The sequence below is a fragment of the Eleutherodactylus coqui genome, chromosome 6 (assembly GCF_035609145.1).
Source record: "Eleutherodactylus coqui strain aEleCoq1 chromosome 6, aEleCoq1.hap1, whole genome shotgun sequence".
Lineage (NCBI taxonomy): Eukaryota > Metazoa > Chordata > Amphibia > Anura > Eleutherodactylidae > Eleutherodactylus > Eleutherodactylus coqui.
This window is the reverse complement of record NC_089842.1, coordinates 67,041,173-67,113,261: the sequence shown is the minus strand read 5'-3', so window position 1 is coordinate 67,113,261 and position 72,089 is coordinate 67,041,173. Positions and strand designations below refer to the sequence as shown.

General features: G+C 44.9%; 1 protein-coding gene across 1 annotated transcript; it reads right to left on the bottom strand.

The window, feature by feature from the left end:
* Positions 1–26,583: 26,583 nt before the first annotated feature.
* Positions 26,584–57,821, bottom strand: LOC136633595 (5-hydroxytryptamine receptor 3A-like). Its single transcript, XM_066609354.1, has 6 exons — positions 57,736–57,821; positions 57,320–57,489; positions 55,210–55,367; positions 52,278–52,482; positions 33,364–33,594; positions 26,584–27,832 (listed from the first exon to the last, which is right to left on the bottom strand). The coding sequence occupies exons 1-6, from the start codon at positions 57,819–57,821 to the stop codon at positions 27,564–27,566; spliced, it is 1,119 nt and encodes a 372-aa protein (XP_066465451.1). The 3' UTR covers positions 26,584–27,563.
* Positions 57,822–72,089: the final 14,268 nt, after the last annotated feature.

Sequence of the window (72,089 nt, the reverse complement as noted above, 5' to 3'; positions counted from 1 at the left end):
TACAGGGAAAATCTACTCCTCCCTCCGTGCGTTTTCTAACCAGTAAGCAGTGAGCCAGTCTAGGTCTCCTCCCACCCCACAAATATCTGGAAAAGATTGACCGGAGACTTTTAAAGAAAGCAATTGGAATGAATATTGGGAGTAGTCTAATTTTGTATTGTATAATGGGGATGACATATGCCTTCAGTATATTCTTTCTACCTAGCCATGAGATGAACGGTAGTTCATATGTACGTAGGAGATTTTTAACCTTAGTTATTAAGGGGGGAAAGTTTGCTGAGAAGAGATCCTCCGCTCTTTTGGTAAGTCTAATACCAAGGAAATCTATTCCCGTTTCGGACCAAGGGAAGGGGGAGCTGGATTTGAGCAATTTGTAACGGGTAGCGGGGATAGAGATATTTAACGCGGTGGATTTGCCAAAGTTGATTTTGAAATCCGATAGGAATCCAAACTCCTCCAGGAGTGTGGTGAGTCTCGGGAAGCTATCCTCCGGCTTTGTTAAGAGGAACACAATGTCGTCCGCATAAGATGCCGACGACAGGGTCTCCTTGCCTATTTTTAGACCATGGATCAGAGGGTCGTTTCTGATTTTTTGGAGAAAGGGCTCCAGTGCTAATATAAAAAGTGTAGGTGACAAAGGGCAACCCTGACGGGTGCCATTGTTGATGTTGAAAGGGGGGGAGAGGGTATTATTTACTTTGAGCCTTGCATGGGGGATGGCATAAAGTGAGAGGATTGCATTAACGAAGCTCGGGGGTATATTATACTGCAGAAGAACCCTCTCCATGTACAACCAGTTCACCCGGTCGAACGCCTTTTCCGCGTCAGTACTTAGAAAGGCTAAAGGGATGTTATTGGTTTGGGCATACCTTGCAGCGTGTAAAAGTCTCAGGCAGTTATCTTTAGCGTCTCTCCCCTTAACAAAACCCACTTGTTCTGGGTTGATTAATTCTGTGACATGCTTTTCAAGTCTTTTTGTGAGCAATTTGGCCCAAATTTTCAAATCAAAGTTTATTAGAGATATAGGGCGATAATTTCCGCACTGTTCCGGGTCTTTATTCTCTTTGTGAACTAGTGCAATGTGGGCCTCTTGTGCCTGTTTTGTCAGGGCATTACCTTGTAAAAGTGAGTTACATAATTGGGCTAACCGGGGGGCTAGTGTTCCTCTAAACGATTTATAATAAGTAAGTGGGAATCCGTCCGGGCCCGGACTTTTCCCAGCCGGGAAAGAGGAAAGCAGGTCTTCCACTTCCTGGGTAGTTACGTTACTGGGGATCTTAGGCAGATTTAAGTCATTTAAGAAGGAGTCAATCTGTGATATAAGATTGGCTTTAGCCAGCGGGGTGGGTGGCTCACGGAGGTTATAAAGGCGAGAGTAAAACTTCTGAAATTGCAGAGCTATTTCTGCTGTAGAGGTAACCTGGAGACCTTCTTGGGTTTTAATAGTTTTAATATTATTCCGGGAGTGAGCTTTTTTTAATAAGAGCCGAGGTGAACTTGCTGCCTCTATTGCCCTGGGCATAGACAGCATGTTTGAGAAAGAGACATTTCTTGTTAAATTTGGCTTCCAGCAATAGTTTAAGTTCCCTTCTTAGTGTAGTGAGTTTGTCCTGAGACTCCTTGAGTTCTGAATATTTTGCCTTTTGTTCAAATTTAGCAATTTACTGTAGTATGTCATCAATCTCTTTCTGTTGTTTTTTCCTGGTTCTAGAGCCCAGGGCAATTAGAAGACCCCTAATAAAGGCCTTATGGGCCTCCCACACTATCGGGAATCGCTGATCCTCTGCAGTATTAATACTAAAGAACTCTTCCAAAGAGTCATTCAGTTGTTTCTTGTCCTTCTCTGAATCAAGAAGGGATGGATTTAATCTCCAGCGCCATTCCTTGGGAGAGGGGTCTGGTAGTTTTAAGTCAATATGCACAGGCGCGTGATCAGAGACAAGGATAGAATCTATCTTGGCCCTTTTCGTGATTTGTAGGAGGGAAGGGGAAACAAAGATGTAATCGATGCGATGAAAGGATTTATGGACTGGCGAGTAGAAGGTGTAATCCTTCGTTGTGGGATTCAAGCACCTCCAAGCATCGATTACCTCCATCTCCGCCAAAGTGCGGATGAGCTTTCTTAGTTTCCTCTGGGGGGTTTGGGACCTTCCGGTAGAGGAGTCTAAAAGTGGACTTAAGGTAAGATTCAGGTCACCTCCCAGGAGAATCGGACCAATGGCAAAGTGTTTTAGGGCTTCCAGCTGTCCAATTAACCATGGTATCTGGTCCGTATTGGGGGCGTATAGATTGGTAAGGGTTATTCTTGTGCGATTTAAATATCCCCTCAAGAACAGAACCCTGCCTTCCTGGTCAGAGTGGCGGGCTTCACATGAAAAATCAACGGTTTTATGCAGGAGGATGGAGACCCCTTTCGAGGCTGAAGTAGGATGGGTGCTGTGATATCCCTGCGGGAACTGCTTGCCCGGGAGGGATAGGTGCCTGTTTCCCCTGAAGTGGGTCTCCTGCAAGAAAACAATCTTAGATCCATACCTCTTTAGGAGAAGAGCAATCTGGTGTCTTTTGGAAGGTGAGTTGATCCCCTTGACGTTTAGTGTTGTACTACGCAGGAAGGTATCCTCGGCAAAGGAGCCCGGCATGCAGTCAGAGTGATCGCCCAAATGTGGAGGGAAAAGGAATAAATTAGCTGTGGTTGGAGTCTATCACTAGAGAAAGCAATCAGTCCCGCTACGGAGATACAGGGGTTAGGGGAAGAGTAGAAGGGGTGGGAAGGTACTAGAAGGGAAGAAAGGAGGGGGGGGGGGGTACAGGAACACTTACACAAAACAATTCAAGTATTTATTATGAATTAAGAGAAACAGATAGGGCGAGGTCCAAACACGTGGCCTCGCTCCCGACTGGGGGGCTAGTTGTCTGAGCTCCTACTTCGGAGGACAGACAACCGCAAGAACAGCCTGAACAGTCAGGCGCCCACGAGGTCATATGGGCATAAAGCATAAAGATAAAAAACAAACTTTAAGGTACATCAGCTCTCTGGGGAAAAGGAGAGCAGATCTGCAGAATTACAAACACCATAACACACACTTTTCAAATTTGGTAACCAGAAACGGATGCCGCTTCTTATAAAGCAGAACGTGTGCGGCAACAAGATCAAACAATCCATCTGGGGTGTTTCACTGTTACGCTGGGTCTTCTCCGAGCAGCCGGAGAGGTCTTCGGGCCCACACAAATGTCTGTGCTATAATGCAACCAAAATAAATGTGGCTGCTCAAATCAAGTGTCCATATTGTGTGGGGGGTCCTTAGACCTCTTCTTTTTCTCTCTCGGCGATTTTGGAGTACCCGCCAGCTGCCAGGCTTCTGAGAGAGACAGTTTTGGAAGCTTCGGGAGTTCCGGAAGAGGTAGCCAGCAGGGCAGATCAATGGGTACAATTTGAAGGTGCTCCCAACATTTGCGTAAGTCGTCTGGCGAATGGATGTTTAGTCGGCGACCGTTGTGAGTGATGCCAATACCAAACGGGAACAGCCAGGAATATTTTATTCCCTCCGCCCTCAGAGCCTCCAGCAAGGGGCGTAGAAGGCGACGCTTCGCCAGCGTTGAGGGGGATAAGTCCTGAAATATCTGTATAGTGGAATCTTTGTAGTTCAGGTCTTTATGTGATCTTGCAGCTTTCAAGATGGCTGCAGTGTCTTGAAAAGAGAGTAATCTGCAGATGACATCCCTCGGGGGGTCCGATGAGGAGGGGGGGGGTCTGAGTGCCCTGTGGATGCGTTCTATTGTTATGGATGCCGCTCTCTCCACGCCCAGCAAAGAGCTGAAAATTTCAGTGGCTACTTTTGAAAGGGAGTCGGCGGCCCAGGATTCAAGAATGCCTTTAAAGTGAATATTGCAGCGCCTGCTGCGATTTTCTTGATCTTCCTGCATGATTAGCACTTGATTTATGTGATCGTGCTGGTCTTTAAGCACTTTAGCCATAGCTAGTGCATGGGAAGAGATTGCTGCTGAGGAGGACTCCAAGTCCTCTACCCTGCGACCCAGGTGCGTCACCTCCTCTTTTATTTCTGCTAGTTCTGACAGAACTGGGTGCAGGGCATTTACAATCAGCTCCTTCATGAAGCCTTTGGTGATACTTTCACTATCTTCTTCATCAGAAGAGAGCTCTCCCTCCCCCTCCTTACTGTATGTTGCGGCTGCCTCGTGAGCCGGCGCCATCTTAGGTGCCGGGTGCGGGGAACGAGCCGCCCATTCTTTCAGATACCGCTGCATTCCCGACTGATTTTTCACCGGTCGGGGGGTGCCCAGCTGCTCTGTGCCTTTCTCTCTGCCGGTTTTCCCCATGGCCGCTGGTATTAGAAGCTGTAGGAGACCTCTGTGGGCGCCTTGCTGCAGGAGCTCTGGTTTCAAGCAGCCATTAAGCTCAGCAGTCAGGCTCCGCCCCCTTCATGATAAGATTTTTAAATGTTTTATTATATATGTAAGTTTCAATAAACATTTTTAATGATAATTTCTGAAGTCCTTTTTTTGGACATTGATTTTGTGGTTGTCATATAAATATGCAACACTGACATTTTTGGTGAGATTGTAGCTGTCTTCATATAGGATTCATTGAACTATAAGGCAAATATGAGATGTTGAATGCCAGGAAATCTTGCATGAATATGAACTCCATTCTTTCGAACGGGGTCATATATATAAGCCATTTTCCCGTATTACAGGAAAATATCACGACATGTCCTTTTTTGGGTTGTGCCAGCGCATCACCCACTGTTTTCATTGGAGCCAACAGCAGCATGGTACCATGTGCTAGGACTCTCATTGAAAACAATGGATCACTACTTCCCCGAAGTCATGCAAGGTGGTTTTGATACAAAGATGCCTCACATCCACGGCAGAATCGAGATACTGGGCGGTGATTCACGGTCTGATATCACACTCGCCCATGGGAAGTTAGCCTAAACTGGTAAATTACCATTCATCATTTGATCGTTGGCCATATTTACATTGAATGATTGGAACAAATCCATCAATTTAGTAAGCAATTATCGCTCCATGTAAAAGCACCCTAAGGCTATTAATGTATACTAATGTACAGCGTGCAGCAGGTAGTCTGAGAAGCAGTGTAGCCATCTTTACTATTGTACACCCAGAGTGTTGCTTTAATGGAGTAGGTTGTGGATACAGATTTCTGTTGGTTGAAAGCTTTTCCCAAACTATAGATGCCCTTCCTAGAGCATTCAGTTTATGAGTGTGGCACCAAGAAATTAGTGTTTCCCTTTTAATGTGATGTGTTATAATTAGAGATGAGCAAGCACCAAAATGCTCGGGTGCTCGTTACTCGGGACGAATTTATTGCGATGCTCGAGGGTTCGTTTCGAGTAACGAACCCCATTGAAGTCAATGGGCGACCCGAGCATTTTTGTATATCGCCGATGCTCGCTAAGGTTTTCATTTGTGAAAATCTGGGCAATTCAAGAAAGTGATGGGAACGACACAGCAACGGATAGAGCAGGCGAGGGGCTACATGTTGGGCTGCATCTCAAGTTCCCAGGTCCCACTATTAAGCCACAATAGCGGCAAGAGTGGGCCCCCCCCCAACAACTTTTACTTCTGAAAAGCCCTCATTACCAATGCATACCTTAGCTAAGCACCACACTACCTCCAACAAAGCACAATCACTGCCTGCATGACACTCCGCTGCCACTTCTCCTGGGTTACATGCTGCCCAACCCCCCCCCCCCACACACACACACACACACGACACAGTGTCCACAGCGCACACCAAAGTGTCCCTGCACAGCCTTCAGCTGCACTCATGCCACACCACCCTAATGTCTATTTATAAGTGCGTCTGCCATGAGGAGGAACCGCAGGCACACACCGCAGAGGGTTGGCACGGCTAGGCAGTGACCCTCTTTAAAAGGGGCGGGACGATAGCCCACAATGCTGTACAGAAGCAATGAGAAATATAATCCTGTGCCACCGCCATCAGGAGCTGCACACGTGGGCATAGCAATGGGGAACCTATGTGTCACACACTATTCATTCTGTCAAGGTGTCTGCATGCCCCTGTCAGACCGCGTTTTTTTATAAATAGTCACAGGCAGGTACAACTCCGCAATGGGAATTCCGTGTGCACCCACAGCATGGGTGGCTCCCTGGAACTCACCGGCTGTACATACATGTATCCCATTGCAGTGCCCTGGACAGCAGAGCTAACGTCAGATTAAATGCAGGTGGGCTTCGACCCACACTGCATGCCCCAACCTGACCGGGGTTTTTAATTCATAGACACAGGCAGGTACAACTCCCTGTGGACCCACAGCATGGGTGGGTGCCAGGAAGCCACCGGCGGTACATAAATATATCCCATTGCATTGCCCATCACAGCTGAGGTAATGTCATGTTTAATGCAGGTGGGCTTCGGCCCACACTGCATGCCCCAGTCAGACTGGGGTTCTTTAGAAGTAGACACATGCAGTTACAACTCCCTGTGGACCCACAGCATGGGTGGCTCCCTGGAACCCACCGGCGGTACATAAATATATCCCATTGCAGTGCCCAGCACAGCTGATGTAACGTCAGCTTTAATGCAGGTGGGCAAAAAATTAATTTGATTACACTGTAGGCGAGGGCCCCAAAAAATTGGTGTACCAACAGTACTAATGTACGTCAGAAAAATTGCCCATGCCCAACCAAGAGGGCAGGTGAAACCCATTAATCGCTTTGGTTAATGTGGCTTAATTTGTAACTAGGCCTGGAGGCAGCCCAGTTAAAATCAAAATTGGTTGAGGTGAAAGTTTCAACGCTTTAATGAGCATTGAAATGTATAAAAATTGTTTACAAAAATTATATGACTGAGCTTTGTGGGCCTAAGAAAAATTGCCCGTTCGGCGTGATTACGTGAGGTTTCAGGAGGAGGAGCAGGAGGAGGAGGTCGAATATTATACACAGATTGATGAAGCTAAAAGGTCCACGTTTTTGATGGTGATAGAGAGCAATGCTTCCATCCGCGGGTGCAGCCTACGTATTGTTTAGGTATCGCTGCTGTCCGCTGGTGGAGAAGAGAAGTCTGGGGAAATCCAGGCTTTGTTCATCTTGATGAGTGTAAGCCTGTCGGCACTGTCGGTTGACAGGCGGGTACGCTTATCCGTGATGATTCTCCCAGCCGCACTAAACACCCTCTCTGACAAGACGCTAGCCGCAGGACAAGCAAGCACCTCCAGGGCATACAGCGAGAGTTAAGGCCACGTGTCCAGCTTCGACACCCAGTAGTAGTAGGGGGCAGAGGCGTCACGGAGGACGGTCGTGCGATCGGCTACGTACTCCCTCACCATCCTTTTACAGTGCTCCTGCCGACTCAGCCTTGACTGGGGAGCGGTGACACAGTCTTGCTGGGGAGTCAGAAAGCTGTCAAAGGCCTTAGAGAGTGTTCCCCTGCCTGTGCTGTACATACTGCCTGATCTCTGCGCCTCCCCTGCTACCTGGCCCTCGGAACTGCGCCTTCGGCCACAAGCGCTGTCGGATGGGAATTTTACCATCAGCTTGTCCGCCAGGGTCCTGTGGTATAGCATCACTCTCGAACCCGTTTCCTCTTCGGGTATTAGAGTGGAAAGTTTCTCCTTATACCGTGGGTCGAGCAGTGTGTACACCCAGTAATCCGTAGTGGCCAGAATGCGTGTAACGCGAGGGTCACGAGAAAGGCATCCTAACATGAAGTCAGCCATGTGTGCCAGGGTACCTGTACGCAACACATGGCTGTCCGCACAAGGAAGATCACTTTCAGGATCCTCCTCCTCCTCCTCAGGCCATACATGCTGAAAGGATGACAGACAAGCAGCATGGGTACCCTCAGCATTGGGCCAAGCTGTCTCTTCCCCCTCCTCCTCATCCTCCTCATGCTCCTCCTCCTCAACGCGCTGAGATATAGACAGGAGGGTGCTCTGACTATCCAGCGACATACTGTCTTCCCCCGCCTCTGTTTCCAAGTGCAAAGCGTCTGCCTTTATGCTTTGCAGGGAACTTCTCAAGAGGCATAGCAGAGGAATGGTGACGCTAATGATTGCAGCATCGCCGCTCACCATCTGCGTAGACTCCTCAAAGTTTCCAAGGACCTGGCAGATGTCTGCCAACCAGGCCCACTCTTCTGTAAAGAATTGAGGAGGCTGACTCCCACTGCGCCGCCCATGTTGGAGTTGGTATTCCACTATAGCTCTACGCTGCTCATAGAGCCTGGCCAACATGTGGAGCGTAGAGTTCTACCATGTGGGCACGTCGCACAGCAGTCGGTGCACTGGCAGATGAAACCGATGTTGCAGGGTGCGCAGGGTGGCAGCGTCCGTGTGGGACTTGCGGAAATGTGCGCAGAGCCGGCGCACCTTTCCGAGCAGGTCTGACAAGCGTGGGTAGCTTTTCAGAAAGCGCTGAACCACCAAATTAAAGACGTGGGCCAGGCATGGCACGTGCGTGAGGCTGCCGAGCTGCAGAGCCGTCACACACGACCATGCCCGGTTGGAGTCTCAGCGGCGCAAGCCAGCGGTCGGTCTGCTCTGTCAGACCCTGCAGCAGTTCGTGGGCCGTGTACCTCTTCTCTCCTAAGCTGAGTAGTTTCAGCACGGCCTGCTGACGCTTGCCCACCGCTGTGCTGCCATGCTGCGCGACACCGACTGCTGGCGACGTGCTGCTGCTGACACATCTTGATTGCGAGACCGAGGTTGCGTAGGAGGAGGAGAAGGAGGAGGAGGGTGGTTTAGTGGAGGAAGCATAAACCGCCGCCGATACCAGCACCGAGCTGGGGCCCGCAATTCTGGGGGTGGGTAGGACGTGAGCGGTCCCAGGCTCTGACTCTGTCCCAGCCTCCACTAAATTCACCCAATGTGCCGTCAGGGAGATATAGTGGCCCTGCCCGCCTGTGCTTGTCCACGTGTCCGTTGTTAAGTGGACCTTGCCAGTAACCGCGTTGGTGAGGGCGCGTACAATGTTGCGGGAGACGTGGTCGTGCAGGGCTGGGATGGCACATCAGGAAAAGTAGTGGCGACTGGGAACTGAGTAGCGCGGGGCCGCCGCCACCATCATACCTTTGAAAGCCTCCGTTTCCACAACCCTATACGGCAGCATCTCAAGGCTGATAAATTTGGCTATGTGCACGTTTAACGCTTGAGCGTGCGGGTGCGTGCCAGCGTACTTGCGCTTGCGCTCCAACACTTGCGCTAGCGACGGCTGGACGGTGCGCTGAGAGACATTGGTGGATGGGGCCGAGCACAGCGGAGGTGAGGGTGTGGGTGCAGGCCAGGAGACGGTAGTGCCTGTGTCCTGAGAGGGGGGTTGGATCTCAGTGGCAGGTTGGGGCACAGGGGGAGAGGCAGCGGTGCAAACCGGAGGTGGTGAACGGCCTTCGTCCCACCTTGTGGGGTGCTTGGCCATCATATGTCTGCGCATGCTGGTGGTGGTGAGGCTGGTGGTGGTGGCTCCCCGGCTGATCTTGGCGCGACAAAGGTTGCACACCACTGTTCGTCAGTCGTCTGCACTCTCAGTGAAAAACTGCCAGACCTTTGAGCACCTCGGCCTCTGCAGGGTGGCATGGCGCGAGGGGGCGCTTTGGAAAACAGTTGGTGGATTATTCGGTCTGGCCCTGCCTCTACCCCTGGCAACTGTACTACCTCTTCCAACCTGCCCTGCTGCTGCACTTGCCTCCCCCTCTGAAGACCTGTCCTCAATAGGCGTAGCAAACCAGGTGGGGTCAGTCACCTCATCGTCCTGCTGCTCTTCCTCAGAATCCTCTGTGCGCTCCTCCCTCGGACTTACTCCAATTACTACTACCTGAGTGATAGACAACTGTGTCTCATCGTCATCGTCTCCTCACCCACTGAAAGCTCTTGAGACAGTTGCCGGAAGTCCCCAGCCTCATCCTCCGGACCCCGGGAACTTTCCAAAGGTTGGGCATCGGTCACGACAAACTCCTCCGGTGGGAGAGGAACCATTGCTGGCCATTCTGGGCAGGGGCCCGGGAACAGTTCCTGGGAGTCTGCCTGCTCCTCAGAATGTGTCATTGTAATGGAGTGAGGAGGCTGGGAGGAAGGAGGAGCAGCAGCCAGAGGATTCAGAGTTGCAGCAGTGGACGTCACAGAACTCTGGGTGGTCGATAGATTGCTGGATGCACTTTCTGCCATCCACGACAGGACCTGCTCACACTGCTCATTTTCTAATAAAGGTCTACCGCGTGGACCCTTTAATTGTGAGATGAATGTGGGGACGCCAGAAATGTACCTCTCTCCTAATCCCGCAGCAGTCGGCTGTGATACACCTGGATCAGGAGCTCAGCCTGTGCCCACACCCTGACTTGGGCCTCCGCGTCCTCGCCCGCGTCCACGTCCTCTAGGCCTACCCCTACCCCTCTGCATGGTGTATTACCAGTAGTGCAGAAACAGAATGCTGTAATTAAATGTGCCGCTTATTGGCCTGTGGTTGGAGGCTGACTTCGCTTACGGAACGCACAGCAGAGGCAGGAAAGAATTTTGCGCAAGCCTGCTGTAACACTTAGCTGGCTGCGTATGAATTAGGACAACTACCCCCAGCAGAGACCCAGTACACAGAGGACGGTCACAGGCAGCCCAAATAGATTTTTTTTCCCAAATGTTTTTGGAAAGGCCCACTACCTATATACACTAAATATGTCTTCTGTCCCTGCCTCACCACTACTGGCCCTGGACAATGTAAAATTACTGCAGACTGTTTCACTGTGGACAGGAATACAGCGGTGATGTAAGAGGCAACACAGAGGCAGGAAAGAATTTTGCGCAAGCCTGCTGTAACACTTAGCTGGCTGCGTATGAATTAGGACAACTACCCCCAGCAGAGACCCAGTACACTTGTGGACAGAAATACAGCGGTGATGTAAGAGGCAACACAGAGGCAGGAAAGAATTTTGCGCAAGCCTGCTGTAACACTTAGCTGGCTGCGTATGAATTAGGACAACTACCCCCAGCAGAAACCCAGTACACTTGTGGACAGGAATACAGCGGTGATGTAAGAGGCAACACAGAGGCAGGAAAGACTTTTGCGCAAGCCTGCTGTAACACTTAGCTGGCTGCGTATGAATTAGGACAACTACCCCCAGCAGAGACCCAGTACACTGAGGACGGTCACAGGCAGCCCAAATAGATTTATTTTCCCAAATGTTTTTGGAAAGGCCCGCTGCCTATATACACTAAATATGTCTTCTGTCCCTGCCTCACCACTACTGGCCCTGGACAATGTAAAATTACTGCAGGACACAATGCTCTGCACGGCCGATATACAAAAAAAAAAAAAAGTGCAACACTGCAAAAAGCAGCCTCCACACTACTGCACACGGTTAGATGTGGCCCTAAGAAGGACTGTTGGGGTTCTTGAAGCCTAAAATAACTCCTAACGCTCTCCCTATAGCAGCTCCGGCACCAGCAGCACTGTCCCTGATCTCGTCAGCCACTCACTGCAGGGGGGTGGTATAGGGCTTGAACGTCGCAGGGCGAAGTTGTAATGCCTTCCCTGTCTTTCTATTGGCCAAAAATGCACGCTAACGTCTCAGAGATGAAAGTGAAAGTAACTCGAACATCGCGTGGTACTCGTCTCGAGTAACGAGCATCTCGAACACGCTAATACTCGACCGAGTATCAAGCCCGGACGAGTACGTTCGCTCATCTTAGTTATAATGTGTTATACTGCTTACAGTAATATTTTAATGTCAAATTGTATGTTTTGCCTACTGTTTTGCATTACACAGATACTGGTTGTTCCTCGCTAAATGGTATGATAGGGGTAAAACAGCCATTTTTTGCTCACGCACACAGTCAGCCAACCAGAGCTAGGCAGGAAATAAAGTGAGGAAAAAGCAACAACATGTACAGTTACCTCAGAAAGACCTCGGTAAGTTACCTCAGACCCTGAGACAAGCTTACCTCAATCAGAGTTGCCACACAAGACTATTTCACATAGATTTACCCCAGAGAGTACTTCATAGACTTCCTGAGAGACTCGCTGCATTTAGTTCAAAAGTGCCTCCTGGCACAGTGGCTGTTGCAGGGAGAAGTTCAGAGGTGCCGGCAAACCCCACTATCAACATGGAACCTAGTGGGATGACCGAGCCTCTTGTCACCACCGCTGCTGCATCAGCTACAGGTCTGTCTGCTGCCATAGCAGCAGTCAGAGGACTGTTTTGAGCTGTCCCAAATGGAAGAAGAGAGCACCCTAGAAGACTTGGAGGTAAGAGGACTCACTCGAGCTAGCCAATCTCTGTGCTCATTGGTGGGTATGCACTCATGGGAAAGCATTGAGACACCAACAGGTTTCATGACAGAGTCAGAAGAATCTGCAGTCCCATTGGTAAGTAGAGTGACTTGGTGTTAGAGACTCCTTGTGCCTGTCCTTCAAAGGACACTTAGAACTCTTTTTCCCCTTTTGTTGATCCCATGTCATGCATAGAAATGCTATTTGATTTCATGCTTAACACCTTCCCGCTATAAGACATACATGTATGTCATGCAGTGTCATGGTATGTATGAAGAGAGATCGAGGGGCGACCTCTCATCATACAGCACAGGTGTCATCTGTTTATTACAGCTGACACCCGCGGGCAATAGCTGCAATCAGTTGTGCGGCCTATCGTGGCTATTAACCCTTTACCTTTAAATGCTGCTGTTCATTCGGCATGAGATCGCAGGGAGACGTGCAAGTGACCTGGAAGCCGGAGGCCTTCTGTGTTAGCAGACTGCCTGTCAAGCCAGCCCGTGGGTGGCTTGATAGACTGCCTGTCAGATTGCAGTATGATGTAATGCTATGGCTACAGGAGCAATCAAAGCATTGTTAGTTGTGGTCCCCTAGGGGGGCCAAAATGTTGAAAGAATCAGATCAATACAGTTTTACTAATTGTAAAAAAAAGTAATACAAGTTTAAGGGTGGATTTACAGGAGCATGTTTATGTGCGTATAGTTGTGCGCATAAAAACACACTCCTATTAGAAACATTAGTTCCCTATGGTGTGTTCACATGTTCCTATTTTACAGGTATGCAAACGCACGTACCAGCAAAACATAGGAAATGCGTGCACCATAGGTCTGTGGTGCTCACCAATATTCCCCACCGGGGAGTCCCCTTGTCACTAAACACTTTGACAGCACTGTCACAGTGATGAGTGCCAAGAGGACTCCCCGCGGGAAGTAAAGAATCCTCTGCCACCGCTGTCACCGCTGTGACAGCGGTGGCAGAGGACTGCGATGTTCTCCCATTGCTTTTAATGGGACCGGCACTTCTGCAGTTCCATTTAAAGCAATGGGCTGCTGGCAAGCCCTGCAGGGATTTTCTGGGAAGGGCTTTAAATATAAGCCCTTCCATGAAAATCATCCCTAGAATGTGTTAAAAATTTTAAAAAATTATACTCACCTCTCCTCAGCTGCAGGAGCTCAGGCGCGTCTAGCCTGTCTTCTCCCTGCACTGTTCTGAAGCTCTTTAAGCAGGCGGGGATTTAAAATCCCGACCTGCTGAAAGGGCTTAATCTGATTGGCTGAGTGCTCAGCCAATCACAGGCAGCTCTCAGCCATTCATTGAATGACAGCTGAGTGCTGCTTGTGATTGTTCACAGCACTCAGCCAATCACAGGCAGCACCTGGCCATTCATAGAATTCAACGAATGGACATGATTGCTATAATTGCAATAATAATAATCTTTATTTATATAGCGCCAACATGTTCCACATTGCTTGCAAAACAGGGGAAGAACAGATACAAAAAACAAACATACAAAAGGTACTGTTACATGTAGTAATCAATTGATGGAAACAGTAGGGATGAGGGGCCTGCTCTAATGAGCTTACATACTGCAAATAATTAGAACAAAGTGTGCGCTCTACAAGGGGGCCAAGATCAAAAAGGTATTGGCACTTACTTAGGAAGGATCTTTTCTGTCACAATCTAAGGCACTGTCGATTTTGTTTTATACTACAAATAATAGGGTAATGCAAAAGGTAATGGGGCTGGAGATGTGCACGGTATGGCAAGGAGGAGAGTGTGGGATGCTATAGACATAGACAATGGTCAGACTTTAGCCGTATAGTGGCTGAATCGGTATGGCTGCAGGGGGCAATTGATGGCGGCTAGCAGGGATTGCAGTCAGTAGAACAGGGAGCATGTTATCAGGGGGAGTATAGTAAGGTTTGGTTTAGGAGATATGGCATGCCTCCCTGAAGAGGTGCGTTTTTAGAGCATGAATGAAGTTTTGTGTGTCAGGGATAGTTTGGGGTAGTGCATTTCAGAGGACTAGTGCTGCTGTGGAGAAGTCTTGGAGGTGGGAATGAGAGGTTCAAATTAAAGGGGCAATTAATCTGATTTCTTTAGTGGAGCAGAGGGCATGGGCTTGGTGGTGGATTGAGATGAGGGAGGCAATGTGGGGCAGTGCAGTGCTATGGAGAGCTTTATGAATGAAGGTAGTGAGTTTGAATCGAATTCTGTATTTAACGGGGGGGCGGGGGGGGGGGGGGAGAGAATCTGGGGCAGGGGGATGCCAATCAGCAGGGAGTTGCAATTATCGTGCTGAGAGTGGATGAGGGAAACAGTTGGCATTTTTAGCGTGTGTACCATGAGAAAGGGGTGGATTATTGTGGTGTTCTTGAGGTGCAGGTGATATGATTGGATGTAGGGGGTAAAGAAGAGATCGAAGTCGAATACAACCCCAAGACAACAGGTATGCTGTGTGGGAGCTATGGTGGTGCAACACACTGAGATGGAGATGTCAGGATGAGGTCAGTTAGTAGAGGGTGGAAAAACCAGTAGGTCAGTTTTTGAGAGGTTCAGATTTATGTAGAGAGAGGACATAGTGTTATAGACAGCTAACAAACAGTTGGTGGCATTCTGGAGGAAAGAGGTTGTGATGTCCGTGAGGAGGTGTATAATCGGGTGTCATTAGCATAGAGATGGTACTGAAAGCCAAATCTCCTGATGGTTTGTCCAATAGAGGCTTGGTAGATGAATCCTTTACATGTTGCAATGTACATTATTCACAGCATGTAGGGCACTAACAGCGGGGATGGCTGTTCTCATCAATACCCGCTGTTGTAGTGGTTGGCCAGCTATCAGTCACAGCCAGCTTACATTGCAGGATGAAGCAAGCTCACTTCTGAGACCCCACCATCCACGAGACATAAGTTTACATCCTGTTGTGTTAAGTGCCCTGCAGCCAGGACATAATATTATGTCCTGTGACACTAAGGAGTTAAACTAGAATAACATGAGAAGGGAAGTAAAAGGCCAGACAAAAATATACAGCACAATAAATACAATGGAGAACCTTGCTATTAGAATTAGAAAGAAAGAAAAAAGACAAAAATTTAGAAGAAAAGTAGAGAAGCAAAAGAAACTGATCACAAACTAAGAAGGTTTCTATACAAATCCACTGTATTTTAGGAAAGCATATATCTTCACAGATATTCCAGCTTCAGAGAAAGGTGGTTCTGTTGAAACTGTTTGGGTATAAAAACAAGCAGAGAACAAAAAAGACACCGAAGTAGACATTTACTATAGGATGCCTGGACAACCAGAAGATGTGGATGAACTCTTTCTACATGAGATGGCCAAGCTCTCAAAAAAGTGCAACATAGTGATGATGGGAAAATTTAACTATGCAGACATTTGTTGGGAATCTCTCTCAGGTAAAAGTAATGGATCCAACAAATTCTTATCCGCTCTTGCTGAAAACGTTATCTTCTAAAAGGTAGAAGAAAAAACAAGGGGATCAGCTATCTTAGACCTAATTCTTACCAACAGGGTGGGAATAGATAAGGAAGTACAAGGCAGTGATCATGCTATCCTTGAATTTTGGATAACAAGGGAAGGAAGATCTGAGAAGACTCTGACCTCACAGTTGGATTTCATAAAGGCAGATGTTAATGGGCTCAGATAGAGGATAGGAAGGATCCAATGGGTGGATGTTCTTAAGAACAGAAATATTCAAGAAGGATGAGAAATTTAGCGAAATGAGAGGCTTAAAACACAATCATTAACAATCCCTAAAAAAAGGAAGAATTAGAAACATTTAAAAAGATCAGAATGGCTGAACACAGAACTTAAACACTGAAAAGGAAGAAAGAAATTTTTATCAATTAGAAAGAGGGGGCATATCTAAAGAAGAATTAAACACAGTGTGCAGAAACTCTAGGGCAAGTAGAATATCTATAAAGGTAATAATTAGAGATGAGCGAGCACCAAAATGCTCGGGTGCTCGTTACTCGAGTCGAACTTTCAGTGATGCTCGAGAGTTCGTTTCGAGTAACGAACCCCATTGAAGTCAATGGGTGACTCGAGCATTTTTGTATATCGCCGATGCTCGCTAAGGTTTTCATTTGTGAAAATCTGCAAAACACAAGAAAGTGATGGAAACGACACAGAAACGAATAGGGCAGGCGAGGAGCTACATTTTGGGCTGTATCTCAAGTTCCCAGGTCCCACTATTAAGCCACAATAGCGGCAAGAGTGAGACCCCGTACGCGGGATGAATTGTCGGGAAGGGCTTAAATATATAAGCCCTTCCCTACAATTCATCCAGAAATGTGTAAACATAAAAAATATATATATACTTACCTGGTCCCGGCAGAACGATGTTAGCCCATTGAATTCAATGGAGCCGGCAATACAGCCGACTCCATTGAAAGCAATGGGCTGCCGGCGATCGCGGGATGAATTGTCGGGAAGGGGTTAAATATATAAGCGCTTCCCTGCAATTCATCCAGAAATGTGTAAAAATAAAAAATATACACTACCGTTCAAAAGTTTGGGGTCACATTGAAATGTCCTTATTTTTGAAGGAAAAGCACTGTACTTTTCAATGAAGATAACTTTAAACTAGTCCTAACTTTAAACAAATGCACTCTATACATTGCTAATGTGGTAAATGACTATTCTAGCTGCAAATGCCTGGTTTTTTGTGCAAAATCTACAAAGGTGAATAGAGGCCCATTTCCAGCAACTATCACTCCAGTGTTCTAATGGTACAATGTGTTTGCTCATTGGCTCAGAAGGCTAATTGATGATTAGAAAACCCTTGTGCAATCATGTTCACACATCTGAAAACAGTCTAGCTCGTTACAGAAGCTACAAAACTGACCTTCCTGTGAGCAGATTGAGTTTCTGGAGCATCACATTTGTGGGGTCAATTAAACGCTCAAAATGGCCAGAAAAAGAGAACTTTCATCTGAAACTCGACAGTCTATTCGAAGGCTATTCCATGCGAGAAATTGCTAAGAAATTGAAGATTTCCTACAACGGTGTGTACTACTCCCTTCAGAGGACAGCACAAACAGGCTCTAACCAGAGTAGAAAAAGAAGTGGGAGGCCGCGTTGCACAACTAAGCAAGAAGATAAGCACATTAGAGTCTCTAGTTTGAGAAACAGACGCCTCACAGGTACCCAACTGGCATCTTCATTAAATAGTACCCGCAAAACACCAGTGTCAACATCTACAGTGAAGAGGCGGCTGCGGGATTTTGGGCTTCAGGGCAGAGTGGCAAAGAAAAAGCCATATCTGAGACTGGCCAATAAAAGAAAAAGATTAAGATGGGCAAAAGAACACAGACATTGGACAGAGGAAGACTGGAAAAAAGTGTTGTGGACGGATGAATCCAAGTTTGAGGTGTTTGGATCACAAAGAAGAACGTTTGTGAGACGCAGAACAAATGAAAAGATGCTGGAAGAATGCCTGACGCCATCTGTTAAGCATGGTGGAGGTAATGTGATGGTCTGGGGTTGCTTTGGTGCTGGTAAGGTGGGAGATTTGTACAGGGTAAAAGGGATTCTGAATAAGGAAGGCTATCACTCCATTTTGCAACGCCATGCCATACCCAGTGGACAGCGCTTGATTGGAACCAATTTCATCCTACAACAGGACAATGACCCTAAACACACCTCCAAATTGTGCAAGAACTATTTACAGCAGAAGCAGGCAGCTGGTATTCTATCGGTAATGGAGTGGCCAGCGCAGTCACCAGATCTGAACCCCATTGAGCTGTTGTGGGAGCAGCTTGACCGTATGGTACGCCAGAAGTGCCCATCCAACCAATCCAACTTGTGGGAGATGGTTCTAGAAGCGTGGGGTGCAATTTCACAAGCTTACCTCAACAAATTAACAGCTAGAATGTCAAAGGTGTGCAATGCTGTAATTGCTGCAAAAGGAGGATTCTTTGACGAAAGCAAAGTTTGATGTAAAAACAATGTTATTTCAAATACAAATCATTATTTCTAACCTTGTCAATGTCTTGACTCTATTTTCTATTCATTTCACAACGCATGGTGGTGAATAAGTGTGACTTTTCATGGAAAACAAAAAATTGTTTGGGTGACCCCAAACTTTTGAACGGTAGTGTATATATACTTACCTGGTCCCGGCAGACGGAGTTCAGCGCGGCAGGCTGCAGTTCTCCTGAACTGCTCTGAACAGCTGTGAGTAGTATTCACCAGCCGGGGATTTAAAATCCCCGCCTGCTGAATGAGAGGCCTCTGATTGGTCACAGCCTGACCAATCAGAGGCATCCCTCTCTCACACCCATTCATGAATTCATGAATGGGTGAGTGAGGGCGGTCTCTGATTGGCAGCTCTCAGCTGTCCCTGCGCTGAGCCAATCAGAGGCAGCCCTCACTCACCCATTCATGAATTCATGAATGGGTGTGAGTGAGGGATGCCTCTGATTGGTCAGGCTGTGACCAATCAGAGGCCTCTCATTCAGCAGGCGGGGATTTTAAATCCCCGGCTGCTGAATACTACTCACAGCTGTTCAGAGCAGTTCAGGAGAACTGCAGCCTGCCGCGCTGAACTCCGTCTGCCAGGACCAGGTAAGTATATATATATTTTTTATTTTTACACATTTCTGGATGAATTGCAGGGAAGGGCTTATATATTTAACCCCTTCCCGACAATTCATCCTGCGATCGCCGGCAGCCCATTGCTTTCAATGGAGTCGGCTGTATTGCCGACTCCATTGAATTCAATGGGCTAACATCGTTCTGCCAGACCAGGTAAGTATATATATATTTTTTATTTTTACACATTTCTAGATGAATTGCAGGGAAGGGCTTATATATTTAAGCTCTTCCCGACAATTCATCCCGCGTACGCCGGCAGCCCATTGCTTTCAATAGAGCCGGCTGTATTGCCGGCTCCATTGAATTCAATGGTCAGTGCTCGTTTAATCGAGACGAGTACCGCGTGGTGCTCGTCTCGAGTAATGAGCATCTCGAGCACCCTAATACTCAAACGAGCATCAAGCTCGGACGAGTATGCTCGCTCATCTCTAGTAATAATGAATTGATGGCTTGCAAAAGGGGCAACAAGCAATAAAAAAAGGTCAAAGGTGCTATAGAATGTTTACAGGATGAACATGGTGAATTGGTAAAAAATAAGAGTATTCAAAACTGTGTTACAATGTTCTGAGCTGTGAGACTAAAGTGAATGTACCACTGATAGCAGTTAAAGCGGCCATACCGTTAGTAAAGATTCTTATTGTTTACTGCAACATGTGCTTTGTCTCTTATCCTCTCTAGTGATTCCCCCCCCCCCCCCCCAAAGGTGGTAAGAGCGGAATAGTAATTTGAACTACTGTAGTCCTTAATAGTTTGCGTTAATTCCCTAGAGAAACCAGGAATGGGAGTAAGTAATTAGTAAGATCGATCTAAAATTATTTCTTTAATGTGGAATTAGAAGTCATTAGAAGATTGTATTAGCTTCCTGTAATCGAATTCTCTTGAACGTCTGAGAGGATTATGGACAAACAAAAGTAATACATATAAATAGTTAAACAGGGCTGATCAGGAATTCAAAAACATGGCTGCTGTCAATGCAACCTATGAGAAAGCAATCCTATGACTGGTTGAATACACCTCTAAATTGGAGGGGAAGGGGGTATAGCTGAGGCTGGTGGTGTGTGTGGCCATACTCAGGGGTGCAGTGTAATGTCAAACTGTTCATTCCTATCAAGCTTAAGGCCCCTATACACATTAGTGTTTAGTTTATCGAACCTGTTGATAATAACAGGGTTGGATGATACAAATATGTAAAGCGGACACTCAACTTTTCCCCAACACATGATGCCATGTGAAAATAAGACATTGAATTTAAACACACAATCCTTTTGTTTCCTGGGAAATTGACACCATAGACTTCTGACACATGAATGTTCTACCGATCCAAAAGTTCATGTTTATGTGGGAGTCAGGGATAACAGCTGTCGACCAAACAATCGTTTGACCAGAGTTGCTTCATGTTTATGGTCACCTTATTCATAGAGCCGAACAGGACAGAACAGTGTTGTATTCATCTATGACACTCCTTTTCTTGCCTGCAGATCCACACCTACATACTACAGTCTAAAAATGCATTCAACCTGTCCATGGATGGGTTTCTCATGAGCTTCACAGATAGTGGCCATATTGTAGAATTCCTGGGCAACTCGTTCATTGTCAACCATTCTAGTGGTCTAGAGTGGTAAAAGAGTGGGTAATAAATCCCTTAATATATAGCAAGGTTAATGTAAAGAGGTTAATGCTAAAACCTCTGGCAGGTTAGGGCAGTATACTGATCTATAAAGTATGAAGGTTATAGTATACTGTGCAGTGATGACCTTTAGGAATTGGTTAGAGGAGCCATGTATAGCTATTACACCAAGGCCTGCAACATTCCAGCGTCACCTGAGGAATAGAATACTGAAATTAGGTTTAAAGGCATCTTCTGAAATTGAAAAAAAAATGGCCAAAGGGAGGAATTGCTATAGCATAACAAATGAGCAATTACTTGCCTGATAAATCCTTTGTCTCTCCAGTGTCACCACTCCGCTTGTCCCCACCAGTCATTGTACACTTGTTTGCAGAGACGATGTACCCGTCTACCCTTGTGACCTCTGCAGCCAATCACTGGCCTCAGTGGTGATCTTAGCATGTATAGCACCAGGCCACTCAGGTCAGTGATTTGCTGCAGAGGTCATGTGGGTAGATGGTACATCATCACTGCAACTAAGTAAACAAAACTGGCTGGGACCACTGGAGAAGTCATGCTGTCCGAGCAAGAAATTTATCAGGTGAGTAATTGTTCTTTAGTTATCTTATGGCATATCCTCCCTTCACCAATTTTTTTCTGATCTTAGAAAATATCTCTAACTATTTGTATGCTGGAATATACTTAATATTAGTGTATACATTAGTTTTTGTAAATGTTTAAAATACTATGTATATTTAAAAATCCTCAATTCAAAACGAAAGTACAGCGGCACCACGATCCAAATCCCTCTTGGGAGAGCAGAAAAATTTGCATACAGCTGCACACTCTGTATAAAGGATCCGGACAGAGAGATCCAAAAATCGACAGTCCATGAAGAGTCAGAAGCAGCAGCTAAGGTACTAGGCTCAATCCATACTCACACAAGGGTTATCAAATGAAAAAATCTTTATTCCAGGCGTAAGCTCCACTGCATAGCAACGTTTCAACCGTGAAACCGGTCTTTATCAAGCATATACAGAAATGGCTACATACCACCATATAAGTAGCATCCCACCACCAATCACATACATGTATTTCACATAAAACACACCTATAGCATACCATAAGCCAATCACAAGGGGTCATAAGTCCGGCGGCAGCTGAGAGTCATCCTCCATCAAGGGAATCTCAAGGAAGAATGTGGAACCGCGCCCGACCTCCCTGGCGTCCATTGTTCAACACTGTGCATGTGTCAGCCTTGAGATTCCCTTGATGGAGGATGACTCTCAGCTGCCGCCAGACTTATGACCCCTTGTGATTGGTTTATGGTATGCTATAGGTGTGTTTTATGTAAAATGCATGTATGTGATTGGTGGTGGGATGCTATTTCTATAGTGGTATGTAGCCATTTTTGTATTTAAAAATCCTAATATCTTGAAGTTTTCACTCTGGCAATTGAGCCTCATAATAGGCTGGCACTTCCTGTTCTGTACAGCAGCCTCCGGGACTATAAAAACCTGTAGTTTGGAGATAGCCTATTGACTTCATGATCTGTGAATTTGTCACTATGTAGGGAGAGGGGGAAGGTGAGCTGTTACCATCACCTGCTGTATTCTATCTATAAATGTGAAGGTGTTACTTTTTATTGTAACCTTGTCTGTGTTGGCAGTGAGATAACTGCCAAAAAGTTTTCTCTACAAAGCAGGAAGTATCAGACCAGTATTAGGCTTACTGGTCAGTGTGAAAACTGCAAGATTTCAGTAACAGCACCCCTTTGTATATCATACCTTACTACATGTGAGGCACATGACGCTTCTGCATCCCTACCTATCCCATTGTGTTATACAGGAGGAAAGCAAAGTGACTAATGAAGTTTCTGTCAATATACTGTCAAAGCTTTCCTGTGGTGACCAGCAGAATTCTGAGTACAGCTCTGGATGAGAACAGGCAAAGAAATCCTGATCACTACAAAATACCTAAAGCAATTTATTTGTAAAGTTATATTTTATTTAAGATACATCGATACATAAAGAGTGAAATAATCTTTATAGCATATGGTGTTATGTTACTGAATAGAGCACTGTTTTCTCACTTGATATTATATCTGTTTTTCGTTTTTGCTCCGCTGCGGTCATTATCTGACATGGCTTTTCATGGTGCTAAAGACTTTAGTAATGTTTTGTGAAACCTATTCATCTTTGTAAAGTTTATTTTCAACACCGTATTTGAGTATTCACAGTTCAGTTCCACAAGCAAAACAAAACCTTGTACAAAACCTTATTAAATTTCAATATGGCTGTCATTACCATATAGGAAAGCTAGCAATGAGTGCAATGACATGGTAACATAATATATAAGACCTTAAAAACACACATGTCCATCCAGTTCATCCTATTAACACCAATGTTGTTCTAGTTCTCTGCTACTGTATTGGGGTTATTTATTTTAATGATTTCTTTCAATTTCTCCTACATTTATACATAAATACTGCTATCGATATTGCTAAATTATTAGGTAAGAAGATAACAAAAATCACAGAAGGTGGCCATACTTATTGATACAAAGGCAGGTACAAACACCAATTCTCCATTCCCCGCAGAATACAGAAAGGCAAAATGTTACATGGAAGTAGAGGGAAGTACAAAATACTGATGAACAGCCACCAGTGTTACCAACCAGAATTTTTGTTTTTTTTCTGGACAACTTTTCCCAAAATAATGAACAGCCAACATTTTTTACTGACCTATCAGAAAACGATTATGAATGATAAAGATTATAAGTGATGCATGTTCATAGATCAGAAACTGATATGAACATACTACCAGCATTCATCGTGAGCTATATTTATAAGTGACAATAGTTACAGTCATAGTAACCTGTTCGAGTATCACCAGCCTAAAAAAAAACAAACAATGGACGCATCTTTTTTGTTTTTCCACAAGACACTAGGAAAAGGTGCCATACTTTTATAGACTGTCCAGGAATTTCTGGATGGTTGGCAACCCTGACAGCCACTGAAAAACCTATCATGCTGGCGGACTGTTCAGTATTATGCTTGCATATAGATAAGGCTTGAATAGGGTGCCAATTATACCGATACGTGTAGTGCACCATGCAGGCTTATAGCCTATTAATGACCCCCTTATTATTAAATCAAGTGGGCAGTCTCACACATTGTAAGTGTACCACATAAGGGTACTTTTACATGAGCCAAACAAGAGATTTTGATGAATAGTCGTCTTGTGTAAAAGCGGGACCAACAGGGTACTAAACATGAAATCTCTCAGTAATCTTTAGTTGCTTTGTTTCAGCAACTGAGTAGTAAGCAACTTTCTGCACAGTGTAGACAGAAAGTCATTCATCTCTGAAAGGATGTATGGAGTAAACCAGGCAGCATCTGATGAGTTTCAACAAGTAAATTCCTTTTATTCCTCCATGATACAAAAAGACGGCGACTTTCTGGCTTCAACTGAAGCCTTTCAGTTGAAGCCGAAACGTCGCCGTGTTTTTGTATACCCTAATTCTTCCACTATCTTACACTGTCAGATATTTAACAATTTACCACTTTCACTGTGCTAGACACACAGGGAGGTCTCCATCACCCCCTTTACTATCCTAGACTGAATATTTTTCAGCCCTATATGGCAGCATATTATTGGCACAGTATGGTACTCCGACATGATCTAATGTGGGTAGTAAATAGGGATGAGCGAGCACCAAAATGCTCGAGTGCTCGTTACTTGAGTCGAACTTCCTGCGATGCTCGAGGGTTCGTTTCGAGTAACGAACCCCATTAAAGTCAATGGGCGACTCGAGCATTTTTGTATATCGCCGATGCTCGCTAAGGTTTTCATTTGTGAAAATCTGGGAAATTCACGAAAGTGATGGGAACGACACAGCAACGGATAGGGCAGGTGAGGGGCTACATGTTGGGCTGCATCTCAAGTTCCCAGGTCCCACTATTAAGCCACAATAGCGGCAAGAGTGCCCCCCCCCTACTGTCAGCATAAAGATCGTTCTCCTCTGCCACAGCTGTAACAGCTGTGGCAGAGAAGAACGATGTTAGCACATTGAATTCAATGGAGCCGGCAATACAGCCGGTTCCATTGAAAGCAATGGGCTGCTGGCGAGCGCGGGATGAATTTTCGGGAAGGGCTTAAAAATATAAGCCCTTACCTGAAAATCATCCTAAAATGTGTAAAAATAAAAATTTATGTCAGCATAAAGATCGTTCTCCTCTGCCATAGCTTTAACAGCTGTGGCAGAGAAGAACGATGTTAGCCCATTGAATTCAATGGAGCCGGCAATACAGCCAGCTCCATTGAAAGCAATGGGCTGCCAGCGAGTGCGGGATGAATTTTCGGGAAGGGCTTAAAAATATAAGCCCTTACCTGAAAATCATCCAGAAATGTGTAAAAATAAAAAAAAATGTATACTCACCTTTCCGCTGCAGCCGGAGTTCAGCCTCGTCTGGCCGGCAGTTCTCCTGAACTGCTCTTTGTAGTATTCAGCAGGCGGGGATTTTAAATCCCCGCCTGCTGAATGAGCTGCCTCTGATTGGTCACAGCCTCACCAATCAGAGGCAGCTCTCACTCACACCCGGCTGTATTGCCGGCTTCATTGAATTCAATGGTCAGTGCTCGTTTAATTGAGACAAGTACCGCGTGGTGTTCGTCTCGAGTAACGAGCATCTCGAGCACCCTAATGCTCGAACGAGCATCAAGCTCGGACGAGTATGCTCGCTCATCTCTAGTAGTAAATGGTAATACTATTTAGGTACAGTACACAGGTATTATTTAGACTTTAAATCCCAGTTTCAATTTGGAAGTATTGTCAGTATTGTGTAGGGGTTGTATGGACGTATTTATGGCATTGTATAGCGATATTGTCTGGTGTAAACAGTCAGTTTTTTTAAATTACAAAAAAACTGTATGAAAGTAGCAGACAGCAACATAGCTTTGCTGCTCTCTAAGACCCAATTTTCTTTAAAGCCAGACTTGAGTGTATTGCTAAAAAGATTTTAAAAAATAGGACATTCTTATTTAGAAGGCAGATGCAATGATGAAAATTTCTTTCCTACAGGGAATAATTTTCAGGACAGATAGTTTTTAAGGATTAGGGGAATGTACAACCTCCTGGTTATCTTGATGTAAGTTTTATATATATATATATATATATATATATATATATACACACATATATATAGCGGTATATTTTATTCTTGTAAGTGCTTGATAAGGGCTACAGTTGTTAGCCGAAACGCGTTGCACTTTGGCACTTTGTACTATTGGTCTCATGCCAAAGACCTATCTTTATTGCATGTTTGTACCAATAAATTGGAACCTTTGTTATCCATACCCTGGACATGGACCCAGCATAATCTGATTACAAGTTGTTCCTGGACATCTAAGGGGGAGCGTTTTTTTTTCCTTTTTAGCTACCCACTGATTTCCCTCACCTTTACTGGGTGAGTAAACTCCAATCCTTCTGACCTAGCGTCCAAGCGCATTATTGGTTTTATACTGATTGCCTTTACCTCCACCATCTTGATGGGAGGTTTACTTTTCTCTCCATATGTGGCTCTCCACTGAGGTGGATTATGTGAGGATCTGTAAGGATCTCCCTGGGAATATCGTATATAGTGTGTCCTCATTGGTTCCAAGGCGCTGTCCTTATCCATTTCTGCACTCTTGGGAAAGCAGATGCGAAACATGCGTTGGGGCTCAGGATACAGGTCTTGCGTGGCATGTAGTAACAACTTTGTATGTATATTTTGTGTGATCAGACAGTCTTAATTTATTGCCTTGCAGTGTCTGGCCTGTATTATGTGTGACTTAGTAGATCCACTATTGTATATATTGTTATCCTATTTATATCATGGATGGATTCTTTATTCCATTATTCAAGTCCTGTTCCTGTATATCCAGATGCTCTTTTTCTCCTACTACATGTTTTTGATTATTGTCCTGTTTTGTAGTAAAGTTTTTTATTTTAACTAGTCTAGGCTCTGTGTGTGGATCCCTTTGTGTTTTCATTTAGAAAAAAATGTTTTTCTCTTAGGCAACTTTATGTGACATGCTCACGTGTATACAGCCCACAAAAACTTTATATCCTAGGAAAAAAAAATGACAAGACCAAAAACACAGTGTACAGAACTGTGTTGACATAGCATATTGCAGTGACATTCCTTTCACTATTTCAACGTTTTACGTTTCAATATACCACAAAATACTCATTAGATTAAAAAAATACAAATTCCACATTTCAAAGTCATGAGTAACAAGCTAGTCATACTATATGTTGACATAGTACCAACTCTACCTATACACAGCCCACCTGACATATCATTATTCTTAAATACCTAGATCTTCCATATTAACTTTGCATATTTATGAGTGACCCAATAAATATATCAGGGATCAGTACAGAGATTTCTCACATTATCTATTTATACCAAGGACTATAACAAGGGGGTGTCCTCTATGTCTACAAGAAAGAAGGTTTTTAGACCAACATAGAAGGGGATTCTTTACTGTAAGAGCAGTGATACTATGGAACTCTGTCTGAGGATGTGGTGACAGTGAACTCACTAAAAGAGTTCAAAGGGGCATAAATGCCTTTCTTGAGTATAATAATGTTACATGGTATGGTCACTAGATCGCTAATCCAGGGAGTAACTCTGATTGCCTGATTTAGTTTTTTTTTTCCTAAAATGAGAAAAATTGGTTTCTCATTGTTTTTTTCACTCTCCTCTGTAAGATATTTTTTTAAAAGCACAACTTCAGGTTGTACTAGATTTATAGGATAGACTACTGATATGAAGGAATATATTGTGCAGCATGCATCTTATTTTACAGTATTTCTAATACTGTTACATTTGCATTGATCTGCTATCTATACACAACAAAATCCACAGAAGAGAAATGAGAAATGCGACATTATGCAATCAAAAATTGTCATATTGATTATTGATCTAACATATTACATCTTTATCAGACTTGGTTCTATGCAGTTTCTTTAGTCAATTGTAAAGTGTTGCAGGTACTGCTTACAGCTTCATTTGGAATTGGTCCAATAATCTTCATGCATGGAGCCATTGGAACCATACAGCTGAGAAAGCAACCATGTACACAAGTACAACTATAATATAAATTCGAAAAACAAATGTGTCAATAATGTGTGCAATATGAATCCATTCCCTGGAGACACTCTGTTCAGTGATCTTCTTCAGGCCCTCTTGCATTGATACAATTTGCTTTAGGATTCTGAGAAGAACTTCTGAGTCTTTTGTCGTTGGCAATTCCTTGTCACAATGCTTCATATTTTCATCCCTGTAGTTTACCAGTATCTCTGCACATAAAAAATCAATCAGATTATTATAATCTTAAATCTACTTTTTAATATTTTCTAGGTAGGTCTTTGATGGAATGTTGCTATAACTCCAAGACTAATATAGAAACTACGGGAAGATATAGGTGTAGGAGATAAACACATGGAATCTTTCTGGTAAAAATATAGTGTATTAAGTATGTACTTGCAAAGCATCTAGTAATGTAATTGATATGTATTCTTGTTATTTTTTTTCAACAATAAAAAAAAAGAATTTACCAAAAAACTGCAATGATGTAATTATTATGGGGGACTTTAATAAATATAATATGAGAAAAGGAAACCTGCGAATCTTACAAGGGTGATAAGTTCCTGAAAACAATTAAAAATAACCACCGTACCTAACTTGTAGGGAATAAACTAGGGGGGAGGGTCATTCTGGATTTATTATTAACCAACAGACCAGACAGAATCATGGGGGTGTAGGTTGAGGGACACTTGGGAAATGGTCACCACAATATAATTAATTTCCAGATGTCATTCAATAGGAAGCCTTGTCAGGGAGCGACTGAAAAAAAAACTAAACTTTAGTAAAACAAAATTTGTTCAGCTCAGAGTTACTCTCTGCAACACTAAATGGCATAATGTCCTCAAAAACAACATTAGGCGACAAATGAGAGAAGTTTAAAAACATCCTAAATACCTCATGTGAGCAGTTCAAAAATAAAAGAACTACAAATAGAAAAAAAATCAATGTTGCTCAACAAAATTGTAATGGGGCAATAAGTGAAAAAAGAAAGCATTTAAATTACTAAAACAAAAAAAATCAGTGAAGAAACGCTAAAAACATACAGGGAAAAAACTAATTATTTAGGAATAAGATAAAAACCGCAAGGGAGGAGACTCCTTTCAAGGGAGTAGACTGATTGCCAAAGAGAGCAAAAATAACCCTAAACTATTTTTCAATTAAATAAACGGTAAAAGGATTTGCACTGAAAGCACTGGCCCTTTAACAATTAATGCAGGAGAAACCAATGAAAATGATGGGGGGAAGGTGAATCTGTTAAAAAGTTCTTTCTCAAGTACATTCATGAGAGAAAAATAAATGTCACACAAGATGCAGGAGGATAAAATGAACTCCCTAACACAGGAAAAAGTGCAGAATCGGACGAAACAAAGATTAAAGTCAACAAATCGACGGACCCAGACGGAATACACCCAAGGGTTCTAAGGGAATTAAGTGACACGATTAATGACAGACCACTATTTCTTATATTTAAGGACTCTATTGAGACCAGCATTGTACCACTGGATGGGTGCTTTGCCAATGTGGTTCTATTATACAAAAATGGGTCAAGAAGAGAGCCTGGTAACTACAGGCCAGTAAGTCACACTTCAATAATTTGAAAAATATTCAAGGGGTTTCTGAAAGATGCCATCCTGGAATACCTCAAGGAAAACAATAGTATAACTACTTAGCAGAAAAAGTTCATGAGGGGTTAATTATGTCAAACAATTTGATCAGCTTCTACAATGAAATAGGTTCTAGGCTGGACCTGGGAGAGTCTATTGATCTCATATATCTGGATTTTTCTAAAGCATTTGACATTGTGCTGCATAATAGGTTAATATATACAATGTGACAGCTCGGTCTGGGTGAAAATGTATGTAGCTGGGTAAAGAGGTGGCTCGGAGATAGAAAGCAGAGGGTGGCCATTAATGTTTTGTATTGGGCCTGATAGAGAAATCTACTCCCTTTTAGAAGGCCTGACATCTTTAAAATATCAGTAAAGAGCTCAGTGTGACTTCTCATGAGCCTTTAGTTAATTATAATAAATAAACAGTTTTGAGAATTTCGGAGACATCTAGTCTGCCAGATTATTGTCAAAATGAACTCCAGTATGTTGAAATATGTGGGACCAGATGGTGGGATTGTCTTGCCAGATCTTGAGTTCGACACCATGAAAAGATTTTTTTTCTGTCAAGAATGTATTTAGTCATATGCCTTGATTTTGTCATACTTGTAAGAAAACCTATTTCTATACATGTTTCACCACCTTTTTCTTTATCAAACTATAAAAGATGGTGAGGGGCATCTCATAGGTAGAGCTCTCAGCCTTAGATTCAACTCAGAACTGTTGTCTGGTTTATTCTCAAGGGTGTGGTCGTATAGGACTCCTTAGTAATAATTTTACCTGATCTGGTGATTTCTTTAACAGTCCCAATTCTATTCAATATATTTATCAATGTCCTGATTAGAGATGAGCGAACACGTTCGGCCCCGCCCCTTTTTCGCCCGAACACCGAACTTTGCGAACACTTCAGTGCGAAAAAAGTTCGGGGGCCGCCGTGGCAGCGCGGGGGGGTGCGGCGGGGAGTGGGGGGGAGAGGGAGAGAGAGAGGGCTCCCCCCTGTTCCCCGCTACTGCCGCCCGCGCCGCCGCGCATCTCCCCGCCCCCCGGCGGCACCCGGACCTTTACGCGCGAACACTGCAGTGTTCGGCAAAGCCGGTGTCCGGGTGCGAATGTGTCCGTAACGGACATGTTCGCTCATCTCTAGTCCTGATACAATGAAGGACAATGTACAGTTGCAAATGGACCTAGATAAATTGGGGGCTTGGGTCGAAAAATGGTAAATGAAGTTCAACATTGATAAATGTAAGGTAATGCACATGGGCAGGAGCAACAAATGTTACCAACATACACTAAATGGGGTACTGCTGGGAAAAAGTGATATGGAAAAAGACCTGGGTGTATTAGTTTACCATAGACTTAACTGGAGCAATCAATGCCAATCAGCTGCTGCAAAGGCAAATACAGCTTTGGGCTGCATTAAAGAGGAATAGCGATGAGGGATGGAAACATTATTCTTCGCCTATGTAAGACACTTGTGAAACCTCACATAGAGTACTGTGTACAGTTCTGGACACCAGTACTCAGGAAAGACATTGTAGTGCTTGAGGGGTTCAAAGACAGGCAACTAAATTAATAACTGGAATGAGAGGACTGGAATACCCAGTTGGGCGATTAAAATTGGGATTATTGACAATAAAAAGACAGTTAAGAGGCGACCGAATAACTATGCATAAATACATAAGGGAACAATGCAAATATCTCTCCCAAGATCTGTTTATACCCAAGACTATGATGGTAACAAGAGGGCATCCTCTACATTTAGAGGAAAGAAAGCTTCATCACCAAAATAAAGGGGGTTCTTTACTGTTAGAGTAGTGAAACTGTGGAACTCTCTGTCTGAGGACGTGGTGATGGCAAAATTGATGATTTTCAGGGAAGGGCTTATATTCCAAGCCCTTCCCTGAAAATCACTGCAGAGGTTGCTGGCATCCTATAGCTTTCAAGGGGCTGCCAGCAGCAGCCATTGTCCCATTAAAAACAATGCTTCACGGACCTGCATTCACGGATGCGTGTTTGTGCACGTACATGAATGAGCGCTTTTGTGTGCACCTATGCACACACACGCTCGTGTGAATGCACCCTAAGCCCTGCCTCTGAATGGGCTTAAAAGGGTTTTCCGGGAATTTACAATTGATGGCCTATCCTCGGGATAGGTCAGGAGTAATTTTCTATTGGGGATACGCTTCTCAGGATCCCAGCTGATCATCTCTTCCTTTGTCCCATTGTCAGTGCAGCTGAGACAGAGGTTTGTATTGGGGTCAGAACCTGAGGTTTACTAGAAGGCTTCACTCCCACTGATTTCAAGAGAAGCCCTCTATTACACTTTCAGCTCTAACCCCAATGCAGACATCTGGTTTAGCTGCACTGACAGCTGGCTGGAGAAGCAGATGATTGGCAGGGATCCCATGCACTAGACCACCACCAAATAAGTATTGATGACCTATCTGAGAATTCCAAGAAAACTCCTTTACTGAGATTGCAGGCCTAGTGGGCATCATTAGGCCACTCTCACACAGGCATTTGCAAAAATGTGGCCTTTTACAGCGTTTTTAAACACATTTGACAGCATTTTTAACACACGCCATCACTGCAATGGGTGATGCGGTGCATTAAAAAGCGCTAAAACACCCTGAAAAATAGAACATATAGTGTTCGATTTAGAAATGTCGCACTATAGCAATCGTCTGAGAAGCCCCATTGAAATGAACGGAGGCTCAGTACAGCATTTTTAGTGGGCGAAACGCTGTAAAAACAAATGCATGTGTAAAAGTGGTCTTTGGTTCCTAGCTACCATAACAACTGCTTGGCTGTTATGTTCGTGTGGGCAAATAATCACTGGGCCCACACGAACGTGACCCGAAGACACGGGTTAAGGGAAACTGACCCTGTGCTGCAGGGAAATGACTTGGCCCTACCTACAAGCAGAGCGATTGCCTCAATAAAGGCGGCCCCACGCTGGAACCTTGGCCCTGCTCTACCTGAATGGGTGATACTCGCAACCAGGTGAAACGGACACATTAAATGCACAAACTCACTTACCACAGAACCTCGCACGCTAAAGCAGATGGTAAAGCTGTATACAAAAGTGAGGGATTAGTTCGTACATTGGCTAATGAATTTAAGCTGCAAGGCCGCACCGAGGCTCCTTGTATCAAGTCCCTACCCTAGCAAGACACTAAACAGGCAGCACAGGACACCAAACACCCAGCAAGCTGCAAGCTGACCTGGCACTACACACACAGCAGACAAGATTGAGGAAATACAGCTTCCTCATTGCAGAGGACTATATCTACACCCAGACCCAGGGATTGGCTGACCTGAACAACCACACCCAGCCAGCTCAATTAACCCTCACCTGTGCAGGTGTGCTCCTGGAACCCTGTAGAACAACAAACTCCAGCAGCACAACCTAACAGTGGCACTCTGTATTTGTGCTGCAGGAAAGTTCTTCTTTCCATGCCTGCATGATCTCTTTAAGGTCTTGTTCTCATTAATAAAGTGCCAGACCTAGCTAAGATTTTTCCATTGTGGATATGACACTTAAATCACGGCAGAAGTCTGAGCTTCGCAGTGATGCCATGGATCTTCATGAGGATCAACACGTTGCTTTAACACCAGCCAAATCCATGTACAGCTACCAAACATGGATTCTGTTTAGAAACTGCATCAAGTATTAACATGGTTACTCCTTTTTTCACTGTATGGATTGCAAAATTGATGCAAAGAAAAAATCATGCCATGTGAACAACAGTGTGGACCTTCATAGCATTCATTTGAACGCTAAAATGAAAGAGTTTAAGGCAGATTTTGATGTGGAATCTGCTTCAGAATTCACTCTGAAGATACTCATTGTGAATTAGACCTTAATTTTCTGAAATCATCTCAATTCCTAAGAAATCCATCTAGAACAACATATTTAAAAGTAGACAGGGAGGAGGAGTAAGAGGGGGATGTGGGTGCAGTTTCTTACACTATAAGTGAGGCTATATGCTGTGAGAGGGGAGAGGGAACAGAAGTGGAAAAGCATCTAATTGGTTGAGAGTGTTGAGCACCAGGAAAAATCTCTTTTGCCTTTAGTTCAGTCATACAAATGTCATGCACAATACTAATGGATTTTGTCTTTAGCATATCACTTACCACTGCTACTGCTCATTTTTTGTTCTAATATATCTGATACATCATCATGTGATGTATCAAAATGATCCTCCTTCTTTAAGCAGATCAAAGTAGCCATCTTCTCCAGCACCAATGTTTTCACCCACTTAGGAACTGCTCGATTACAATTTTCTTGATGAATTATTCGAATGATGAAAATGGTCTCCATCACACTGATCACTATCAATACCATACACATAGTAAAATGTGTGCCTATAGGAAAAGAAACATATCGATAGTTCAACAGTTCTAGAAACGTATGACTATAGGTGATGATATCCTTATATATAAAGGACAGGGCATATTTGCAATCACTCACTGCTTAAAAAATTCTGCATGTTAGATCAATTGTGATCTAATGCTCCTCTCTCATTTGAAGAGGTAAAATCTGCATCAGAATGAGTCTCCATTTACATCAACCCACAAGTTTACTAGGCCAACCTTTGTAACGTCATGGGAGAAGGAACTAGATATAAAAATATCAGATGCAGAACTTAAAATAATACTCAAATCCTCTCACGGTGTCTCACCTTGCCTACATCTCCAAGAAAACCATTGCAAACTCTAATCCAGATGGTATAAGACTCCCGAGTGGCTATTTACCTACAAATTCTCGGATTCAGATAAGTGTTGGCGCTGCCAAGAAAACTTAGGCTCATATCTACACATCTGGTGGAGTTGCAAGGAAATAAAACCCTTTTGGGCAGAAACTGAAAAAGAAATCACAAAAATCCTCAAGAAAGCCTTCCAGTTATCGCCAGACGTAATAATACTGAGCAAACCGAATAAGACATTTAACCCTGAAAAAGACAAGCTTATTTCATTCATGATAACAGCAGCAAAAACACTGATCCCCCTCTATTGGGGAAGCACAATATCTCCCTCCATAAAGATGCGGAAAGAAAAGATGACTCAGATCCATCAGTTTGAGGAGATCCTTAGTTGGACAAACTCAACATTTACTTCTTTCCTGAACACATGGTCACCCTGGGTAAGCTATCAATCCAACACCACAACAAGAGATTAAGCCCCGAAACTTGGAGTTAAACTGTACATGATTATATCACACCTAACCGCTCCCCAGAGAACAAGGCATTTGACACACAGTCTAGGAAGTTGACCGCCTCTTGGCCCAAAGATATCACTAACCTCTACCCCTGCACGAGATTCCTCCCCCCAAGTAAGAAAGTGTGCCTAGTTTATGAGACAGCGGGTCGAGCGCGCCCTCTAGTCGCTGACTCTCTGCAATCCCCCAGCGGAGACTCGGCAATTCTCATGGGCTATATTGGCCCAGACTAGATATCGTTAAAATTCTTGTAACTCGATAAATGGAGGGTGCGACGACCAGCATGCAGAGATACACGGAGAGAAGTAAGGAAAATGAGTAGGGAGTAGCAAACTACACGCAATGCAGGCAGAAGTTAACAACATAAACAGGACGAGTCGGGAAACCAGACTCAATCCTGTGGATAAAAGCGTCACCCCCCACCCTTCCCCACTTACTCTATCTCTCCCCCTCCCTCTCCCCCCGTTAATATTCTTTAATCATTATATAAGGTTACTACATGTTTACAGATGCATGAGTGCACTCACAAAAGGGTGACAGCGGCTCGTTCTGGCCCGGCGAATAAAGCCTTAAAGAGAACAAATCTGGGCAGGGAGGAGCTGCCGGGACCGACTATCAGATATATGTAATACCTATGACTGTGCCTGTACATAATCTCAAAACAATATGTCTGACTCTTGCAAGGTTAAGCTATAATTTCGCAAAGCGCACCTTCTTGCTACTGTTTACTCTGTTATATGAAAAACTTTTTAATAAAAAGTGAACTAACAAACAAAAAAATGAGTCTCCATAAGGTGGGGGGGGGGGGGGAGATTGACTGCTGACCGAGTAATATAAAGTTCTGAGGAATCTCATAAATAGTCAGTTCATCAGAATTAAAGGACTTCCTGACCAAACTTTACCATCTGCCTCATTACAGGAACTCACTATAGACATGGTACATCCCCAGTCGAAACCAAAATTCCTCCCTGATAATGTTCCCTGAGACACCATCTAAGAATCAATTTATCTCACATTAAGAAAGCACTCATGTTTGCTTCCCACAAGGACACTGCCCTACAGCGCCCGTTCGCAAATGTCCAGTTGTTTGCCAACCAATCTGCACTCACAATACAAGTCAGAAAGGCATTTGCACATATTACAGCCACAAATGTAATCATATATAAAGATGGCACTTATATTATCTACTACAAACTCTCATGTCGTGGGGCCTACACATTTCAGAAAACCCACCTAACAACTCGGCAAAACCCTTCACTAAGCTACCTCGAGAAAGGCTAAGGTCCCCTTGACCCTGCTGAAATATTCATAAACCCCTGTTTGGAGGATTACTCCTCGTCAGGCGAACTCTTTTCACCCCCAAATGTTGAGCAGGTTTTGTGATTCCTGTTAGTACAGTTGTACTTTCTGTTGCTCTCGTAATGGCTTTTTTCTTCACAGGTCAACATGCACAAAGAAAGGCATCCTGAAGGCCTTCCAATGTGTCATTTGTGGCCAGTTATGTTTGTTAAAAATTTTCCTGTTTCCTCTCCACCTGTATCCATTTCGAAAGGGGCGGTAGTATTTGGCTTGAATACTCTAGCAACTCATTTACGTTTTTTTACATGACACTTAAAATATGCTCTCTGAATGCAAAAGGGCTGAACTCACTATTTGAGAAATCTTCAGTGTGGAGAGATTCACTAGACGAAAAGGCTGGTATTGGGTGCATTCAAGAGATGCATTTTGCTTCTACCTCATACCCTAAATTCTTTCACAAGAAATTCCCCACAATTTTTTTTGTCAAGCACAGAGGAAAAGAAGGCCGGGGTATTGATTGCATTCAGGAACAGCATAAATTTTACTCTTTTAGAGAAAGTTGTGAACTCCCATGGAAGGTTCATAATTCTTATGGGCTCTGTTAACCATACGCAAATGACTCTAGAGAATATTTATGCCCTGAACACATCCCAAATCGCTTTCTTAAACAAAACCATCAAGAAAATCTGCAAAGCCCATTTAGAAAAACTTAAAATATATGAGGATTTCAATATCATCCCAGACAAGCAACTTGACTCCACTAGCTCACTTAATGTCAGGGTTGGGGGCTTTCAGGGTTGCCGTGCCCGCACTGCTAGTACTGTCGCTCCTGCAGCAGGTGTGCGGCGCAGGTTAACGCCAGCGCTGGTTACTACTCCTGGCCACGTGGCTCCTATATGCCGCAGGGTGCTAGGGAGGCGGTGGTTGCCGCCCGGTGCCGTGTTCCTGTTGCTATGACAGCTCACTGCACCTCCTCCATCTTAGTTTCTTCTGCTGGTGCTGGGGGCGGTTCTCCCAGCACTCTGTGATTCCCTCTGCTACAGTGAACCTCCCTGCGCCAATCAGCTTCTGGGGCGGGAGCTCTGACAGCTTTTAAACCCCTCAGTTTCTTCCTGACAGTGCTAGTGTTTGATTAGGCTTCCTGTCACTCACCAGCGTTATCCTGCATTTCTGACTTATAGTTGTGTTTGACCTCGACTTTCCCCCTGACTTCACTCCATCTTACCTTGCCTGAACTGTGCTTCTTGGACTGACTTTTGTGCTTTGGACCTTTCGCTTGCTCCTGGACTGGTTTTGTTTTTTCCCTTGGTGCTACGCTCTGGTTGTTTGTCTGTCTGTATTTTTGTTCTATGTTTCCAGGGACTATGGTGTCCTACGCCATTTTCCCTAGCTCAGTGTAGGGACCATCGCCCAGTTGCCACCCTGGGGCCTAGCCCAGGGGGACAAGTAGGTAGGGACAGGGGTTGTGGGCTACTTTGCAGGGAACACCAACTTCTGCTTTCCCTGGTTTCCTGACACTTAATAGGACAACCACAGTTCTTGCCCGTTGGCTCCACAAAGAAGTTCTTTATGACACATTTAGTTGCCTCAACTCTTCCTCTAAAGAATGCACTTATTACTCCCCTTGATATAAATCTTTTTCCCGTATTGATCTTTTCTTAGTCGACAGATTGACTCTCCCTGATATCCTACAATGTGGTCAGACCACTCCCTTATTTTTCTCTTGCTCTCAGTTGTTAATCGCTCAAAATCACCAAAAAGCTGGAGAAATAACATTCCTCTCATGAGAATCCCACAATATAGAAAACTGATCGAAGAAACATTGATCAAATAATTTTCGATTAACACAAACTTGGACACAGATATATTCTTCACCTGGAATTCTCAAAAATTCCATGCGGGTATTTTGATTACAATTAGTGCACAACATAAGAGGAATAAACAGCACCATATGAATAGCCTCATCTCGCGAATAGCGGACTTAGAACAAATTATACAAATATATCTCTCAGAATCACTTCTTAAAGAATTAATGTTCCTGCAGAATAACTTACATCGTGCCTTAATTGAAGAATATGACAAATCTATAAAATTCTCCCTATTACACTTCCTTTAATAAACCCTCAAACCTCATGGCAAAGATAGTTATTAGAGATGAGCGAGCACCAAAATGCTCGGGTGCTCGTTACTCGGGACGAAATTATCGCGATGCTCGAGGGTTCGTTTCGAGTAACGAACCCCATTGAAGTCAATGGGCGACCCGAGCATTTTTGTATTTCGCCGATGCTCGCTAAGGTTTCCATGTGTGAAAATCTGGGCAATTCAAGAAAGTGATGGGAACGACACAGCAACGGATAGGGCAGGCGAGGGGCTACAAGTTGGGCTGCATCTCAAGTTCACAGGTCCCACTATTAAGCCACAATAGCGGCAAGAGTGGGCCCCCCCCCCTCCCAAAAACTTTTACTTCTGAAAAGCCCTCATTAGCATGGCATACCTTAGCTAAGCACCACACTACCTCCAACAAAGCACAATCACTGCCTGCATGACACTCCACTGCCACTTCTCCTGGGTTACATGCTGCCCAACCCCCCCCCTCCCCCCTCCCCCCCACAGCGCACACCAAAGTGTCCCTGCGCAGCCTTCAGCTGCCCTCATGCCACACCACCCTCATGTCTATTTAGAAGTGTGTCTGCCATGACGAGGAACCGCAGGCACACACTGCAGAGGGTTGGCACGGCTAGGCAGCGACCCTCTTTAAAAGGGGCGGGGCGATAGCCCACAATGCTGTACAGAAGCAATGAGAAATAGAATCCTGTGCCACCGCCATCAGGAGCTGCACACGTGGGCATAGCAATGGGGAACCTATGTGCCACACACTATTCATTCTGTCAAGGTGTCTGCATGCCCCAGTCAGACCGCGGTTTTTAATTCATAGACACAGGCAGGTACAACTCCCTATTGTGAAGTCCCTGTGGACCCACAGCATGGGTGGCTCCCTGGAACCCACCGGCGGTACATAAAAATATCCCATTGCATTGCCCAACACAGCTGAGGTAGTAATGTCGTGCTTAATGCAGGTGGGCTTCAGCCCACACTGCATGCCCCAGTCAGACTGGGGTTCTTTACAAGTGGAAACAGATGCATTTATAATTCCCTGTGGACCCACAGCATGGGTGGGTGCCAGGAAGCCACCGGCGGTACATAGAAATATCCCATTGCATTGCCCAACACAGCTGAGGTAGTAATGTCGTGCTTAATACAGGTGGGCTTCGGCCCACACTGCATGCCCCAGTCAGACTGGGGTTCTTTACAAGTGGACAGATGTAGGTTAAACTCCGTGTGTACCTACAGCATGGGTGGCTCCCTGGAACCCACCGGCGATACACAAAAATATCCCATTGCATTGCCCAACACAGCGGATGTAACGTCAGCTGTAATGCAGGTGGGCTAAAAATTCATTTGATTACACTGTAGGCGAGGGCCCACAAAAATTGCTGTATCAACAGTACTAATGTACATCCAAAAAATTGGCCATGCCCAACAAAGATGGCAGGTGAAACCCATTAATCGCTTTGGTTAATGTGGCTTAAGTGGTAACTAGGCCTGGAGGCAGCCCAGTTTAACGAAAAATTGGTTCAAGTTAAAGTTTCAACGCTTTTAAGAGCATTGAAACATATAAAAATTGTTTAGAAAAATTATGAGTGAGCCTTGTGGCCCTAAGAAAAATTGCCCGTTCAGCGTGATTACGGGAGGTTTCAGGAGGAGGAGCAGGAGGAGGAGGAGGAATATTAGACACAGATTGATGAAGCAGAAATGTCCCCGTTTTGGATGGTGAGAGAGAACGTAGCTTCCATCCGCGGGTGCAGCCTACGTATTGCTTACGTATCGCTGCTGTCCGCTGGTGGAGAAGAGAGGTCTGGGGAAATCCAGGCTTTGTTCATCTTAATGAGTGTAAGCCTGTCGGCACTGTCGTTTGACAGGTGCCTACGCTTATCCGTGATGATTCCCCCAGCCACACTAAACACACTCTCTGACAAGACGCTAGCCGCAGGACAAGCAAGCACCTCCAGGGCATACAGCGCGAGTTCAGGCCACGTGTCCAGCTTCGACACCCAGTAGTTGTAGGGGGCAGAGGCGTCACGGAGGACGGTCGTGCGATCGGCTACGTACTCCCTCACCATCCTTTTACAGTGCTCCCGCCGACTCAGCCTTGACTGGGGAGCGGTGACACAGTCTTGCTGGGGAGCCATAAAGCTGGCAAAGGCCTTGGAGAATGTTCCCCTGCCTGCGCTGTACATGCTGCCTGATCTCTGTGCCTCCCCTGCTACCTGGCCCTCGGAACTGCGCCTTCTGCCACTAGCGCTGTCGGATGGGAAGTTTACCATCAGTTTGTCCACCAGTGCCCTGTGGTATAGCAACACTCTCGAACCCCTTTCCTCTTCGGGAATGAGAGTGGGAAGGTTCTCCTTATAGCGTGGGTCGAGCAGTGTGTACACCCAGTAATCCGTAGTGGCCGGAATGCGTGTAACGCAAGGGTCACGAGAAAGGCATCCTAACATGAAGTCAGCCATGTGTGCCAGGGTACCTGTACGCAAAACATGGCTGTCTTCACTAGGAAGATCACTTTCAGGATCCTCCTCCTCCTCCTCTTCCTCCTCCTCTGGCCATACACGCTGAAAGGATGACAGCCCAGCAGCATGTGTACCCTCACCAGTGGGCCAAGCTGTCTTTTCCCCCTCCTCCTCATCCTCCTCATGCTCCTCCTCCTCCTCAACGCGCTGAGATATAGACAGGCGGGTGCTCTGACTATCCAGCGACATACTGTCTTCCCCCGGCTCTGTTTCCGAGCGCAAAGCGTCTGCCTTTATGCTTTGCAGGGAACTTCTCAAGATGCATAGCAGAGGAATGGTGACGCTAATGATTGCAGCATCGCCGCTCACCACCTGGCTAGACTCCTCAAATTTTCCAAGGACCTGGCAGATGGCTGCCAACCAGGGCCACTCTTCTGTAAATAATTGAGGAGGCTGACTCCCACTGCGCCGCGCAAGTTGGAGTTGGTATTCCACTATAGCTCTACGCTGCTCATAGAGTCTGGCCAACATGTGGAGCGTAGAGTTCCACTGTGTGGGCACGTCGCACAGCAGTCGGTGCACTGGCAGATTAAACCTATGTTGCAGTGTCCGCAGGGTGGCAGCGTGCGTGTGGGATTTGCGGAAAAGTGCGCAGAGCTGGCGCACCTTTCCGAGCAGGTATGACAAGTGGGGGTAGCTTTTCAGAAAGCGCTGAACCACCAAATTAAAGACATGGGCCAGGCATGGCACGTGCGTGAGGCTGCCGAGCTGCAGAGCCGCCACCAGCTTACGGCCGTTGTCACACACGACCATGCCCGGTTGGAGGCTCAGCGGCGCAAGCCAGTAGTCGGTCTGCTCTGTCAGACCCTGCAGCAGTTCGTGGGCCGTGTGCCTCTTCTCTCCTAAGCTGAGTAGTTTCAGCACGGCCTGCTGACGCTTGCCCACCGCTGTGCTGCCACGCCGCGTGACACCGACTGCTGGCGACGTGCTGCTGACACATCTTGATTGCGAGACAGAGGTTGCGTTGGAGGAGGAGGAGGAGGAGGAGAAAGGTGCTTTAGTGGAGGAAGCATACACCACCGAGCTGTGGCCTGCAATTCTGGGGGTGGGTAGGACGTGAGCGGTCCCAGGCTCTGACTCTGTCCCAGCCTCCACTAAATTCACCCAATGTGCCGTCAGGGAGATGTAGTGGCCCTGCCCACCTGTGCTTGTCCACGTGTCCGTTGTTAAGTGGACCTTGGCAGTAACCGCGTTGATGAGGGCGCGTACAATGTTGCGGGAGACGTGGTCGTGCAGGGCTGGGACGGCACATCGGGAAAAGTAGCGGCGACTGGGAACCGAGTAGCGCGGGGCAGCCGCCGCCATCATGCTTTTGAAAGCCTCCGTTTCCACAAGCCTATACGGCAGCATCTCTAGGCTGATCAATTTTGCAATGTGCACGTTTAACGCTTGAGCGTGCGGGTGCGTGGCGTCGTAGTTGCGCTCGCGCTCAAACTGTGGCACTAGCGACGTCTGGACGCTGCGCTGAGAGACATTGCTGGATGGGGCCGAGGACAGCGGAGGTGAGGGTGTGGGTGCAGGCCAGGAGACGGTAGTGCCTGTGTCCTCAGAGGGGGGTTGGATCTCAGTGGCAGGTTGGGGCACAGGGGGGAGAGGCAGTGGTGCAAACCGGAGGCGGTGAACGGGCATCGTCCCACCTTGTGGGGTGCTTGGCCATCATATGCCTGCGCATGCTGTTGGTGGTGCCTCCCCAGCTGATCTTGGCGCGACAAAGGTTGCACACCACTGTTCGTCGGTCGTCAGGCGTCTCTGTGAAAAACTGCCACACCGTAGAGCACCTTGACCTCTGCAAGGTGGCATGGCGCGAGGGGGCGCTTTGGGAAACAATTGGTGGATTATTCGGTCTGGCCCTGCCTCTACCCCTGGCCACCGCACTGGCTCGGCCTGTGCCCACACCCTCACTTGGCCCTCCGCGTCCTCGGCCGCGTCCACATCCTCTAGGCCTACCCCTACCCCTCAGCATGCTGTATTATCAGTGATTTGATTTCCCAGTCAGGAAAGACAATGGCGCTAGGCTGCAGTAAAGCGTAGCTGGTTGCGTTTGATTTTTGTACGTTGTACACGCAGCACACACGTACACGGAGACCTTAGGACTGACACAGGCAGGCCAAATATAATTTTTTTCCTTTTTAGCTTAGGGAAGACCCCACTGCGTATATTCAATGAACAAGAAGTTTAATATCTGTGGTGTGGCCCTCAAAAAGTGTCACACAAGTATAGTGTAGCAGAGTTATTAACTCTAGCAGAGCAGGTATTTGCCAGTCAGGAAAGACAATGGCGCTAGGCTGCAGTAAAGCGTAGCTGGTTGCGTCTGATTTTTGTACGTTGTACACGCAGCACACACGTACACGGAGACCTTAGGACTGACACAGGCAGGCCAAATATAATTTTTTTCCTTTTTTAGCTTAGGGAAGACCCCACTGCGTATATTCAATGAACAAGAAGTTTAATATCTGTGGTGTGGCCCTCAAAAAGTGTCACACAAGTATAGTGTAGCAGAGTTATTAACTCTAGCAGAGCAGGTATTTGCCAGTCAGGAAAGACAATGGCGCTAGGCTGCAGTAAAGCGTAGCTGGTTGCGTCTGATTTTTGTACGTTGTACACGCAGCACACACGTACACGGAGACCTTAGGACTGACACAGGCAGGCCAAATATAATTTTTTTCCTTTTTTAGCTTAGGGAAGACCCCACTGCGTATATTCAATGAACAAGAAGTTTAATATCTGTGGTGTGGCCCTCAAAAAGTGTCACACAACTATAGTGTAGCAGAGTTATTAACTCTAGCAGAGCAGGTATTTGCCAGTCAGGAAAGACAATGGCGCTAGGCTGCAGTAAAGCGTAGCTGGTTGTGTCTGATTTTTGTATGTTGTACACGCAGCACACACGTACACGGAGACCTTAGGACTGACACAGGCAGGCCAAATATAATTTTTTTCCTTTTTAGCTTAGGGAAGACCCCACTGCGTGTATTCAATGAATAATAAATGTCTTCTGGCCCTGCCTACACAATTCTATCCCTGTAGTATTAATGCCGGGTGCAATGCTCTGCACAGCCGTTTTTGAGAAAAAAAAAAAAAAAGCAACACTGCTAACAGCAGCCTGGACAGTACTGCACACGGATAGAAGTGGCCCTAGAAAGGACCATTGGGGTTCTTGAAGCCTACACTAACTCCTAACACTCTCCCTGCCTAACCCCCACTTCTGTCCCTATTGCAGGGCGCAATGCTCTGCAGATCCAATTTTGGACAAAAAAAAAAAAAAAATACTGTGCTAACACAGTACTGCACACAGGTAGATGTGGCCCTAAGAAGGACCGTTGGGGTTCTTGAAACCTACACTGACTCCTAACGCTCTCCCTACAGCAGCACCAGCACGATAGTACTTTCCCTCAGCTAAGTCACAAGGCATGTGTGGCGAGCCGCGGGAGGGGCCGATTTTTATACTCGGGTGACATCAGATCTCCCCAGCCACTCACAGCAGGGGGGTGGTATAGGGCTTGAACGTCACAGGGGAAAGTTGTAATGCCTTCCCTGTCTTTCAATTGGCCAGAAAAGCGCGCTAACGTCTCAGAGAGGAAACTGAAAGTAACCGGAACACCGCGTGGTACTTGTTACGAGTAACGAGCATCCCGAACACCCTAATATTCGCACGAATATCAAGCTCGGACGAGTACGTTCGCTCATCTCTAATAGTTATGCTAGATCAAAAATTCTGTTTATATTTAAACAAGATGGCTCGAGGGTAAAGATATCTCACCCCTAAGATATAAATTTAGCCTATTCGAAACAATATAACCTCTAGGTCGATACCTCCACCCCTCAACCCAACAGTGATTTAATTAATAGTTTCCTTGAGAAAATTTAACTTCCTTCTATCACAGAAGAACAGAATAGCGTGCTCTGTGCTCCTGTCTGCCCTTTGTTAGTATCTATAGTAATAAAGTCCCTAAAAGTCTCCAGGGCCAGGCGGATTTTCAAATGAATATTATAAGGACATCTATGTGGTCTTGGCCCCTTACATGACTGAAACCTTCAACAGGGCAATCTCTTGTGGTACTGCTAGGAAAAATGCACAGAGCTACCATCATGACTATACCGAAGGTTGGAAAATTACTTAAAGGAGATGTCCCGAGGCAGCAAGTGGGTCTATACACTTCTGTATGGCCATAATAATGCACTTTGTAATATACATTGTGCATTAATTATGAGCCATACAGAAGTTATAAAAAGTTTTATACTTACCTGCTCCGTTGCTAGCGTCCTGGTCTCCATGGTGCCGACTAATTTTTGGCCTCCGATGGCCAAATTAGCCGCGCTTGCGCAGTCCGGGTCTTCTGCTGTTCTCTATGGGGCTCCGTGTAGCTCCGTGTAGCTCCGCCCCGTCACGTGCCGATTCCAGCCAATCAGGAGGCTGGAATCGGCAGTGGACCGCACAGAAGAGCTGCGGTCCACGAAGCAAGAGGTTCCCGGCGGCCATCTTCAGCGGTAAGTATTGAAGTCACCGGACCGCCGGGATTCAGGTAAGCGCTGTGCGGGTGGTTTTTTTAACCCCTGCATCGGGGTTGTCTCGCGCCGAACGGGGGGGGGGTTTAAAAAAAAAAAAACCCGTTTCGGCGCGGGACATCTCCTTTAATTCTGCAACTTTCAGGCTCATATCACTTTGTAAATTGTGATATAAAAAAGTTTTTTTTTTCCAGAGGCTTTTGAGTGTGCTTCCACACATCATTCATAGTGACTAGGTGGGATTCATGAAGGGGAGACAGGCATCAGATGGCACAAGATGAGTGATTAACCTAATAGCTGTGGCAGATTCTGCTGTGTCCCCTCTGCACTACTGGCCGTAGATACAAAGAAGGCTTTTGACATGCTCCGATGGGAATTTGCCTTTGCTACACTGAAGAAGTTTGGTATATAGGTTGAATTACTCAAGGCCATACCGTATCTAAATGGCTCCCCCTCTGCCAATGTCTTTGTCTATTGAGCCACCTCAAAATCATTCCAAATCATGAATGGGGCACGTCAGGGATGCCCGCCCTGTCCCTCCTATTTTTTTTTACTATAGTTATGGAGCCATTCATTGAATCTATTAGATCAAACATGGACATCAAGGGTATCCCTGCCAGCTTAAGGTAACATAAAATTAGCCTATTTGCAGATGACATCCTTTTAATACTCTTGGATACCTTAACATCACTGAGAAAAACCTATGGAACTATACTCTAATTTAGTCAATTTTCATATTACAAGCTTTACATAGATAAATCACTGATCTTGGCTATCAACATAGACAGGTCTCTGAAAGAAGTCATTCAAAAAGAGTTCCTCTTTCAATGGCAGAACAAGACAATTCTCTATCTAGGCATGAAGCTTTGCTTCCCCCTATCAGACATGGTTGCAGCTAATCTCTCCTCTCTTCTGTTTTGACCTTCAGAAGGAGTTAGACACCCTTGCAAAAAAGAACCCTTATGGATAGGGCAAGTATTACTGTATAAAATGTTAATCCTGCCAAAGGTTTTATAGTATTTTTGCACAATTTCCCTTCTCATGTCCAGCACAGAGATCTCAAAATTACAGAAGCAATTGCCTCCTCTATTCTTTTTCTCAACAGAAGACAGGGAGGAATGGAGGTATTCAATCTGTGGTCCTACTTACACACAATTATTTTAGATCAGACCCAGGTGTGGTTTAGTGAGATCACACATACGGGTTGGCTACGAATAGAAATTCACTGACAACCAACCTCTTAAACCTCTTCTGCTAGCCTCTGTTCTAAGATTCCTTCAACCTTCTCTTTCCCCCTTATCAGGCTTACACAGGCGGCCTTTGTCTATTGAAACCTCTTTCCAGTTGTGGAATATATTGGGTTAGAGAACTAGGCATCATTCAGGGAACACCTTAACCAAATTGCATTTGGGAATCCTCGAACACTTTATTCCAGATCTACGCACAAACATGTGGGCGGGTAATATTCCTTAGCAACCTAATGCAATGTAAATTTTAAAATTCTTTCAGAGGATTTTTTAAAAAATATTTACAAATTAGATCTCTCTAGAGATATTCACAGCTCCAAAAGGGAATGATATCTCACCAGTTGTGCAGGATGCTTACCAATGCTCTCACTGGCTCTTGGTCCCTCTTGAGAATATACTACGATGCTTTCTCAGGAAATATGACAGACACAAAAAGAATTCATCTTCTCAACTGGGAGACAGATCTGGGGGAACAGTTCATAGTTACCCAATGGCTGTCTTCCTTTGAATGGGCCAACAGATCGACTCTAAACGCCAATCTGATGCTGGTACATTTCAATCTATTGATCCGATATCCCCACAATTTAGCTAGCTCCTTTCTTAACTTAAGTGACCACTGCTGGAAATTATGTTGCCATTCAGGCACACTATACCATATCTTACAAAGCTGACCATTACTGTCTTTTTTTCGGAATTAGTTTTTTTTGCCTTCTAAGGTCGATTATGCGAACGGCCATCCCCAAGACCCCCAAATTGTCTCTCCTACTCTTGGGAGAGCTATCTTATTCCTCACTCACTGAGGAAACTAGTGTGCCATGTTCTCCTCACTGAAAAGCTCCTGCTGTCTAGGAGATGGAGAGCCCATACTCCTCCCTCCAGAGAAGAGCTAGTTCAGATGATTTTTGACCATAATCTTTATGAGAAATGTTATGCTCTTAAACATGATAACTTAGACAAATAGTTGTTCAAGTGGAAACCCTGGGAACAATACTACTACAAATAAATGCCTCCCACCCCCCTAGTTTTGTTTGTCTCTCTCGACTGTTTGTTAATGTTAAATGGTTATCTAGTTTGCTAGGTATGTTCTAAACTCAATTTAAGCAAATGTTAGACATGCTCTACATTTAAAATGGCTCATATGTAATATACAGACTGTGTCCCAGCCTTATGGCAATAGGAGTGCTGCTTCTGTGCATATACTTGTCCTAATATACAGCCCAATGATGTGCCAAGTTCCATTTGTTTAATCCTTTCCAATCCACTGTCTGACCTCTGAAGACATTATGATTTAAGGCTGCACAGTTCCGATGTTGGAAGACATCCGTCTAGGCTCTCTTACTGTATATTGCCAGCCTCTCTGCTGTCAGAGCCTATCCAACATGTCACCTAATGCAGTACTGGCTTTAGCCAGCATATAGCGCCGTTGTATAATGGCAGAAAAAGAGTAAGCCCCCTAGGAAAACTAGGATACAAATTGGATTGGAAAGGGTTAAACTGTGTTAAAGTTGAATGTATATGTGTTTCTGTGATTCTGGTCAGCAGCCCCTGCACTGGGAATGTGATGCTGGAGGGACACACCCCTATGAGGTCAGCCTGCCAGTATGAGAAGGAAGCAGGATGTGACGACACAAAGAGAGCAGCAGCCATCTTTGCAAAGAAAGAACCAAGTGTCTGTGCTGTATTGAGAGTGTGTGGAGATCTTAGAGGACTTTCCTGTGCAGCTAACCTGTGTGTAATTCAGTCCAGAGGCAGACAGAGTGGAAAGAGACAGTATGTTCAGTGGAGCCATGCTGAAAGGACTGTGCTCAGTGGCTAACCAGTAATACTGACATTGTGGCTGTGGACATTGCCACCAAAGTTATAGACTGGCAGGGCTGTTGAGTACCGGACGGTAACCCTGGCTTATATCACACCGGGGTGTATGGATTCTGCAGGACTGTTAGTGTGCTGAGCTACTTGCTGTTGGATCCCATTTCATCCATTTTGTTTTCCTGCCTGCTGAGAAGAATCTTATTGCCTCGGATGTTGTGATAACCGTGAGGAGAGGACGCTTCGCTATACAAGGAAAGAACGACATTGGGCCCCAACGCACGCTTCTACACACTGTAAGCAGTCCACCCGGACCACTGGTAAGAGGGGTGCGCACCCAAATGTGAAGTTAGGGTCAGTTAGGGATAGTTTTGGGGCTATTGTTCTTTCAGTGTCCGTGCTGTGGAGGTGGACATAGTAAACGTGGAATATATTGTGAAATCTAACTTGAATTGTTCCAACTATACTGTGTATTGTGCTTGTCCTTATTCCTGTTCTTTTACCATTAACTTGCCTTTATTAACCTGTAGTAAATACATTTTTCTTAACTTGACCACCCCGTGTGCGTCCTTTCTGGTTGCGGAGACCAAGCCACCTGCCTTGCTCTCGGTTCACACATATACAGTGTCTCAATTTCACATTTCGAGACTCTACCAGTAACATTTTGCATACTCACCAACATATGTATGTTAAAATATATATCGCTGCCTTCACTGTAATATCTTTTTGTTATAAAGTCAATACAAAGAAATTGCTTAAAAAAAAAAAAGAGTCTCCACATGTTGCATGTAGATTTTGTTGAGCATCTATAAAACAAGCGCATCCCTCCAAAAAGTATGTACTCTCTAAAAAATATGTGCACCCCAAAATAGTATGTTCAATCCCCTAGAAGTATTGTTTGATGATGTAAGAGCTCAAATTATCCATGGACTAGAGAAAGTTAAATTACTTCCCGATTCTTTACAAAAATGTATGCAAATAAATCTTTCAACATTCATGACTAATTTGTAAATAATTATATATAATTGATGCAAGTAAATTATGTTTCCTTGTTACGCTCACAGTCCTAGGTACAAATAGATGATGGGAGAGATCTCTGTAATATTTCCTGATATATTTATACATAGTTTTTTGGATTTCCCTCAGTGCTTTTTTTTTCTAAACCAAATAACTCCAATTTCAATTACATCTTTGGGTATTGTAGTCCGCCGATTCCATTTATTACTTTAGTTGCCTCTAAACCTGCAGAAACTGACCAAGCCCCCAACTTATCCACAGCCATTTGCAACCACACTCTGTCCTTCCATGTGTTACTTTACATAGTTTTCTATCATCTACAAATATTTCTATTTTACTGTTCAATCTTTCAACAAGGTCATTAATAAATATTTGAAAAAGAATAGGGCCCAGTACTAACCCCTGCACCCCACTACTAATGGTGACCTAATCAGAGTTTGTACCGTTAATAAGCACCCTTTCTATCATTGAGCCAGTTACTTACACACATAATTTTGCCCAGACCAAGCATTCTCATTTTATATACCAACCCTTTATGAGGCACAGTATAAAATGCTTTGGTAATGTCCAGATACACAAGATCCAATGACTTTACCCAGTCCATTCTAGAACTTACCTCTTCCTATAAGCAGATCAGATTGTTTTGACAGGAGCGACCACTCACGAACCCATGCTAGTACGAACCCATACAGCTCTTTTCCTTGAGGTACTCTAGGATAACATGTCTTGGAAACACTTCAGACATTTCATCAACATTAGAAGTAAGAATTACTGGTCTGTAGTTTCCAGGTTCACTTTTTGACCCCTTTTTGAATATTGGGACCACATTGGTTATGCACCAATCCAGTGAAGCAGACCCCATCACTAAAGAGTCCTTACATATAAGAAACAACGGTATGTCCATCACATTACTTAATTCCCTTAAAACCCAGGGTTGTATGCCATCGGGCCCGCTGTTTTGTTTATTTTAGTTTTTTAAAGACCGCTCTGCACTACTTTCTGGGTTAAAGTGGTGACATTTAGTGGGGAGTTTACTTTATCATTCTGCATCTCATCTAAGATTTCATTTTCCTCTGAAGAATAAGCAATTTAATAGATTTGCTTTCTCCTCGTCACATTCTATAATTTTTCCTAGAATATTTATTTAAGGGCCAGCATTTTCAGTATTAATCTTTTTGCTATTTATATAATTGAAGAACAGTTTAGTCAGTTTTATCCTTTTCGGCAAGAAGTCTCTCTGTCTCTGACTGCTTCTTCGCTGCCTTCTTGTTTTACTATCTTAAATGCTTTATTTTTGTTGTTTATTGTCTCCTTTACATTTTTATTGAGTCACATTGGTTTCCTCCTATTCCTAGCCCTTTTATTCCTGTAAGGTTTCAAGTCCTACAGTAAGTATTTAAGATGTTTTTAAACATTTCCTATTTATTGTCTGTACTCTTTTTTTTTTTTTTACATTATTTCAACCAATAATATGCATGGCATATCTAAGCTGGTAGAACTTTGCCTTCCTTAAGTTTGGCGTTTTCATAGCTTCCCTATAAAACTCTGTCTTGAAAGACAAGTTGACGTTTATGATATTATGGTCACCATTTCCCAAGTGCCCCTTAACCTGCACCCCTGATATTCTGTCTGGTCTGTTGGTTAATCCCTCTAGTTGGGTCCTGTACGAATTGGTAATTATCTTTAGTAATTGACAGAAATGTGTTACCTTTATGAGATCTGCAGGTTTCAGCTTCCCAATTTGTATCCGGATAGTTAAAGTCCCCCATAATAATTACCTCATTGTGATTTACTGCTTCATCTATTTGCTTCAGTAATAGATCTTAAGTTATTTCTGTTAGATTTATTGGCCTATAGAAAACCCCTATTAAGATTTTTTATTGTTTTTACCTCCATGCATATCTACCCACAGAGACTCCACATGTTCTCCCTTACATATATCTTCCTGTAGTGTGGGCTTTAATCAAGATTTTACATAAAGACAAACCCACCCCTTTCCAGTTTTTGATCCCTATTGAACAGACTGCAACCCTGTAAGTTCACCACCAAGTCAAAGCTTTCATCCAACCATGTGTTTCCCTATTAACTACCCTTCCAGTTCTAATGCTACTAACCCTTCCCACTGCTCTACCACATTTTCATTACTTAGCCCCAGGTTACTGTCTACACTATCTTATCCTCTATCTCTCCGATTGCCCCTCCTCAGTTCTTAGTTTAAGCACTCTTCCAACATACTAGCCATCTTCTCCTCCTGCACAGCTGCTCCCTCCCTATTGATATGCAGTCCATCCCTATGGTAGAACCTGCAGCCAACAGCAAAATCAGCCCAGTTCTCCAGGAACCCAAACCTCTCCTTCCTACACCAACTCTTGAGCTGCTTGTCTTCCTCCCTACACGTACAGGTAGTATTTCAGGAAAAAATGCTTTGGAGGTTCTTGCCCTAAGCTTACATCCTAGTTCCTTGAAATTGTTTTTAAGGACCTTCCAACTACCTGTAACTTTATCATTGGTACCATGACCACTGACCTCCAGCCCATCCCAGTAAACTGTCAACCCAATCTATCATGTGTGGAACTCAAGCACCAGGAAGACAACACACCATTGGATGACCCCGGTCTTTGTGACCGATTGCTCTGTTTATCCCCTTAATTATTGAGTCCTGCACTACCAGGACTTCTCTAGCCTGCCCTACACTCCTATTCTTCTTACTGGAGCATACATCCCACTGATGACCAGAAGCCAGGTTGTACTGCAGCAGTGCTAATCCTGTAATGACATCCCCCTCATGTGCCAACTTTGCAAACTTATTGGACCAGTTCAAATCAATACACCTTTAATGACCCAAAAGACAGAAAACATCTGTGACAGTGTTCAGTGATGAGGGGACTCTCCGTGGGCATGAAGAAATCCCCTGCCACAGCTGTCACAGCAGTGGCAGAGGAGCGCGATCTTTCATTGCTTTCAATGGGGCCAGTGCTGCTGCCAACAGCATACTGTTCATGTTTCTATAGGGAAGCGCTCTACAAGTGACATATATATTCTCAGTTGACATGGCTGTAATTAGGATTTATCCCATGGAAGGTCAAACAACTTTTTTTCAACATTACATGTGTTGTGACTGTGCCAGCCTATATCATAATATTTCACAGAAGTTGCACTTATTTCTTTTTGCTTCAGTGGTAGACATTCATTATGTATGCAGTACATCATTACTTCCTGATTATATCTTAGGAGAACTGTTCTTATCAAACCTTTCCTAAGTATTTATTTTATTACTGCAAGAGTACATTTGGTACAGTAAATTACTACAAAAATCAGTTTTACCTATTAGTGGTGTCCCAGTGGGAGGAGATTTGTCTGATACAATTACAAGAAAGACTGAATATCCTAGGAGGAGGGTAATCTTGAAGCTTGTTCTCTCCCCACTCTCCGGGGGTAAGTAAAATCCAGCGATATTCATGATCATCAGCAATATACTTGGCACAATCAGATTGATAAAATAAAACAGAGGCTTTCTTCTCAGTATCAACTAAAAGTGAACCAATGAAAAAAATGACAAAAATCACATAATTGCGCTTGTTAGTCAGCTGATTGGCTCATTTACAGTATGTAAGCATGAAAACACTTACTGGTCAGCTGTACATTTCCCTTTGTAATCCCAATTGATCAGTAACAGTTGAACAGTTTTATCATTGATCTTCTCCTTTGTGCACATTGACCAATTCATTATGATTACTAAGAATCAAGCAAATCACAACCATAATTGCTGAGTGTAAATGGGGTCTTTAATGGGGGTTTAATTGCATATTCAGACTTAGTGCCCAGGGCAGCGTGAACTGTAAATATAGACCTAAACCGCAAGATTTGTCAAAAATGTTAATAGATGTGAGTCCTGATTTTAAGACCAGCACTAATTCCCGCAACAATGAACCACTTCTGGTGAAATGGCCAATGGCCGCCACAACCAGATAGTGATTGCATGGCGAGGTGGCCAGAACTACAAAGACAGAGGAGCTTGCTGTGTTCCGCTATTTCAGCAACACCAACAAAAGTAAGTGGCATCATAACAATGAAGTCACATTATGATAACATGTAAAGTTTGAATTAAGTTGAATGACAATCTCACATCGATCACTTTAAATGACACTCAATGACCACGTTCATAGAGACTGCCATTTGTTAGCTTTCAGAGCCACAGATTTTCATGATGGCAGAGATTCCACTAGATGTTAAAATTGTTCAGCAGGAATATTGGTACATGTGGGCAGGATAGATGGAGGACGAGTGTATTGATTTGTGCTGCTTGCACCAAATTGTGACAGTCCCATCAGCATAGTGTAATACAAATCTGAATTTATCTGACTTGGAAATGTTTTTACACTGTTTAATGATCCAAATTTTTACCCTTTTTTGCCTTCTGGAGTCTTGCCTTTCTGTTTATCTTAGACAACAATACCACTTGAGCTGGCGGCCTGCTGTTTTAGGTCATTCTTGCTAAGAAATGATGAGTTGTGCAAGAAAGCCCCACAACATTGGCAGTTTATCAAATCCTTGCCATGGCTAGTTGGCTAGTCTAGCACTTATGACTAGGCCTTTATAGTTGGTTTAAATGCTTGATTTTCCTATTGTAATGTGGATTCACATTGAAATTGAGCCACTGAAAAACATGTTCATTTTATGCTGTACTTCGGGTCATGGGTCTAATTTACACACAGGGAAGGTACAATTGTGAAAGGGCTGGTATCTTTAATAGAGTGGGCAGTCAGTATGCCCATATCATATTTAAAATATTATAATTAAAACATATAAGGGGGAATACTGTATATAGTACATGCTAGATTTAAATAAGCAACTCTCAATCTGATTGTTGGACATGCACAATTAAGCTCCATCCAAGGCACCTTTCCCTCTCACATAGGCAGATAAGCAATGCGCAGTCGGGTGGCCCATAGAGATATGGCAAAAATTAAAGTGGCAATACACATTCCCAATTTGTTACTTCTGCTAATAGTAATATTAGGGTAAAGTTTTAGCTTTAAATTCCAACTGCAAGATGGTGCTCAATACTGATGTATATTATGAGAAATGGCGCTTATGTGCAAGATTTCGAATTAGGCAGTCTACAGCTTTAATATTAAAAATGTGCTTTTGCAATAGAACCACTATGCTTAAAAAAAAACATTTAAGTATCGACAATAGCATTTGTCGTGTACTAATATTTGTTCTGACAATCTAGACATTTGTACTCTTCCTACAAAAATACCTCCAAGTATATGAAAATAGTCAAAAGTATGACGCAAATATATTTCAAATGCAGGAATCCGGCTATTGTGAAGAACCTTGCTTTTATTCCAATAACTTCGTGCTCATACAGACAAACAGAGTACGCGTTTCGGTTCGCAGAACCTAGGTGAGCAAGGTTCTGCGAACCGAAACGCGTACTCTGTTTGGCTTTAGTTAGACACATATATTTCAAATGCAGGAATCCGGCTATTGTGAAGAACCTTGCTTTTATTCCAATAACTTCGTGCTCATACAGACAAAGTAGCCGGATGGCAATGTGAAGGCTTGTGAGTATACCTGCTTATGGGACCAAGACTGCAGCGCAAGAAAGCAAGGTGGGACAGTTTATTTTTTGTTTCATATATTATGACGCAAATACTTGTCAGTCAGCGCTTAAGGACTGGGCAACAGACTTCTTGGTAATCTGTGTTGGAACAGCCTTGTGATTTGCCTCCATGACTTGAAGCAACAGCTGTTTTTCTTCTTCGTCATTAGTAAAAAGTCTGAAAATTCATGGTCTTTTGGCAGAACCTTGTTATAGACATTAGAACCCAAAACTCTGCCCCAAATTAAAGTTTGTTAGAAGGAAAAAAATGAGGGTGTCTTGCTTATTGTAGTTGAAAGTTGAGTTTTTTTGGGCCACCCTAGTGTACAGTCATTTCAGAAGTCCCAAGCAAACGTTTGAGGCATCATTCTGGGGGTGCAGAAGTATCCAATGGTATGTTTTATGGATTAAAGTTATTTTGTTATTAGTTCAGAATAGTTTGTTACCCCAAAAACTATAGGCTAAGGGTGCATTCCCAAATGTTGAATTTGCTGCGAATTTCTGCGACGGAAAAAATCTACAACAAATCTGCAGTAAATCCCACATGTGGGAATGTACCCTAAAATGTCTTATAGTAGTTGCAGCTTTTGATAGATATCACATCAAGTACATTTTTCACAAGCAATTTAAAAATAAACCTTAACTTACAGAAAATGTAGTCTCTCCAGAGACACAAGACTCATAGTCTACTGTATTGAAGCTGGGCGACACACTGATGATATCCCATTCACCAAAATCTGTAAATTCACTTGTGTAATTATGGCTCTCTTTTTCAGGTTTCCAAATAGATATATTAACATCTTGTACTAAAAAAGTTGAAAAATATTGTATGGAAGCAGATGTGAATCAAACTTATATGTGTCAACATTTGCAAATTGGCTTCAGGGAGATTTAAAAATACAGCGCACACAGCGTGCTCAATTGAATTTTTTATTTCCAAAAATATTCCCCTTTTGCATACCAGACCTTATTTACTAAAAGAATGAAAACACGTTTTATGTGAAGGTGAACCAGTTTCCAGCAAGCAGCTGTTCTATAAGCAAACACAGCACTAGTCCATGTCACTTGTGGTCCCCTCTGAGTAGACATAGCACAACCCTTAATACAGAGTTCAGATCAACTTTTTATGCAGACCCCAGACCACTCTCCACCTGCATACAAACCCCAAACTAGTTCTCATCTTTATACAGATCCCAAATCAGTTCTCCCTGTATACAGACCCCAGACCAACCATCCATGTATACAGATCTCAGACTAGATGACAAACAAGTTCTCCTCTGTATAAAGACCCCAGACCAGTTCTCACATGCATATAGACTTCAAAACAGTCCTTCCTGTATATTGACCCCAGGCCAGGTCAACCTGCATAGACATTCCATTCTCATATACCGACCCCAAACCTAGGCGCCAACACATCCATGGCATAGACATTATAAATAAATTGAGCTGTATGTGGGCTTTACATCACCATAGATCAGTACCAGGTACATGTCTGGAATGTAGTGCCTCACCTGCTGCCTCTTCTACCTCACACCATCATCAATCTCCATTGTATAGAGAGCACAGTGCTGCCACTTATCTCATCACATCAGGCTGGGTGTAGGTGGAGAGTGATGAGATACGAAGGAAGCATAACAAGATCCATCTGTGGTTGCACAACTTCACAATATTCTTCAGCTGGTTGGACTTAGAGGGAGGTGGCCATTACCAGGACAAGAGGTGAAAATAGTGGGGAGCACAGCAAGACTATCTTTAGGAGCTGAAGAACTGCAATATGCGCTGCCTCACTGTCCACACAGAGCCATGTCTTGTGACCAGACATTCAGCTACTGTACTAGGAATGGGGAGAGGAGTGGGGCATCTAGGAGATTTGTTGGCTCCTCCGGTATAGCAGGAGATCTCCCCTTCTTCAGGGTTATGTAAGGGGCACAAGGAAAGACTAGAAGCAATGGGATGAAACTGAAAGGAAGGAGACACAAATTAGATATTGGAAAAAACTTTCTGACAGTGAGGGTGATCAATGAGTGGAACAGGTTACCACAGGAGGTGGTGAGTTCTCCTTCAATGGAAGTGTTCAAACAGAGGCTGAACAAATATCTGTCTGGGATGATTTAGTGTATCCTGCATTGAGCAGGGGGTTGGACCTGATGACCCTGGAGGTCCCTTCCTGCTCTACCATTCTAGTATTCTATGGCTTCAAGCCATCTGGGACTCATGGGGCACCCTAAATATCCTTGACTCTAGGTAACACCCCCGTGAACATCCATCTTTACTGGAATTGTTCCAGCTAGATTCACCCCCCCCCCCTTCTTTACTGCCTCTTCATTTGTCTTCCCCTTGTTTCTTTTCTTTTTTTTTTTCGTTTTTTTTAGCTACATCCCTTTTGTGACTTTGTTACACACAGCACTATGGTTCAGCTCCTGGCTGTTGGTTTTCTTTCACCACGTATTACTTTTACAGCTGTGAATTTATGTTTCCTCTGTTTGATTTAGGTCTGGGAAACAACCTGGAAACATTTTAGCATATTTCCATATTCACATGTTTAGCTTTTTATATGCTATTTCTTTTATATTGACCAATTTCAACTGTAAATCTCTTATGTCCATGTATCTTTGCATCAAGTTGTAAACTCTTTCTTTGCATTTCTTAGCTCTATATATGCTATCGTATATCTGCATCATCTACCTTCTTTGTGCTTTTTTGAAAAATGCAATAAAAATGACAATTACTTAAAAAAAATACATAGGACAAAACATACTTGTGTGAATCAAGCTAATGAATGTTAGGGAGCAGTTGTGTTGATCAAATGGAAAATAATAGATGTCGAACTTGCAGGTAGCTTTTAATTGCATAGGCTCGCTGTAATAAATCCTGCCATTATAATGGACATACACATAAGCATCTTCTGCGGCTTTCCCAGGATCCACTCTAGAAATCAAACAAAAGTCAGTTGTTTCACTATCAAGACCAAAGGACTTTTATTTGACACAAAACACATGAGACATCAAACACTACATGTTCCATTGCAAGTCTGGAAATTGGTGCCTGTGGTGCCTACCAGAACCCACTGTGGAATACTTGTTTTCTATATGGCAGTTTGAATTAAAGGTGTAGTCTAGGGAGTGAAAATTAAAATCTTCTAAGTGCTGATTAAAAGGTAAAAGTTAAACTCACCTCATCCAATTTTCAATCACTCTCATTCCAATGGTGCTTGGTCCCCTGCTGCAACTGTTCTTCAGGCTCAAGCGATGATGGTCCATCACATGTAACCACTGCAGCCAATTCCAGCTGATCCTAAGTTATATACAGTCAGTAACTAGCTGCATCAGTCACATGTTATTATGATGGGACATTTATCACTTTATCTGAAGAAAAGTGCTACTCGGGTTTGGACACCTTCAGAATGGGAGTTGCAGGAGAAAAGGTGAGGGGAGGATGACTTTTTTTGTAATCTTATTTATACAGTTCTGAGATTTCAATCTAATCTTTTCTCCTAGACTATCCCTTAGGGCAGCTTCACACAAGCGTCTGCACAAAAACGCTCATTGCAGCGTATTTGTGCATGAATTGGGTTTGAAGAGCAACACAATCAGGGTTTTGTGCATGTTAATGTAATTTTAGAGCACATAAAGTCGCTTCAATCGCGCGCCTAACAACCCTTACAGTGGAATTTAATGGATATTTAAGCCTAATAAGGTCCAACTGTTTTGTTTTCCTGCATTTTGTGCAATGTTTCACCCTTTCCCTTGTGTATTTGTGCTTCTGCCATAGACTTTTATGGTACTTTTGCTGCGTAAAACGCAGGAAAATAGACCAGGTCCTATTTTTTCTGGACGTGCTAAATGCACAAAAAATACGCTTGTGGGAATTAACCCATTGAAATCAATGGGTGCTATTTTTTGTGTTTAGTGCACGTAGATTTTGCTTGCGCAAATACGTGCACAAGCACTGCCATGTGAAGGAGCCCTTGAAGTGAAGAATTGACCAAAAACTTTATTCCAAGTTATTTTGAGACATTAGAATATAAAAGCTAATATTTTTTTGGCATAATAGTATCTGGAGAAATGTTAAAAAATAACCTTATCTGCAGATCTGCCTTAGGCCTCGTTCACACGAGCATGCATTTACACGTGTTTAGATGCACACAAATTTGCACATCAACACACGTGCCAAAACACGTTTGAATGATCTCAATGGGGCTGTCACTGCTGCCAGTGGCCCCATTGAAAGCAATAGGATGCCAGCACCCGCACAGTGATTTTTCAGGGAGGGGCTTTAAATATAAGCCCTTCCCTGAAAAATCATCCCTAGCTGTAGTAAAAGATAAATATATATATATATATATACTCACCTCTTAGAGTGCTGAGTGTGATTAGCAGAGTGCTGCGACCAATCACAGGCAGTGCTCATGTGTCAGTCAATGGATGGCTGAGCACTGCCTGTGATTAATTGAACGTTCAGCCAATCAGATGCAGCCCTTTCAGTTGGCGGGGATTTTAAATCCCCGCCTGCTGAAAGAACTTCATTATAGTGCCAGGGACCAAGCGGCTAGATGCACCTGAGCCCTACAGCTAGGGATGATTTTCAGGGAAGGACTTACATTTAAAGCCCTTCCCCGGAAATTACTGTGGGGTGTCGGCATCCTGTGCTTATGGCATTGCTGTCTGTTTAACCCATTAAAGACCAAGCAGAGTAAACTTACGGCACTTGGTCCTGGGCTTTAATCCCAGCCAATAGTAAAAATACAGTGGAGTAGTAAAGCCCCTGCTTCTGCAATCAATCAGAAGGATGTCAGGTTCTCAGCTGTTAGTCACAGCTGAGAACCCAAAGGAGAAGGCAGGACTATTTTTAACCAGTATTTTTTCTGCTTTCTTCTTCCCCAAGTACACAGCACTCAATGAGGGCTATGTATTAAGCAGTGAAAGTGGAAGTATAACTTTCACTATGCGAGCCACCAGTTACGTGACCACCAGAATCCCCTGGCACAGCAGGGCTACAGGGTTCAAGGATATCCTGATCGGCTCTGCCAGTGAGTATTGTCACTACAGGGGGATGTTTTGCTCTGTTACTGCGGCTCCTATGGATGCCCCAGCTACAGTGGAAAACTGTTGAATAAAAAAACCCCAAAACATCTGAATGTCCCCCAGAGGTCTTATATGATGTCATGGGGGACATAAATAGTGAAAAACATAATTACATAAATAAGTAAATAAATTACAAAATAAAATAAAAATCCATACAGAAAATACCCCAAAACCGACTCCAACCAAAACCGTCACAGTATGCACCTTGTAATCAGTGTATATACTGAGAACAGTCTAACTGACTTCTGTGTGTATATACTGAAAGGCTGTAAAGTATGTAAGGATGCGGCCATAGACTGCAGGGATTGAGCATGCCTTTAAGGCTAAGAAGGGGCTGCAACCTCCAGTCTGGGGGTAAATTTAAATAAAAAGGGGGCGTTACCTTTAAGGGTAAAAAATGAAGTGAATGGGAGGGGTGGCAAATTCTGCAGAGAGACATCCGTACATGCAGTCTGAGGAGAATCTAACACTCCTCTATGTGTTTACATATTTTATTCTTTGCTTCCTCTGAAGTAACTACGACTTCATGAAATTTTACGTGCGAAAAACAGGTAAGCACCTGTACCAAATTAACTCGAGCAAAGCTGGGTATATCAGCTAGTCAACAATAAATGAATGTAAGCATACCTGAGATAAGCAAATATCTATACTAAGAGAGAAATAGGAAGGAAACAATTTAAGGGTAGACTAGATGGATCATGTGCTCTATTCTGCTGTCAATCTTCTGTTTCTACAGTGTGTTTATAAGACTTCACCTATCATATGGAATAATCATAAGTAATACCTTGTATACTTACAGTTCCTTGACCGTAACATCTGGTTCCCATATACCATTAGTAGGAATTGAAATTCTAGTTATATTTTCAAATTTTCTTGGATCCCAAGTAAGAAACTCATCAACCCAGTACTGTATAGTATAAAAGAGAAAAAAGTAAATGTGTGTTATGAATATGATTAGAAAATGTTATCATGGTACTAGATATCATATTTGTCCGAGACTGCAGACAAAACTATGGTACAGTTTCTTTTTTTGTGCAATGGAGATCTCTTTGGTCATCCTTTCACATGGTTAAGGGCTTCTGCAGATGAGTAATTTTGCACGCATTTTTGTGCGCCAAAACACAGAGAATAGAACCAATTGATTTCAATTGGTTTCCCTCACATTCTGTGTTTTTGTGCTCAATTTTCACACACATGAAAATATACATGAAATGCTCTATTTTTGTGCAGATTTGTTCACCTAAAACATCGTAGGAGTCTATGGGGGTGAACAAATGCACACCTGATGTGCACAAAATTGCACACTGAACTGCGTAATTTTGCAGAGAAATCAATAACACCAACTGGGCTGCACAGGTGTGTCCTGCCCCGATGTGAATAGTCCCAGCTGTGCAGAAAAGTATAGTAAAATGCACAGATACACACTTGATTGCCAGCGATAGCATTCCCTTCACAGTGCAATTATTTTATCACAAGCGTATTTACGCATACGCTCATCTGTAGAATCCTTAGAAGTTAAGTAAAAAAGCACCAACTTTAAGTAAAAATGGCTGACTGGAACGTGCACCACATGCGCTATCTTTTCTGGTCAACCGTTTTTACAGATCCAAAAATGGGCCATCTGAACTGATGCATTGGAATCCAATGCATCAGATAGTCACGTATATCAGCTGGACATGAAAATGGCTCTGATATACAGTCATGTGAATAAGCCCTTACACAGATAGGGTACTAGTGTATCATGTCTCCACAGGAAGCATTGGTTAGCCAACCTCAGCTACAGGTAATGCCCAGGTCACACCCAAAAGCTCCCGATTGTCTCCCGCACACACAGCTTCATAGATTCCCAAGTTCCGAACTGAGGTGATGAGTGATCAGTCCAGAGGCTACAATCATGGCCACGTCTGAGCTTCCGACCAGCTAGCATACTTTTTCTTTGCTGCTGAAAGTAGGCCTCCACATCCAATTGTTCCAAAAAAGGCATTTTTCAGGTTGTTTTTTATAATGATGATGTTGCTCATGAAGCTGCTGAGCAGAAAGCAGTAGGGCAGCTTGTTTTGCAAAATGAGTAGCAGCTTCTTCACTGGAAGTTAAAAAGCAAAATTTGTGATGTTGGGATCAGCAAACCATTGCTCACTGGCGCTCGGGAAATGGCCGTATAATTGTCGGGAGCTTGGAGGCGAGAGTGGTGGCCGCTTGAGAGCTTAGCTCGAGGGCTTGGGGGTTGGCATGGCTGTAGCCTTGGGGCTGATCACTTGGCAGCTCAACTCAGGAATCTATGAAGCTGGAGGTGGGCATTGTGGCCACTCGGGAGCTCAGGCCTGACCTGGGCGTTACCTATAGCTGAGCCCAGCCATCACATACGTCCGGTGGACACATACTACACTAGTATCCACAGATAGATAGGGTCCCTTAGGAATGTGAAAGAGCTTACCAGATCACACCAGATGTAAATTTTAAATGCTTGATTTTTCTCATCCTGATGGCATAAGGACATGATGTAGGTTAACAGTTATTATTTGAAAAAAAAAATGAAAAGAATGTATTAAAGTCAAAACTGTTATGAGTACAAATAGCAAAAAAAATTCAGCAACTGGAAGTGAATGGGAAAAAACATTTGAAAATATGAGCTATTTTAAAATGCAGCTTGCTTTTTATTGTGTTGTCATGCTGTTTTTGGTGGTGCACGCACAAAAACACATATTTGTGCAGTGAAGGAGCGTTTATAGCGCGCCTACCTGAGCAAATACTGTGCGCAGGCACCACTCATTGACATAGATGGGGGAATCACCCCTGCCCTGATTTAAATGGCTATTAAGCCAAATTAGGTACCTGTATTTGTAGCTATGCACAGTGTTTTGCGCATACCCGCGAGTCCATATGTGCACATCCCTATAGACTCACAATAGAGCATGCCACATTTTTTTTTTGTGTTTGTGTAGTGTGCACCAAAAAAGTACAGTGAGAAGGGGCCCACTGAAATCAATGTCTATGATTAAGGGAAACATGCTTGCCTGAAACATGTTAGACGGCACATGCTTCTTGCTCCTCTATGTCTGTCTGGATTTTTCAATAAACAGAAAGAGATTTTACCCTATGCTGCACTTTTTCCAGTTTCCTGTGCATCTGCCGCTGTTTCCAGCCAGTCCTTGCTTGGGGGCGACTGCAGAGGAGCTGCTTTCTAGTTTGCATCTCCATTAACATTAAAAAGTTCTATTTTCTGCGCATTTTGCATGTAAAATTTATGCAAGCAAAAAACACATGCAACAGTCTTCTGAAAAAGCCCTCACAATAAGGGCGGCTTCACACTGATGTATTAGCGCATGCAAAAATTGCATGCACAAAACACAGAGAATAGAACCCATTGATTTCTCATTTCCTTTTTTGTGCGCACTATTTCTCACTTGTAAAAAAAAATAGGACCTGCTCTATTTTCTTGAGTAATTGCACACCAAAGGCCCCATAGAATTCTGGTACACAAAATGCAAGGACATGCACAATACACTGCGCAAAACTGCAAAGAAAAGCATCTGGACCTCATTAGGCTAAATAACCTTTTAAATCAGGGCGCATGTATATGAACATGCCATGCGTACACAAAAAAGTGCAGTTCTATGTGCAAATATGCACCCAAATCAACCTCGTTCACCGGGCAAATATGTTGTGCTGAGACAAGCATTTTTTGTGCATTTGCTCATCTGAAGCCACCCCTGAAGCTACGTAAATGAAAATGAACCCTTTTCAATCCATTAATTTTTTCTGATCCATTCTCCCCAGCTCCAAATAAATTGGAGCTGGGGAGAATGGATGAGAAAAAATACATTTTCCCTGCACCCTCCTGAACTGACAGAGTTCAGGAGGGTGCAGGTGCTCACTGCACATTGGAGGGACATGCTTACCTGTCCGGCGTCTTCCGCATTCTCCCTTCTGCCTCCCGGCTCGTCAATCATGTGACCGCTGGGATCAGGCGGCACCCAGCGGTCACATGATCGCCAGGCCGGGAGGCAGAAGGGTGAATGCGGAAGACGCCGGACAGGTAAGCAGGTCCCCCCACGGTGCAAGCTCATGGCTCGGCGTTCATGTGGGGGCGCTGGCGCTGGGGGTCAGGTAACACTGGTGGTCACATGATTGCCGGCTGAAATCTCTGTGCATTACATAGCGCTAATTGAGCGCTATGTAATGTGTAAAGGAGAAGGCAGAAAGGGTTAAAACCCTTTCTGCCTTCTCCTCGGGGGTCCTTGATGAGGATCAGTGCAGGAGTGCATCTGCACCCGATGTGTCTAACGATCGGGTACAGATGCACTCCTGCACTGCAGTGTCGGGCCTGCCCAGACATCGGAGCTGTGGAGGGAAATGATGATGTCGGGGCAGGCCCGACATTGGATTGGAAAGGGTTAACAAATGTTCTCCACATGGTACTGAAAAATTGCATGTAAAATCCACAGCAGAATTGATGTGCACCATCTAGACAAGTTCATCGCATTCTGTTGTTTGTCGGTCCAGCTGTTCAATAAACTTCTGCAGGAGTTGATAACTGGACTTTCCAGATCAACTGAACCTACAAGTCTCTTCAGGTCCATTGTGGCGGATGAGGATTTTAGCCTGATGAGTCATGTTCTGCATCCCTTTGCTCACAGGGACATAAACACTAGTAGGCAGGTGTTTAATTACCGACTCACACGTGCCCGGCCTTCTGTGAAGTGTGCCTTTGGCATTCTCACCAACAAGTGGAGAGTTTTCTCACCCACTGAAAACTGAGAAAGTGTGTGCCATAGTTAGAGCCTGCGTGGTTCTAGACAATTTTTCCCGGGACAAGGATGTGGGTTGGAATGCAGAAGAGGCTGAACCTGCAACTCTCCCATCGCAAATTCAGGATGACCCCAGGTTGTATCGCAGACTGGCAGCACCTGCTCTCTGAGTCAGGGACATCTTCATTGACTATTTCCAGTCCACAAGGAGCTGTTCCATGGCAGATGGACTATGTTTGAGGAAGCAGATGAGCTAATCTTTCCAAACAGCATTTTTTCTAAACTGGCTGTGATTTCATTGTTTGTTTAGCTTGCTACTTATTGGCACATGTTTAGTTAGGGACTCGCAAGACAACAAGAACTTTTGACGTGGGTTGCGAACTTAAAATAATAAGACAGGTTGCTGGAGACATTGCTGGATGCACTTTCTGCCATCCACGACAGGACCTGCTCACACTGCTCATTTTGTAATAAAGGTCTACGACGTGGACCCAAAAATTGTGATATGAAGCTGGGGACCCCATAAACTTTCCTCTCTCCTACTTCCGAAGCAGTCGGCTGTGATTCACCTGGACCAGGAACTCGGCCTTTACCCATACCCTCACTTGGAACTCCGCGTCCTCGCCCGCGTCCACGTCCTCTAGCCCTACCCCGCAGCATGGGGGATTACAAATAGAGCAGACACAGAGCGGTGTAAAAAATGTTTGAATTCTTATTGGCGTGCAGTTGGAGTGAGACAGCGCTTATGTAACGCAAACTGTAGCCAGGAAAAAAATAATTCAGAATACTGCAAGCACACCTAGCTGTGCAATATGCAATACTGATACTCCTGGGCTCACACCAGCCACGCAGTGAAATGCAGAGAGTCACAGCTAGCCGTAAGGATTTTCTTTTTTTTTTTTGGTTAATTTTTGGGCAATTCAATGCAATGCAGGCTAGATTGCGTCTATCTGAGTTTCCCTGTATGGGGGTCTGTTACCGTGCGTGCAGTTTACAGCAGACACACAGCGGTGTAAAAAATATTTGAACTCTTATTGGCCTGCAGTTGGAGTGAGACAGCGCTTATGTAACGCAAACTGTAGCCAGGAAAAAAATAATTCAGAAGACTGCAAGCACGCCTAGCTGTGCAATATGCAATACTGATACACCTGAGCTCCCACCAGCCACGCAGTGAAATGCAGAGAGTCACAGCTAGCCATAAGGATTTTCAGGGTTTTTTTTGGTAATTTTTGTGCAATGCAATGCAATGCAGGCTATATTGCGCCAATGTGAGTTTCCCTGTATGGGGGTCTGTCACCGTGCGTGCAATTTATAGCAGACACACAGTGGTGTAAAAAATTTTTGAATTCTTATTGGCCTGCAGTTGGAGTGAGACAGCGCAAACTGCAGCCAGGAAAAAAATTATTCGGAAGACTGCATGCACGCCTAGCTGTGCAATAATGAGGTACTACAACAACCAGCAGCCACGGAGTTAAATGCAGACGGTCACAGATAGCCCTAAAGAGGTGCTTTTTTTGGGTACTTGTTGACAGGATTCTACAGTAGCACTGTCCCTGCCTCACCAATACTGCCCTTATACTCTGTAGAATTGGCTGAAGACTGAGAATGCAATAATTTGCAGAGCCCAAGATGAAAGAATAAATTTGGTGCAAAGCTGCTCCTGGCAGCAACAACTGTAATTCACACGGTAAGATGTGGCCCTAAGAAGCACCGTTGGGGTTCTTCTACTTTACCCACTGTCCCTGCCTGACCAACACTGCCCCTATACTACGTAGTACAGACTGCAGCCTGAGAACGCTATAGCCTGCACGTCCGATATAAAAATAAAAACCGGTGCAAAACTGCTCCCAGCAGCCACAACACTAATGCACACGGTGAGATGTGGCCCTAAGAAGGACCGTAGGGGCTCTTGAAGATGCCAACACTCTATAGCAGCAGCCCCCTCCCTAATCTCTGCAAGCGTGTGTCTGAGGCGAGCAGCGGGTGGGGCTGCCTTATATACTCGGGGGTCACTTGATCACGCCAGCCACTCACTGCAGGTGGGTGGGATAGGGCTGGAACCTCACAGGAGGAAGTTGTAATGCCTTCCCTGCATGTCTATTGGCCAGAAAATAGCGCTAACATTTCAGGGAAGTAAATGTTATTGACTCGAGTGCCACGTGGTGCTCGTCTCGAGTAACGAGCATCTCGAACACCCTAATACTCGAACGAGCATCAAGCTCGGACGAGTATGCTCGCTCATCTCTAATCAGGACATGTTCGTTTGCCACACACAAATGAACATGCCCTGTGTGTGCAAAAAGTGCAGTAAAATACACCAACACAAGCGCAAAAAAGACTTGTTCACAAAGCAAATACATTACGCTGAGTCGACGCAAAAGTACATACGTTGTGTGAAGCCTGCCTTAATCTCTAATTTTAGGAGAGAATCCCAATGTATTAAAAAAGTGTATGCAACTATTACCTTTAGCACAGTATATAAATGAAAGGTTTACTAATGCATACCACTTTAACTTATTAATTTGACATACAACAGGTCCATTATTTACTATGGATACATAAAGGCTATACAAAAGAAACATTGCACTGTATTCTAGCAATGTTTAGCCATACCATAAACCATAAATGTCCATGGGGCAAACATATAATAAAACTGTCTCATACGCCTGGCACTGGGTTTATGTCAGGATTGGAGATGAGCGAACATACTCGTCCGAGCTTGATACTCGTTCGAGTATTAGCGTGTTCGAGATGCTCGTTACTCTAAACGAGTACCACGCGATGTTTGAGTTACTTTCACTTTCATCTCTGAGACGTTAGCGCACTTTTCTGGCCAATAGAAAGACAGGGAAGGCATTACAACTTCCCCCTGCGACGTTCAAGCCCTATACCACCCCCTGCAGTGAGTGGCTGGCGAGATCAGGTGTCACCCGAGTATATAAATCGGCCCCTCCCACGGCTCGCCACAGATGCATTCTGACAGAGATCAGGGACAGTGCTGCTGGTGCCGGAGCTGCTATAGGGAGAGCGTTAGGAGTTATTTTAGGCTTCAAGAACCCCAACGGTCCTTTTTAGGGCTACATCTATCCGTGTGCAGTAGTGTGGAGGCTGCTTTTTGCAGTGTTGCACTTTTTTTTTTTTTTTGTATATCGGCCGTGGAGAGCATTGCGTCCTGCAGTAATTTTACATTGTCCAGGGCCATTAGTGGTGAGGCAGGGACAGAAGACATATTTAGTGTATATAGGCAGTAGGCCTTTCCAAAAACATTTGGGAAAAAAAATCTATTTGGGCTGCCTGTGACCGTCCTCAGTGTACTGGGTCTCTGCTGGGGGTAGTTGTCCTAATTCATACGCAGCCAGCTAAGTGTTACAGCAGGCTTGCGCAAAATTCTTTCCTGCCTCTGTGTTGCCTCTTACATCACCGCTGTATTCCTGTCCACAAGTGTACTGGGTCTCTGCTGGGGGTAGTTGTCCTAATTCATACGCAGCCAGCTAAGTGTTACAGCAGGCTTGCGCAAAATTCTTTCCTGGCTCTGCTGTGCATTCCGTAAGCGAAGTCAGACTCCAACCACAGGCCAATAAGCGGCACATTTAATTACAGCGTTCTGTTTCTGCACTACTGGTAATACAGCATGCTGAGGGGTAGGGGTAGGCCTAGAGGACGCGGGCGAGGACGTGGAGGCCCAAGTCAGGGTGTGGGCACAGGCTGAGCCAGTGTGGTGGCCAGGGGTGGAGGCAGGGCCAGACCGAATAATCCACCAACTGTTTCCCAAAGCGCCCCATCGCACCATGCCACCCTGCAGAGGCCAAGGTGCTCTAAGGTGTGGCAGTTTTTCACAGAGACGCATGACGACCGACGAACAGTGGTGTGCAACCTTTGTCGCGCCAAGATCAGCTGGGGAGCCACCACCACCAGCATGCGCAGGCATATGATGGCCAAGCACCCCACAAGGTGGGACGAAGGCCGTTCACCGCCTCCGGTTTGCACCACTGCCTCTCCCCCTGTGCCCCAGCCTGCCACTGAGATCCAACCCCCCTCTGAGGACACAGGCACGAGTGCCTACCGGCCAGCACCCACACCCTCACCTCCGCTGTCCTCGGCCCCATCCAGCAATGTCTCTCAGCGCAGCGTCCAGACGTCGCTAGCGCAACTGTTTGAGCCCAAGCGCAAGTACGCCGCCACGCACCCGCACGCTCAAGCGTTAAACGTGCACATAGCCAAATTGATCAACCTGGAGATGCTGCCGTATAGGCTTGTGGAAACGGAGGCTTTCAAAAGCATGATGGCAGCGGCGGCCCCGCGCTACTCGGTTCCCAGTCGCCACTACTTTTCCCGATGTGCCGTCTCAGCCCTGCACAACCACGTCTCCCGCAACATTGTACGCGCCCTCACCAACGCGGTTACTGCCAAGGTCCACTTAACAACGGACACGTGGACAAGCAAAGGCGGGCAGGGCCACTATATCTCCCTGACGGCACATTGGGTGAATTTAGTGGAGGCTGGGACAGAGTCAGAGCCTGGGACCGCTCACGTCCTACCCACCCCCAGAATTGCGGGCCCCAGCTCGGTGCTGGTATCTGCGGCGGTGTATGCTTCCTCCACTAAACCACCCTCCTCCTCCTTCTTCTCCTCCAATGCAACCTCTGTCTTGCAATCAAGATGTGTCAGCAGCAGCAGCACGTCGCCAGCAGTCGGTGTCGCGCAGCGTGGCAGCACAGCGGCGGGCAAGCATCAGCAGGCCGTGCTGAAACTACTCAGCTTAGGAGAGAAGAGGCACACGGCCCACGAACTGCTGCAGGGTCTGACAGAGCAGACCGACCGCTGGCTTTCGCCGCTGAGCCTCCAACCGGGCATGGTCGTGTGTGACAACGGCCGTAACCTTGTGGCGGCTCAGCAGCTTGGCAGCCTCACGCACGTGCCATGCCTGGCCCATGTCTTTAATTTGGTGGTTCAGCGCTTTTTGAAAAGCTAACCACACTTGTCATACCTGCTCGGAAAGGTGGCCGGGTTAGCACACATTTCCGCAAGTCCAAAACGGACGCTGCCACCCTACGGACCCTGCAACATCGGTTTAATCTGCCAGTGCACCGACTGCTGTATGACGTGCCCACACGGTGGAACTCTACGCTCCACATGTTGGCCAGACTCTATGAGCAGCGTAGAGCTATAGTGGAATACCAACTCCAACATGGGCGGCGTAGTGGGAGTCAGCCTCATCGATTCTTTACAGAAGAGTGGGCCTGGTTGGCAGACATCTGCCAGGTCCTTGGAAACTTTGAGGAGTCTACCCAGATGGTGAGCGGGGATGCTGCAATCATTAGCGTCACTATTCCTCTGCTACGCCTCTTGAGAAGTTCCCTGCAAAGCATAAAGGCAGACACTTTGCGCTTGGAAACGGAGGCAGGGGAAGACAGTATGTCGCTGGATAGTCAGAGCACCCTCTTGTCTATATCTCAGCGCGCTGAGGAGGAGGGGGAGGAGCATGAGGAGGAGGGGGAAGAGACAGATTGGCCCACTGCTGAGGGTACCTATGCTGCTTGCCTGTCATCCTTTCAGCGTGTATCCTTTCAGCGTGTATGGCTGGAGGAGGAGGAGGAGTCGGAGGAGGATCCTGAAAGTGATCTTCCTAGTGAGGACAGCCATGTGTTGCGTACAGGTACCCTGGCACACATGGCTGACTTCATGTTAGGATGCTTTCCTCGAGACCCTCGCGTTACACGCATTCTGGCCACTACGGATTACTGGGTGTACACACTGCTCGACCCACAGTATAAGGAGAACCTTTCCACTCTCATACCCAAAGAGGAAAGGGGTTCGAGAGTGATGCTATACCACAGGACCCTGGCAGACAAACTGATGGTAACATTCCCATCCGACAGCGCTAGTGCCAGAAGGTGCAGTTCCGAGGGCCAGGTAGCAGGGGAGGCGCAGAGATCAGGCAGCATGTACAGCGCAGGCAGGGGAACATTCTCCAAGGCCTTTGCCAGCTTTATGGCTCCCCAGCAAGACTGTGTCACCGCTCCCCAGTCAAGGCTGAGTTTGCGGGAGCACTGTAAAGGGATGGTGAGGGAGTACGTAGCCGATCGCACGACCGTCCTCCGTGACGCCTCTGCCCCCTACAACTACTGGGTGTCGAAGCTGGACACGTTGCCTGAACTCGCGCTGTATGCCCTGGAGGTGCTTGCTTGTCCTGCGGCTAGCGTCTTGTCAGAGAGGGTGTTTAGTGCGGCTGGGGGAATCATCACAGATAAGCGTACCCGCCTGTCAACCGACAGTGCCGACAGGCTAACACTCATCAAGATGAACAAAGCCTGGATTTCCCCAGACTTCTCTTTTCCACCAGCGGACAGCAGCGATACCTAAGCAATACGTAGACTGCACCCGCGGATGGAAGCATCGTTCTCTATCACCATCAAAAACGGGGACCTTTTTGCTTCATCAATCTGTGTATAATATTCATCCTCCTCCTCCTGCTCCTCCTCCTGAAACCTGACGTAATCACGCCGAACGGGCAATTTTTCTTAGGCCCACAAGGCTCAGTCATATAATTTTTGTAAACAGTTTTTATACGTTTCAATGCTCATGAAAGCGTTGAAACTTTCACCTGAACCAATTTTTATTTTAACTGGGCTGCCTCCAGGCCTAGTTACCAATTAAGCCACATTAACCAAAGCGATTAATGGGTTTCACCTGCCCTCTTGGTTGGGCATGGGCAATTTTTCTGAGGTACATTATTACTGTTGGTACACCAATGTTTTGGGGCCCTCGACTACAGTGTAATCCAATTAATTTTTTGCTCACCTGCATTAAAGCTGACGTTACATCAGCTGTGATGGGCACTGCAATGGGATATATTTATGTACCGCCGGTGGCTTCCTGGCACCCACCCATGCTGTGGGTCCACAAGGAGTTGTAACTGCATGTGTCTACTTCTAAAGAACCCCAGTCTGACTGGGGCATGCAGTGTGGGCCGAAGCCCACCTGCATTAATCGGACGTTACCTCAGCTGTGATGGGCACTGCAATGGGATACATTTATGTACAGCCGGTGGGTTCCAGGGAGCCACCCATGCTATGGGTGCACACGGAATTTCCATTGCGGAGTTGTACCTGCCTGTGACTATTTACAAAAAACCGCGGTCTGACTGGGGCATGCAGACACCTTGACAGAATGAATAGTGTGTGGCACATAGGTTCGCCATTGCTATGCCCACGTGTGCAGCTCCTGATGGTGGTGGCACAGGATTATATTTCTCATTGCTTCTGTACAGCATTGTGGGCTATCGCCCCGCCCCTTTTAAAGAGGGTCGCTGCCTAGCCCTGCCAACCCTCTGCAGTGTGTGCCTGCGATTCCTCCTCATGGCAGACGCACTTATAAATAGACATGAGGGTGGTGTGGCATGAGTGCAGCTGAAGGCTGCGCAGGGACACTTTGGTGTGCGCTGTGGACACTGCGTCGTGGGTGGGGGGGGGTTGGGCAGCATGTTACCCAGGAGAAGTGGCAGCGGAGTGTCATGCAGGCAGTGATTGTGCTTTGTTGGAGGTAGTGTGGTGCTTAGCTAAGGTATGCATTGCTAATGAGGGCTTTTCAGAAGTAAAAGTTGTTGGGGGGGGGGGGGGCCCACTCTTGCCGCTATTGTGGCTTAATAGTGGGTCCTGGGAACTTGAGATGCAGCCCAACATGCAGCCCCTCGCCT

Bases quoted from the DNA above. Each gene is read 5' to 3' on its own strand.
- LOC136633595 (XM_066609354.1), bottom strand. From the start codon at position 57,821: ATGGACCATCATCGCTTGAGCCTGAAGAACAGTTGCAGCAGGGGACCA. The intron at 33,595-52,277 runs GTAAAACTGATT...CTTTTCCTATAG, and splicing joins CACTGGGACACCACTAATAG to GCACACATTTTACTATGTGT. The intron at 27,833-33,363 runs GTAAGTGATATG...TTTTATGTGCAG, and splicing joins AAAAATGAGCAGTAGCAGTG to AGATACTGGTAAACTACAGG.